General features: G+C 52.7%; 2 long non-coding RNA genes across 3 annotated transcripts; one reads left to right on the forward strand and one right to left on the reverse strand.

Annotated features, from left to right (window-relative positions):
* Positions 1-1,886: 1,886 nt before the first annotated feature.
* Positions 1,887-43,127, forward strand: LOC138984411 (uncharacterized). The gene is made up of 3 exons (XR_011461676.1): positions 1,887-2,171; positions 33,329-33,397; positions 40,329-43,127. It is a non-coding gene; the product is annotated as an uncharacterized lncRNA (long non-coding RNA).
* Positions 43,128-44,098: 971 nt separating this feature from the next.
* On the reverse strand, positions 44,099-60,432 carry LOC138984333 (uncharacterized). 2 transcript variants are annotated; one of them, XR_011461576.1, is made up of 5 exons: positions 57,375-60,432; positions 51,739-51,911; positions 45,512-50,774; positions 45,022-45,124; positions 44,099-44,865 (listed from the first exon to the last, which is right to left on the reverse strand). It is a non-coding gene; the product is annotated as an uncharacterized lncRNA (long non-coding RNA). The 2 variants fall into 2 exon arrangements; XR_011461575.1 differs by having other exon boundaries at positions 45,022-50,774.
* Positions 60,433-70,899: the final 10,467 nt, after the last annotated feature.

The raw sequence follows: 70,899 nt of genomic DNA on the forward strand, positions 1-70,899 counted from the left end.
TTCAGGTGGGGACAGGGACTGAGGGACGCCTACAGGCAGGACCAAGAAAAGCTGGTTAAGAATCAGGGAAGAAACTGATACGGCCAAGGCAGGAAGTGTTGAAGGCCTAGCTACAAAGTGCCCGAGGTTGGATGTGTGTGTGTGTGTGTGTGTGTGTGTGTGTTGGGGTCGGGGGTGGGGGGCGGAGGGGGCATGGCCTGCTGCCCTTTTGAACCACCTAGACGAGGAGAGGTCCCTATGCATGCAAGCAGAACAGATGTAAAAACCCAGCAGTCTGGCTGCGGGTGCAGCATGCATTCAAAACAAGAGGTCAGAGGCCAGGGGGCTGAGCCTAGAGGCAGCATGGCCAAGATGGGCCATGAAACAAGAAAAAAGGGGGCAACTTTGAGAAAAAGCTCCAAATAATTGATGACAAATACAAACTATCCAAAAATTAAGCATCCTTCGCATGCTCATTTTTAATTATTCCCCTTATAGATTTAGCAAACAACCCATCTGCCTGCAACTGAGGCTCAGTGCACCACCACCTAAATTATAATTCTTTCATTATGAGCCCATCACCTCTTCTCCCTTCCTGAAATTAATCCAGGAACTGCCAGATACAAATGTCTATTTAATAAAATGAACATCTGTGATGACACACCAGGAGCAAAATCCTAGTTGTTCTAAACCCGGCATTTTGCTTTGACAACCAAGTACCTGTTTTATTTTTTAAATACTTTCTCTCTTCAAAACACCTGCTTTCTCTACACATTGACTTCTAAAGGAAGAGATTAATTTTTATTGGCAAGAACAGAAGTTAGTCTCAACAACAACAAAGGAGAAGCTATGCTCTAAAGAAGAGCTGCCTGCTACATGAAATAATACCCAGGAACATCAACCCAAACCCACAGAACCAAGCAAGGCCAACCCCGTTTTCCCACATGAAAGCCACAGTGTGATAAACCTCACTCCCTTGGAATGGAGCTGCAGTTCTTATTGTACCCGTGCGGCCACAGGACCCCAGTCCAGGGTGGCTGGATTTCCATTAGAATTGCCTGTCCTTCACTGCCTTCTCCTCCACCCCTCCTGCGCCCAAGTCCAGTTATTCAGTGAGTTATAATTTGGCACTAAAATTCAATTAAGCTGAAACTTTGGTCATACGTGGTCTTTATCTCAGCAAAGCATAATTTCTTTGACCCATTTTCCAAACATCAGCTGATCGATTTGAAAGCGGACAGAGGTAAAAGTTGATTTCAATCGCACTCACATTTGTAGAAAGTGGCTGGGGAAAAGAAAAAAAAAAAACTTTTAAAACTTAAAAAAGAGAAAAACTTCAAATAAACCAGATGGGGAGTTACTTATGAAACTGCTTGAGGTTTTCATAGCCCTTGTCAAGCAGAGACCTCGGCCCGCTCGGCAGACTTTAATTAATGTCCACTCCGGCCCTGCAAGCCATTTTCCCAATGGAAATTTCGATGAGAAAGGAAGGAATGCGAGGTTCAAGGCCGCGCTGTTGTTGAGTGGGCTGCGGGACTGGGGACTGAAACCCCGCGGTTCCCCCATGAGCCGCGAAAGTCTGTGGAAGTATTGAGCACCCCTATTGAGGACTGTGGGAGTCTGGGCGGCTTAATGGGATTGTGTTCGGTGCTTCGGGCTGTCCTTTAAAAGATTCCATGGCACCAGCGAAACTCCAATAATAGGGCCTCTCTAATTGCTTTCTGACTTTCTATGAAACTTTCTAAGCTATGCTGACATCCTCGACTACAACGACGGAATTCAAGAGTGGAGAAAGGCGAGACAAAGTGGGTGTGCGGAGAGAAAGCGGTTCTCAGCGAAGCGTGTGGGAGGTGGGGGGTAATTCGGGGGAGGGGAGATGGGGCGGGTGTTAAATCGGTGCCGGGGAAAGAAAAATATGAGTGTTCTCTTTTGTGCGAGACAAACAGCCGAGCGCGGGGAGGTCGGGGCCGGGGTCACGCGGCTCCGGGCTGCAGCTGCCGCCGTGGGGCGGGCGGGGGTCCCCGGCGGCCCCCCGGGCGTCGCGGCCGGCGGCGGCGGCGGCAGCCTCGGCAGGCATTCCGGCGGCGCGGGCGGCCGCTGTCCTCGCGCGACCCCGACCCGTCCAGAGCGCGCCCCGGGCGACCCTCGAGGAGGAGCGAGGGGAACGAGTGCGGTCCGGGCGCCCGAGCAAGGTAAGCACTGCGCGGGGACGCTCGGCCCTCGAGCGCGCGCTTTCCGCCGCGCTGGGCCGGCGAGCCAAACAGAAGGCCGCGGGCCGGCCCCACCGCCCTGGCCTGGTGTTCCCTGTGCGCCAGAGGCCCGACGCCGCCGCCGGAGCCTGGGACCCCGGAGACCAGCCAGCCTGGCTCCCGACTGGTCCTGGGCCAGGCCGGAGGGCCCAGCGGGGCTCACCGCGAGCCCAGGAGGTCAGACAGAGCCCAGAAAGCCCGCGGGTGACCTTCCCGGGCCGCCCACGGCGAGGGTCACCCTCCCTCCGAACCACTTAGTGGCAGCGGCCTTACCAGGGTCCCGGCCGGGAGCTGGGCGTCGGCGGGCAGGCGGCGCGTCCCGAGGGCTCTCGGTGAGCCCCGCAGCCGCCCCTTCGAGCGCTCCCAGCGCGCAGGCGCAGGCCCAGGCCGGAGGAGGGCCCGTCCAGGCCGGCGTGGGGGCGCGGGCTCGAGTCCGGGCCTGGGTCGCTGTCCTGCCCGGCCACCGGGTCACCCGAGGGCGATGGCACAGTGGGGGCAGGGGAGGGGGATCGGGGGCGGGGGTAGTTTGAAGGGGCAAAGAGATGGCGGCGGCGGCGAGGCCCAGGCGCCTGCAATCAAAGGCTGGGGACGGCGGCCCGCCGCGTCGCCCCAGGCCAGGCCTGGGGCATAAAGGACCTTTATCCTCAAGTGACACGGCCGGCGGTTTCCCCTGCCTCCCCCGCCCGCGGCCTTAATTGGGGCCGGCTGCTAATGTGATTAAAGGCCAGTTAAATGTTTCTCGGGGCAGACGGTGGGAAGAGACCGAGACCCCCTTCTCCTCCCCGGGGTCACGCCAGGCCCTTGGTCAGGGGGTCGGTGGTGGTGCCAACCCCAGGACGGCCTGGCCAGGGGCCGGCCGATTGTTCACCCCCGGGAGGGGAGTCCGCGGGCGGGCGGGCGGGCTCCTGGGGCTTTATGTAAGCCGGTGGGCTTTGGGCCCGGCCGGATTTGGAGATTCTTTTCGCACAGTTTCCATTTTCTGGCCTTTGGAACGGCGCCCCAGGCCCTCGGGGCCCTCCCCCTCCGGTGCCTGGCGCCCGCGGGGCCCAGCCGCCCAGGCTGGCCTGGGGTTTCGGGGCGTTGGGGGTCGGCTGGGCTCGGTCGGAGCAGGTCGATTTGGGGGTCTCCCGACTGAGGACAGGTCTCTCGGGATGGTGATGCGGGACTGGCAAATGGTGGCCAAGCAGAGCCCCCCCCCCGCGCCCCCGCCCGCGCCCCGACCCGCAGCGCCCCCAGGCCTAGGTCAGGGCCAGGTTCACACGGCCGCGGCGGCGTGGGTGGTCGCGCCCTCCCGGGAGGGCTGGGCGTCCCAGCCTTCAAGGGTCGCGGGGGGCCGAGAGCAAGTGTCTGCGCCGCGCTGCCCTGCCGCACCTGCTTCCGATGGCGCCCGCGGGCTCCTGCCCTGTGCCCACACGTTCTGGGGTCTCCTCCTCTAGCCTGCCCGACTTGACGGAGGCCGTGCTCCCAGGACAGCTCCGGGGCGCCGCGCTAGGCGAAGGTCGAGCCACTGCCTGCGGCGGCGGAGTGCGAGCTCGGAGCCCCGGCCTCCTAGATCGTTCCCTGCCCGTGGCCCTGGGCCCGGCCGTGCGCTCACAGGGGTCATTGCTGGGGGGTGGAGGTGGAGTCCCCTGCGGGGGGGTCCCCGAAAGACCAAGAGCCTGGCCCAGCCCAGTTCCTACACCTGTGAGGTTGCAAATCCGGAACTAGTCGGGATAGGGGAGGCAGATAAAAAGCCCAGTGGAAGCCAAAAGAGCTCAGGGTGTCCCGACAGCTGGCCTTGGCCGTGCGCTTCGGTGGCGGCGGCGGCTCTGGGGCGCACGGGGGCCGGGCAAAGCAGGTGGGACCCGCGGCTGGAGCCGAAACGCAGGCCGCGCACCTTCATCTCGTCCCCGCGGGGTCTCCCCCACGCCTCCGTTCGCCTCGGTAAAGACCCAAAGGCCGCGCGGCACCCGGGCCGGGGGACAGCGGGAGTGCGCCCGGGGGCTGCGGGCGGAGCCGGGCCTCGGGACGAGGGTAAGGTCCTCGGCGGCCCTGCCGCGCCGCGCCAAGAGCCGCGACCCCGAGTCCGGGCAGCCGCCTCACGGTGCCCACGAGCGACACTTGCCATTTCAAGCACGACACGGTGTTTAAAACTAATGTGAACTAAGCAAGCGTGCTTCCGTAGAAATTTTACAGGTCGGTTGTTTACTCTTCCCCCAAATATTCTCTGAAATAGTCGGCAGAACTTTTACATATGTAACAAATGGTAGGTTGAACAGATCAGAAGATATGAAATGAAAAGGATGGCGTTTGAATGTAAATAGAGTGAAAGCAGACGGTAATTTTTAATAATATTTTTTGTCAAAATGTACAGTGGCTCTCAAATTTTGTCATGTTCAAATTCTATAATTATTTGATATTTAAAATACCCATTTTGTGTATTTTTCAAACAAAAAGAAAAAAAAAACAGTAAAAAATTTAAAAAAACAGAAGCTGGAAACCAAAAAAAGCCTGAAGAGAAAATGGGCCATGAGGAACCAAAGCCTTTTCCTGATATCCTGGGTTTTTGTTTTGTTTTTTCTTTTTTTCCCTAAGATCCCGGAGGAAAATACAAGCGAAAATAAAATTGTTTCCTATTAAACTAACACATAGATGTAATTAATTTCGTTCCAGATGGGTCTAAGGGACCTGGCTATTGTAGTGTGCTCAGAAAACATTAGATTCAAGGTGATTTTACTTTCTCCAGCTGCTCAGAGAACTGTAAGGAAAAGTAAACAGGTCCAGCCTCATGATTTTTTTAAAATATCTGCTTATTGAACACAGATAAAATTAGAATCATCTTCTACTTGAGATAAAAGTTGCACAGGCAAAATCACCAATTTTTTTTTTTTAACTGAAAGAATATCTGGTTTTGTTTTGTACAGAACAGCACTATTTCACTATTATGTAACAAACTGAGTGACCTTGGCTTTGTTTGAACTACAACTGCGCTTAAATCAGGGACCCCAGTGATGGTTAAAAAGGGAAAAATCCGTTTTTCAATCCATCTCCCATTTGTACTGAGATGGCTTTTCCAGTGATGTTGTTTCAATAAAGGAGTAGCTTAGAGTGAAACAAATAAGCCGTGTGTTCTTGGTGAATAATTTTCTGCTTCAAAAAACCAAACGTAAGTTGACTACGGCTTTTTAGGAACAACCTTTAAACTGGACAGGAAAGGGGAAAACGTGTTTTGTTGTCTCTTGGAAACGCGGGAGAAGAGCTGAGAGGCAGCCGGTCGCACTGCAGTTTGAGGGGCCCTGCGGTTCCGCAGGCGGGGGCTTACTGGATGGAGGACCAGGCCAAAACGTTTGTTCGTATCTATGCCAACGCGGCTCGGACCCCTTATGTGTGTGAGGGTGTGATGGGAGACAGTCAGAGGGTCGGGTGTGCAGTGGGGGTGCAGGAGGTGCCGCGGGCGTGCAGAACAGACCCACACGGCAAGCCTGGGCAACTCGTACCCTGCTGCCCCTGTGTCCACGTTTGGTCCCGTCTGGAGGACCCTCCTCCTCCATTTTATGATGTTTTCCCTCCTTTAAAAACTCTGGTGGCCCCCTCAGCAGCCTCGTTGGGGGTCCATTGGTCATTTTCACAAAAACAAGTGACCAGAGTATGGACCCAGACCTGGGATGCGAGACACCCCTAGGCTCCCCTGGCACCTGGAGAGGCCCAGCCTAACCAGCACGGCTGTCTTTGTTCACGCCACGTGAAGCCAGGTGACAGTGCTTCCAGCCTCCGTCCTGACTATGGACACGGTGGAGTTATGTGTGTGTGAGAGTGTTGGGGGTTTTTTTTTGTTTGTTTCTATTTTTGTTTTGTTCTATGTGTTTAGTTCACAGAAGGAAAACAAAGGCCCCTTCTGTGGCACCTGGGCCAGGCAGTGTAGCAAACGGGAAAACCAGGAGGGCAGAAGGAGCATGTGGCCTCCTGTGGGAAAGCCAGCTTGCTTTGTGCTTGTTTATTACAACTGAAGGTTTCCAGGGGCCTGTGTGCGTGTGTTCGGTTGCTCAGCCGTGTCCGATTCTTTGTGACCCTATGGACTGTAGCCCGCCAGGCTCCTCTGTCCATGGGATTCTCCAGGCAAAAATACTGTAGTGGGTTACCATGCCCTCCTCCAGGGGATCTTCCCAACCCAGGGATTGAGCCCACGTCTCCTGCATTGCAGTCAGGTTCTTTACCACTGAGCCACCTTCCAGGGACTTAGAATTGCCCAAACAGGAGGCCTGAGACCAGGAAGGGAAGGAATCCCCCTGCAGGGTTGGCATCTGAAGGTTCTCCCCAGCCTTCCTTGGGGAGGTTGGCCCCCAGCACCCTCTAAGATCAAAACAGCCAGCCCACGTGTTCTGAACATCGGAATGTTCAAAGATATTTAGAAAAATGGCCTCCAGTCTGGGAGACCTTAAAACTTGATGGAGATAATAAACAAAAGGAGTGGCAGTGTCTGGCAATGCCCAAAGGAGGGGAGACAGCTTCACTTGAAACTGGATGCACTGTGGTTTTTGCTCACATCCCAGGCTTCCAACACAAGTCTGGCCTTCCTCTGGTTAGAGGAGAGTCATTAGGAAAGAGTCAGGTACACGGGGCCAGCCCCCCACTCCAGCCAGAGTCAGTGACCTGATTGGAAAACAAATCTGATCACCCCGTGGCCGCCTTCCAGGTGCCCACTGCTGGCTTCTTCCCCACAGGCTCCCAGGCCAGCCTGGCATTTCTTGGCCCCTGACCCCCCATCTCCACATCATCTGGACATCCACCTCCTCCCCAAGGCACTCTGCTCATCACCCACATGGAGTGTGGCCCCGGAGTGGGAGGTGTCTGTCTCTGCCCACCCCCTGTGATTACACAGGGTTTAGCGCCTCTCAGAGTAGAGAGCGCCCTGGTGGAACAGCTTTGGGACCTGGGGTTTAGGGACCTTGGGGCACCTCTGGCCAGCAGGTGAGGGACTCCGTGGGACTCACGAAGAGAGGACAACATGGCCAGTGCCAGAGCCTTGGGGTCCCCCTCATTCAGCTGCAGCCAAACCTCAACACGCTGAGCACCCAGACCTCACACAGGGGCGCCACCCCCTGCCCAGCCAGCGCGCCAGCATGAGGGTAGGGCCGCGGCACGGAAACCCTCCAGCACGGCCTGGCTCCTGTCCTGTGCCCGGCACCGGCGTTCTTGTTCAGAGAACAAAAGCCCGGAGGCCCCTGAGGAGCCGAGAAAGGCCGAACGCAGTGGCTTCCAGGGCTTGCTGACGGTGGCTGGGGTGAGAAAGGAGACGGCCAGTCTCATCCCAGGGCACTCATAGCGGCTTCACGTGAAATAAGGGGTGACCTCTTTGTACACACAGAACCAAAACACTTCCCCAGAAGAGGATTTCTCTAACCGCATCGTGAATTCTGACTTTTGTTACCCTTTCCTTCCCAACGATGGCTGCCACCTGCCAGAGTGATGCCCTCATCCCAGTGGGCTGCATCGCGGAGTTCATAGATCCCTGTTTTCAGAGCTGCGGGGGTGGATGGAGGAGCTGGAGACAGCCCAGGGTGCCCACAGTCCCCAGCTGCTTTGTTTCCTGGGTTCCAGCCCCGGAGTCAGAGCATCCCGCTGACACTCAGGCCACCACTTCCTAGCACCCTGGCATTGAGGGTGTCACCGCCCTTCACTGGGCTTCCTCTCATAGTGGGGTTGACAGCACCCACCTCCTTGGGTCACAGTGCAAATCCAGGGAAGTCATGCTGGAGGTAAGGGCTGGGCTCAAGGTACCCACGCACCGGCCACTTTCATCCCCAGGCCTTCCTGCCACACCTCTGGTCCTGCCCAGGATGCCTGCCCCCAAATAAGCCTCCCAGCAAAATCCTTCTCCTGCTGCCAGCCCAGCTCCAGGCTTCTCTTCCTGTCACTTCCTGGGTCCCCACGGCAGGTGTGAGCCCATGCAGTCCAGCACAAGATTCTCAGAGCCTGGATGGAGTCATGCTGCCCCCATGGGACCCCAAGGCACAGGGGACAGACAAGGGGTCTGTACCACCCATGCCAGCCTCTGCAGACAATCCACTGTTTGCTTGGTGCCCTGGTGCCAGCCCTGACAGCAGTTAGGGGGTGTGGGTGCTGCTCTTCTCCCACCCTGCCCCTGTGTTGCAGGTGGCACATGCAGGGCCCAGAGAGGGTGTTCACATAAGTACGGGTCACACAGCAAGAGCAGAGCTGGGGTCAGGCCGGCTCTCCTAGCCTTGGAAGACCATGACACTCTGCCTGATGAGGAGCCCCTGGGGTCCATGGCCAGCATCCTTCTACCGAGGAAGAGACCCTGAGCTCCTGTCTTCCAGGAGGAAGGTCCCCTGGCAACACGGAGGAGAGCTGTTCCCTGGCTTCCTGCGTTCCCCTCCCGGGCCCTGGGAGAGCTGAGTCGTTTTCCTCTGCTTCTGACGGCTGCCCGGGGGCAGAACCGCAGCCTCCCTGCTCCAGCCTCAGTGGGCTCTCCTGCTGCCTCAATGATCGTCACCATCACGTGGCCAGGACAGGCTGCCCCTGCATCCTCTGTACACACAAGGAGGAATATGTGCATTTGTGCACACACACACCTATGCACACGTACACATACACACACACTCGTGCACATGTACACACACCTGCGCCGTGCATTTTAGTTGGCAGATTGCTTTCACAAACACTTCAACCTTTCTAGCCTTTCTGTAGGCAGCAAGTGAAAATTAGGAAATGGATCACCAACTTACTCTTGGGGCGAGTAATAGAACTGGGGCTGTGGGGGGCGGGACATGGATCTGGTGGGACAGGTCTGTGCCTGGCTCTTTCCCCTCAGGTCTGTTTCAGGCTCCACGAGTCTCTGATGGCCCCTGAGTGGGGGACAGTGGGCAGGGGAGCTCTGTGCCCACCAGATGTGGCCAGACACCTGCCCTCACCACCAAGTCCCTTACAATGGCACTGACTCCCGAGTGGAGAGGGCCCGGCAGGGCAGGGTGTGCAGCCGAGAGGGACCGTGTTTGCATCAATCAAATGGCCAGGGAAGTGTTGCTGAAGACAAAACTGCCCTTTAAGGCAGGATGGCTCTGACATCAGTATGTGCAAAGGCCCAGTGGAGGACCTGGCCAGCACCAGAGATGCAGGAAAGGGACAAGAGAAGGGGGAAGAAAGGAGAGGAGTAGTGGGGCCTCCCCTCCAACCCAGAATGTTCCACCTCCCCCACCCCAGAGCCCAGGGGTTCTGAGAGGCCCTCCCAGAGGGACCCACTGATGTGTGGACCTGACCTGTGCAGCCAAACCCATCTTTTGTGGCTTTTATGACTGTTGGGTTGATAGTCAACCTATCAATCTCTGGGTTGATAGTCCCTTTCATTTGGTTTTGTTGATCTGACAGCCTTTTATAGCTTTGAAGTGGCTCTTATATGGTCCAACCTTGAACTAGCCCATCAACAGATGAATGGAAAGAAGATGTGGTACCTACACATGACAGAATGTTACTCAGCCATTAAAAAAAAGAAGGTTGCCATTTGCAGCGACAGGGATAGACTCAGAGTTTTTCATACTAAGTGACGTCAGAGAAGTATTATCTGACATTGCTTATGAAAGTAAAAGTGTTCATCACTCAGTCGCGTCCAGCTCTTTGCAACTGGGTGGACTGTGGCCCGCCAGGCTCCTCCGTCCATGGAATTCTCCAGGCGAGAATCCTGGAGTGGGTGTATGTGGAACGAAAAAAAGCAATGCAGATGAATCTACATACAAAACAGAAACAGCCTCATGGACACTTTGGAGGGAATCTTGCCCTGCCACCCTCCCCGCCGTCACTGGGCATAAGAGGGCAGGCTCAGGACATGAAGTCTGGGTCCGGGGGGAGGCCCGTGTAGAGGCAGAAGATTCACTGTGCAGGTTGGCAGACGTGGAGAATGAAGGAAGCTGCTGATGGGGGTGGGGCAGTCTTGCTGCTCAGCCTCAGGGGGTGGGGGCCTCAGGCCAGCACTTGGGGGCTGCCTTCATAGCTCCTCTACAGCCTGGTTTTATCCTCTATGAAGGGAGGCCCTTCATCTTTTGGGGTACCTCCATCTCTGGCGTTCCAGAGCTCTAAAAATCAGGCCAGCCCCCAGCAGGAGGCATATGGCTAGAGCCCACCGTATTCCGAGGTAACCATACGGAGGCTGGCCCAGGAGAGAAAGTGAGCTGGTCTCCATGGAGACTGGACCAGCATCCCAGAGGCCCCCCGGTTCATCCTTCCTCTCACCTGAAGCAGGAGCAAGGCCAGGGGCTGGCATCTGCCACCATCTTAAAGGCCTGAGGCCATCTAAGTCACTCCCAGGGTTTTACAGGTGGGGAAACTGAGGACTGGGGGAGGGGAGCTTCTAGGGAGCTCGCCAAGCTGGTCAGGGCAGAGCTGGACGCCTGCCAGGCTGAGGCTCCGCTGTCGCCCCTGGAAACCTGGGCCTTGTTGGAGCCTGAAGTAGCCTTTCTGTTCAGGCTGCCAGGACACCTGTGGTCACCAATGGCAACGTCACCCTCTCAATAGCCATGCAAGCCACAGAGCAGTGTCCTCGAGCTCAAGTGTGCGCTGGATTCAGAGACTGGATGAGGCAAGATGGGCGGCTTAGGGCCCCCTGCTTGGGGGCCAGGTGGCCTCGGAATCCTGTCCTGGACTAAATATAATTCCTGGGCAGGTTTGATCTTGGTTATCAAGCTACAATGGCAAGAAATACCCGGCTTCATCTTTCCCAGCTCCAGCTCAGGGTGGTAGGGCAGCCCCCCGGGGGTCCAGCGTGCGTGCCAGGTGGACCCCCTGTGACTCCTGGAGCAAGGCAGCCCCTTCCCTTGCCACCAACCCTCTCCTCTTGCCCGCTTTGGAGTAGAAGTCAGGCAGGAATCTCTCACATCCCACATTCTGGAAATCACGGGAAACAGCTGATTTCCATAAGCAAACACCCAGGGACGCCCTCCCCCCAAGACTGGGGATCACTTAACTGCAGTCCTAGCTTTTTTCTTTTTAATTTTCTTCTCTATGAGAAATAGCTATTGGCGTATCGCTGATTTACAATGTTGGGTTAGTTCCTGGTGTACAGTAAAGTGAATCAGCTACTGTTTAGTTGCTAAGTCCTGTCCAACTCTTTTGTGACCCATGGGCTGTAGGCTGCCAGGCTCCTCTGTCAGTGGGGTTCTCCAGGCAAGAACACTGGAGTGGGTTGCCATTTCCTTCTCCAGGGGATCTTCCCAACCCAGGGTTCAAACGCGGGTCTCCCGCATTGGCAGGAGGATTCTTTACCAGTGAGCCACAAGGAATCAACTCCATATGTATATCCTTTTTGGATTTCCTTCCCATTCAAGTCACCACAGAGCACTGAATAGAACTCCCTGCTCTATGCAGTAAGTTCTCATTAGTTACCTATTTTATAGTGAAGTAAAAGTCACTCTGCTGCTGAGTCACTTCAGTCGTGTCCGACTCTGCGTGACCCCATAGACGGCAGCCCACCAGGCTCCCCCGTCCCTGGGACTCTCCAGGCAAGAACACTGGAGTGGGTTGCCATGTCCTTCTCCAATGCATGCAAGTGAAAAGTGAAAGTGAAGTCGCTCAGTCGTGTCTGACTCTTAGCGACCCCGTGGACTGCAGCCCACCAGGCTCCTCCATCCATGGGATTTTCCAGGCAAGAGTACTGGAGTGGGGTGCCATTGCCTTCTCCAAAAGTCGCTCAGTCATGTTCAACTCTTTGCAACCCCATGGACTATACAGTCCATGGAATTCTCCAGGCCAGAATACTGGAGTGGGTAGTCTTTCCCTTCTCCAGAGGATCTTCCCAGTCTAGGGATCAAACCCAGGTCTCCTGCATTGCAGGCAGATTCTTTACCAGCTGAGCCACAAGGGAAGCCCAAGAATACTGGAGTGGGTAGCCTATCCCTTCTCTAGCGAATCATCCTGACTCAGGAATCAAACCAGGGTTTCCTGCTTTGCAGGCAGATTCTTTATCAACTGAGCTGTCAGGAAAGCCCTGATACTATGCCCATCTTATGCATAGTATAAAAGCCCCAAGCCTATAAAATAGAAGCCCTTTTTTATGCATACTATCAATAGTGTGTATGTGTCGATCCCAATCTCCAAACTCCTCCCCCCGTCTCTTCCCCTTGGGGTCCGTCTGTTCTCTATGCCTGCTCCTAGAGTTATTCTCTCTTTTGGGCAAAGGGTGAGTTCTTAAAATGACATGATTGTTTTCCTCTTTAATACAGAAAAACATAGTAAAGGAATTAAAGGCTTCCTACCTCTGTCCAGGATACCCTTTGATGTTTTCTCAAATAGAGTCACACACTCAGCTGGGATGAAAACTCGGAGGACACAAAGGTGAACATGGAAAGCTGGAAGCCCTGACCGCCCTCTCCAGCCACCCTCCCCAGCAGCACCCTGGTCAGGGGTTCAACTCCTCGCCTCCCAGGCCTCAGTTTCTTTATGTGCAAAGTGAGTGGGATGGCAATATCCACCTCCTGGGGTCTTCCAAGGACTCAGTGAGTTAACAACGTGTAGGGCCTAGGAGCTGGGTGCTCAGTGGCCTGTGTCCATGCGCCTGCCGCTGGGGTACGTCCGGAGCATATACCTCCATCTATCTAGCTATCTTTTCTTAACTCTTTAAGTAACTTACTGGTTTGTTTTTTGGCTCTGCCGGGTCTTCGTTGCTGCCTGCAAGCTCTCCCTGGTTGCCATGAGCCGTGGCCACGCTTCATTGCGTGCATAGCTGCCCACCGTGGGGGCTTCTCTCGTTACAGAGCACCAGCTCTACGGCGCCTGGGCTTCAGTAGCTGTGACTTGTGGGCTCAGTCGTTGTGGTTCCTGGGCTCCAGAGCACAGGCTCAGTAGTTGAGGTGCACGGGCAGGTGGGATCCTCCCAGATCAGGGATCAAACTCACGTCTCCGGCATTGGCAGCCTGATTCTTAACCACTGGACCAGTAAGGAAGACCCTCTATCTTTTTTTCAAACTCGAAAAGGGATCCCACTTTGTTTGGCATCTTGCTCTTTTCACCTTGTTTATTTTGGAGACCTGTCTGTCCCAACACACACAGGTAGACGCACCTCCCTCTCTCTCAGGAGGCTTTAGGTGCCCGTGTGACATCCTGAATGGTTACCGACACCAGGACATCCAGAAGTTAGAGTCCTAGAAACGTCGATTCTGGCCCAAAGTGTGGACGCACATTCAGCTTGGCTGGATGTACATTTCCTCCGGCCCGAGGCGACCCCTGCCGGCCCAGGGCGTCTCCACTGTCCGCGTAGGTTGCACTCTGACCCCAGGTGCCCAGATGGGGTCAGCCCTGTGAGATGTGTGAGGACCACGAAGGTCACAGTGACGAGACAGAGAGGTGGGGAGTGGGCTCCAGGATTCCAGGGCACGTCGGGGCCCCAGCAGCATGGGCTGGAGCCACAGTGCCTGTCGGGCCCTCCCTGCAATCGTCTCCCAGGACCTTCACAGCATGAAGTGCCTGCCTTTGTGCTGAGAAGTTAGCTGGGACGTTGTCAACCAACCTCCTCTAGGCCCTTCCTGAGGAGCCCTCCGCAACCCCCAGGGCTGGCGGAGACGCGAGCACTGCTGCCCCGTGGGGGCGGCCCGCACAGGCGTGTTCTTGGAGGTTTAGCTCCGAACTCAGAGATCCGGAGACCTCTGGAAACAGCCAGATACCGTTCTGAGCCAAGCCCAGCAGGGCTGCTGCTGGGGCCAACCCAGGTCACCCTTGCGAGTGGCCACAAAGCAAGGAAGCACGTCCCCCACTCCGGGACCGTCACTTGCTTAGACCAAGTTCTGGAGGAGAGGCTGCCAATCTGTGATCAGTGGTGACGGCGCTGCGGGGCGAGGAGGCAGCCTCCAGGGTGACGGGGACTCTCTGGGAGACTAAAGTTTTGCACGTTGGTCAACGTACTCAGATGCTGAGTCCAACCATCTCCTAAGAAGGGGTGGGCGGCAACCACCCAGCTCAGCCCATGTCTGTGCCTTCACAAACCTGCCCCTGCTCCATCCAGGGGCCCACCAGCCTCAGTGCATGGCCACTTTTTGTCTCCTTGTCCACCCCCCACCCCAGAACCCAGATTATGAGCATCTAGGGATCAAAGGTCATATCTCCCCACGTCTATGTCTCCATAGCTCAAAGCAACATGGAAAGATTTCATCAGTATAGACAGAGGAAGACAGGATGTGGAATAGCCCTTGGAGAAGGCGTCCAAAGAGCAAGCATAGCGTCGGCCACCCACAGGGACTGTGGTCTTGAACCCTAGTGTCCTAGTCTGTAAAGCGGGGTTGGAATGACAGGTATCAGTGGTCCCTTCCTATTCTGTAATTTATGGGTTTACTCATGACAGAAGGTCAAAGTCAGGGGAGGCCTCTGTGCCCAGTGCCCACTGGAGGGGCAGCCTCCCCCACAGCCATGCTGGGTGCCCGCCACCCACCCCCCAAGACCATTCCCTGGCTCCACGGCATCCCAGGGAAGGCAGCAGAGGTAGACAGGAGGGCACGAGAGGACACGCTCTCCTGACCATCCAGCCCAGCAAAGCTAGAAACTGTCAAAAAGTAAAAATTCCATTTGTAAACAAGATCGAATTATTTGATTGTGAAACCCGGGTCCATGGAATTTAAAATAATTTAATATGAAACAATATCATTTGAAATGCTAGCCAGCCAAGGACTTGGGAGCAGGGGTGTGTGTGGGGTTGCTGAGGGGGAGGGGAGGTTCTGGCCTCCTGTGGCCAGACACAGGCTGGAACCCAGCCTCAGGGAATAATAACAAGTCATCATTCAACAAGCGTGGTTAAGAGTCAGCTATGTGGCCACCCCAGGCCAGGCACAGGGCAGCCGGCCCATGGTTCCTGTCCTTCTGGGTTCACAGTCTCGGGAAGCAGGCAAGACATAGACAATTAAAAAGCAGAGCTGGCGATCGGGAGAGGGGCATTAGGTGGCATATAATCCAAGCCAAAGGGGAGGCCCAGACGGAGCCAAGGGCGAAGGCTGTTGGCCACAGTGGGTGTCATCAGCGGAGGCTCCGAGAGCTTCGGAACTGCAGTGAGAAACTGAGGCGTTGCCCTCGGGCGTGGCGGGGGGACGCAGAACAGAAACAAGAGGATAGAAACAGTGGCCGCTTTCAACCCTAACTTCATCTTGCACTGCTGTGTGACCTTGAGCCTCAGGATGTACAGAAAGTCACTTTCAAGCCTCAGTTTTATCCTCTGCAGCATAGGAATAATTAATCCAGGTCCCCACTCTCCATAACAGTGTTAGTTGCCCAGTCTCCTCCAACTCTTTGCAACCCTTGGACTGTAGCCCACCAGGCTCCTCTGTCCATGAGATTTCTCAAGCAAGAATACTGGAGTGGGTAGCCATTTCCTCTAGGGGATCTTCCCAACCCAGGGATGGAACCTGGGTCTCCTGCACTGCAGGCGGATTCTTTACTGTCTGAGCCACCAGGGAGGAGCTTTCCTGATGATGGCTCAGTGGTAGAGCCATCCACTGAGCCTGCCTGCCAAGGCAGGAGATACAGGTTCGATCCCTGGATGAGGAAGATCCCCGGGAGGAGGAATGGCTCCCCACCCCAGTATTCTTGCCTGGAGAATTCCATGGACAGAGGAGCCTGGTGGGCTGCAATCCGTGGGGTCCCAAAGAGTCAGACACAACTGAGCGACTGAACACACCATCACTCCCCACCTGCAGCGAGGGTCAGAAATGATTCACGTGGAACCCGGGGGAAGCAGACGCCACCAATGGACAGGGGCTCCCAGGTGGGGGCCGGGATGCAGTTGGCGCAGGCAGGGGTGAGGTGGTGGGCAGGTGCCCAGAAGCCTGGCGCCTGTGTGGTGGGCTCTGTGCTCGGCTGGCTCAGGACCCCGCTGGTGCTTTTTGGAGGGATGATGGAGCCGATCGTGATACGGCAGCGCTTGGCCTCCACGCATCCTGCCTCAACATAAACATGATCAGGAATATTTCAGGGCCGTAAAAGCAAGAAAAACAAACCCAGAGAACCCAGACAGAGAGCTTGCAAATGCTAACTTTCATGTCACATCCAGAAACCACATGTTCCTCCAGCCACCTGCGGGCTTGTAGCTCCGTGGGGAAGGGCTGGCTTGTTGTGTTTAGAAAACCAAGCTGGCCGTACAGCTGCGGGGGACGTCCGGGCGCCGCCTCTCCATCCTCCCAAACGGGGCTCCAGCCCTAGAGGCTGCCTCAGGCTTTCGGGGGCCACAGTGCCTCTGGGTTTGAACCTACCTGGGAGGCTGGGGGCCAGAGGTGAGGACCTCTCATCACTGCAGTGCCCCCGTGGGCAGTCCCCTAACTTCTCTGTGCACAACAGGGTCTGGAAAATGCCCGAGGTCACCTGGCCAGTGGGTGGATCCCCTAGGATTCAAACCAGGCCCCCTGACTCCCCAGTCTCCTTCCTTCCCCACTCCCCACTGACGGCTGGGCATGGCCAGGGCAGAGGAGAGGAGACCTGCACACATGCCAACAATCTACCTGGGAGCCCAGGGAGGGCTCCATGTGCCCCGCCTACCGGTCAAGGCGGCAATGCTGAGAAGCGTTATTTTTATTCCTCCCCAAGCCCTGCCAGATTACATTGTCAAGGCCAGCACTTTGGAGATATTTCCTTGGTTTCGCAATTCACGTGGTGACTAACACATGTTACATTTTGAAAACCTCTCTTGGTAAAAATTTAAGCTGAATTGTAAATACATAAAAGTCTCAGTGTTAATGGGGTGCGTGATTTCCCAGTGGCTGTTTTGTAATCCCAGGATCCAGAAAGGATGTGGAATTCTATAAAAATGGGTAGCGAGCACGTATCCGGAACTGCCCTGTGAGTGCCTGGCTATCGGCAGCAGCCCTTACATCTTGCCCATCCGTATAGAAAACCCCTTCGTGTGCCCTGCCCACCCTGCCCGGGGTTGGACACAACTTCCCTCGGTCCATCCCGGGCCCCAGTGACAGAGCTGAGGCGCGGAGGCAAGAGGCTTGCTCAAGTCCACACCCCTGATGAGGGTGGATCAGGACTCGATCCCAGGCCTCGTGCCTCTCTGCAGCATGGCATCCCCTGCTGGGCACCTGTGTCCCGGGCGGGTGGGTCGTCCACTCCGCACAGGCCTTGGCCGATGGCCCCAGGGTGGACCTGCCTGGGACAGCCGATGCGCAGACTGGACAATGGGGATCTCAGTCTCCGCCCGAGCATTTGAAATAAGAAATGAAAGAGAGGCGGCAGCTTGGCGCCCTGACGGCAGGAGCACGTCAGAGCCACGGGTGTGTGTTGGAGTCAGCATGGGAAGGTGATGGGGAGGGGAAGGGGGGTCAGGAGAAGAGCCCAGAGTCGGGGAGGAGAAGACGGTCCCCTTTGAGAGAGGTGGGTAACTGGCTACGCCAGCTCAGCACCAAGCACCCAGCGTGCGGGCAGCAGCCCGACGGTCTGCAGCCGCCCGCCTGCCCCGCCCTCTGCGCCTCCATCACCGCCCTCCGCCCCGCCCCGGTTTATTGCTTGGTGGATAACACATCAGTCTGCACTCACCCTGCTTTTGAGTCATTTACCAGTTCAGCATCGATCTCCGCACTGGACTGTAGGCTCCGGGCATTAAGTGGCCCATCTGGTGGGGTCCCTGTGGCATCAGCAGAGGCTGATCCAGCATCTGGTCTGGCACTTGGGTGATTATTGGCTGAATTCATGCTCCTCTGGAAGATCCAGGGAGCCACCCCATCCCCGCCCCGCTGCTGTGGGAAATCCCAGTGGGTTTTACCACCATGAAGAACCAGAGCAGATGCGGGCCCCTCCGATGGCCTCAGGGGGCCGTGTAGGGGTGCGGCGGGCAGCTCCCTAATCGGCAGAGCTCACTGGGCATGCAGGGGGCCAGGAGGTGGCCGTGCAACCAGGGACACCTTTATGGTACAATAAAAGCCAGACGCGTATTGATTTTTCTTCGAAGTCCAGGGCCTGTTGGTCTGGGCTCCTCTTGACTCTCCGCCCACCACCGCCACCCAAGCTGCCTGACAAGCCCAGGCTCCGGCATCAAGGCCCAAGTCCCCTGGGGCCTGAGGGTCCCCTGGCCAAGGCGTCCTCGCCAACATTCCATGACTTGGATCTTGCAACCCCATATGGCTGTTGGAGTCCACTAAAAGATGTGTCCATCCAAAGATAAAATGTTGAGAGGCTGCTTTCTGAAGAACTTCACAGGTGTGGAGGGAGAGGTGTAAACTCAGTTTGGGTGTTACAGTTAGGGTTAGACTTCTTTTTATTATTATTTTTAATTGGGAGATGATTGTGTTGGCTTCTGCCATCCAACAATGTGAATCAGCCACAAGTACACATAAGTCCCCTCCCTCCTGACACCCCCACCCCACCCTGCCTGGCTAGGCTGTGACAGAGCACAGAGCTAGGCTCCCAGCATCATGCAGCAAATCCCCACTGGCTATCAGTTTTATTCATGACAGTGTATATATGTCAACGCTACTCTCTCAGTCCGTCCCACCCTCTCCTTCCCCTGCTCTGCCCAAAGTCTGTTCTCTACATCTGCATATCTCTTCCTGCCCTGAAGATAGGTTCATCAGCACCAGTTTTCTAGATTCTGTATATATGCATTAATATGCGAAATTTTTCTCTTTCTTGCTTACTTCACTCTGTATAACAGGCTCTAGGTTCATCCACCTCACCAGAACTGACTAGAATGCATTCCTTTTTATGACTGAATAATATTCCGTTGTATTTACGTACCAAAACTTCTTTATCCTTTCTTCTGCCAGTGGATACCTAGGTTGCTTGCTAGCCGTTATAAATAGTGCTGCTATGAACATTGGGGTTCTTTTTCGTGATTCCTAAGCAGGCAAGACGTGGTCTAGCTCTCAAGAGACAAACGCATTTGGGGCATAAACAGGGTACAGAGAACCCAGAGATAATCACAGTACAGTGTGGTAAGTATGAAAAAAACAAGTATGTCCAGAGCCCACAGGGGAAGGACCATTTCTAGATGGGGGTCAACACAGGCTCCCCAACGAAAGGAAATTTCCATCACCTCTTGTGATTTTAATTTGGTTCGTATCCCCAGAATTCCCATTATATTAGAGCCGACAGGGCCCTTAATGGAATTACTCAGCTTTCAGTAATAACGAGATTGTCTAGGTCATGTAGGGAAGTACTTTAAAGTTATTCTGTTTTTTTTTTTTTTTTTTAATGATTGCAACGACTTACAATGCCGGAAAAGACATTTTCCTTAATTCAATTACCAAGTGAACTAAATGCATTTGCTGCAGATAATTAAGAATCTTTATAAATATAAAACAATTATCCCTTCAGAATACAGTACTAGATGTTATTATTCAAGCTAGCTTCTCAATCAGAAACCCCCTTTTTCAAAACAGTTCCAAAGCACTGCATGCTAATCTCCCGAGGCAGAGCTGCTGGTGTCAAGCTTGTGGGGCCCAGACCAGTCCATCCTGCAAGAGTCTCACTGAGATGCAGGTATTTGCTCGCAGCCACCTGCCTCAGACCCGGAGCTGCCCGCAGCCAGAGCTGTCCTCGATCACGTCCCTTCTAGCCTCGCTGTTCAGTCACTGAGTCGTGTCCAGCTCTTTGCGACCCCATGGACTGTGTCCATGGGATTCTCCAGGCAAGAATACTGGAGTGGGTTGCCATGCCCTCCTCCCAGGGGGTCTTCCCAACCCAGGGATCAAACCCATGTTTCTTATGTCTTCTGCACTGGCAGGTGGATTCTTTACCACTACAGCCACCTGAGAAGCCAATGATAAATATGACATAGAACTGTAAATCAGAAAGAGAAAGATAAATATTGTATACTAACGCATAAATGTAGAATCTGAAAAAATTAGTGTAGATGATCTTATTTACAAAGCAGAAATAGAGACACAGACATAAGAACAAACATCTGGATACCTAGGGTACCCAGAAGGGATAGGATGGATCGAGACATTTGAGATTGACACATACACACCATTGATACCACTCGTGAAATAGTAACTAGTGAGAACCTACTGCATAGCTCAGACTGCTGCTGCTGCTGCTGCTAAGTCGCTTCAGTAGTGTCCGACTCTGTGCGACCCCATAGACGGCAGCCCACTAGGCCCCGCCGTCCCTGGGATTCTCCAGGCAGGAACACTGGAGTGGGTTGCCATTTCCTCCTCCGGTGCATGAAAGTGAAAAGTGAAAGTGAAGTCACTCAGTCATGTCTGACTCTTAGCAACCCCATGGACTGCAGCCCACCAGGCTCCTCCGTCCATGGGGTGCCATTGCCTTCTCCATAGCTCAGGCAACCCTGCCTAAAGCTCTATGGTGACCTTTCCTTATAGGAAGGAAATCCAAACAAGAGGAGATATACGTGGACATATAGCTGATTCACTCTGCTGTACAGTAGAAACTAATACAACATCATAAAGCAACTACTCCAAATAAAAAAAAATTTAATGATCTAGAACTATACTCGAACACCACACCAACATCAAATTCCTTCACTACAAAATGTAAGATTAACTATGAGAGTAACTAGGCAATGGGTTCTTGGGTTCTCTACTACTTTTGCAACTTCCTGTGAATCTACAACGCTCCATTTTTTTTAAATTATTTTTTACCTTATTGACATATTGACATATGTAAGATTGCGAGATATTTGAAGAATACATCAATGATGTTTTGATACACTTACACAGGTTTCCTGGGTGGCGCTAATGGTAAAGAACCCACTTGCCAATACAGGAGACCTGAGACATGTGGGTTCCACCCCTGGGTCTGGAAGATCCCCTGGAGGAGAGTATGTCAACCCACTCCAGTATTCTTGCCAGAGAAATGCCATGGACAGAGGAGCCTGGGGTCGCAAAGAGTCAGACATGACTGATGCGACTTAGCATGTACGCACATCTTGAAAGGATCTCCCCATCTAGATAATTAACATGCCTGTCACCTCACATAAAGAAAGATTGAAGGCGGGAGGAGAAGGGGACGACAGAGGATGAGATGATTGGATAGCATCACCGACTCAGTGGACATGGGTTTGAGTAAGCTCCAGGATTTGGTGATGGACAGGGAGGCCTGGAGTGCTGCAGTCCATGGGGTCACAAAGATTTGGATACGGCTAAGCAAATGAACTGAACTGATCACCTCATATATTTATCCTTTTTTTACTTTTTGGTGAGAACATTTGGCTTGCTGTCTCAGGAGGTTTCACTTATTAAAAGTTTAAAGAAGAAACAAACAAAAATAAGTGCATTTGACGTGGGGGTATCGGAACCACCCCTCACCCGCAGGAGCAGGTTCATCCCCACGGTTTCCTTGACCTCCAGAGAGCCTGGGATTCCACTCTGAATCCCTCCGAGAGGCGCTGTGACTCCCATGAGCCCCTCCCACATTGCCTGTATAGCAGAAGGAGCCCAGTTGGTGCCCTGTGATGACCTAGAGCGGTGGGATAGAGCAGGAGGGGGTGAGGCTTAAGACGGAGGGGTTGTTGTTCAGTTGCTCCTTGCAGCCCTGTGGACTGCAGCACGTCAGGCTTCCCTGTCCTTCACTATCTCCCGGAGTTTGCTCAAACTCACGTCCATTGAGTCAGTGATGCCATCCAACCATCTCATCCTCTGTCGTCCCCTTCTCCTTTTGCCTTCAGTCTTTCCCAGCATCAGGGTCTTATTTTTCCAGTGAGTTGGCTCTTGGCATCAGGTGGCCAAAATATTGGAGCTTCAGCATCAGTCCTGCCAGTGAACACTCAGGGTTGATTTCCTTTAGAGGAAAGATATATATAGTTATGAATGATGTGCATTGTAGTCTGGCAGAAACCAACACAACATTGTAAAAATTAAAAATAATAAAATTTTTTTTAAGTTTTACAAGGCTTCGAGTCCTTGAACATTATTTTTTCTGCTTTAGGCAAAACTGCACAGGTGTTCTGGAGAAGGCAATGGCGCCCCACTCCAGTACTCTTGCCTGGAAAATCCCATGGACGGAGGAGCCTGGTAGGCTGCAGTCCATAGGGTCTCGAAGAGTCGGACACGACTGAGCGACTTCACTTTCACTTTTCACTTTCATGCATTGGAGAAGGACATGGCAACCCACTCCAGTGTTCTTGCCTGGAGACTCCCAGGGATGGGGAACCTGGTGGGCTTCCGTCTATGGGGTCGAGCAGAGTCGGACACGACTGAAGCGACTTAGCAGCAGCAGCAGCATAGGTGTTCAGCGGCTCCTTAAAAAAAATGATGTTGAGGCAGACTACCTTCTCTGAGTCTGATGGGGAAGAGGCTCCCCAAGCCACACTTACTGGCTAAGTGACCTGGGGCGAGTTACTTAACCAGTGCTTCTTCGATCCCTCATCTAAAAACCAGGGATAATGATACCTGTCTGCAGGCTTTTACGAGGAGTGCCTAAGCTAATGGGTGTGAAAGCACTAATTTGAGAGTGGCCCCCAGGAAGAGATCGATAAACAGCTGTTTCTGTGATGCATCCTAGCCACCCGAGCAGACCACAATATTTCTGTCTTCTGAAACGCTCCCTAGAGAAGCAACTTGCTGCTGCAAACAAGACCTCCGAGTTGGATCCTGCGAGCTTCCACCTATTCAGCTCTCTCACTGCCTGAATGTCAAGGTGTCCGGAGCGCCGACTCCTGGCCCCGAGTTCTGTCTGAGCCCCTCACTGCTCACCCAAGGCCCAAGCTGCTAGGTCTCCCCTCGGTATCTGCCTCAGTGGGCTTTTCTGGACGGAGCCCTTCCTGTAGGCCCCGGGGCTCAAGTTCCCACCTCATACTAAAGATGAGGGAGGGTGTTTATGATGGAGCCAGGCTCTGAGTGCGGTCCAGGCTGAACTTGGCTCTGCCCTCTGTTTGCCTTCTCCTCCTCCCTGGGGCGGGCTCTGGGCGCGGGTGCGGGGCCAGCCTGGTGGCCAGCCTGATGGCGTTCGGGGTTCTCTGGAGACAAAGAGGCCGAGTCTCCACATCAGGGCTGAACTTCCACCTTAGGCCCCCCTCTGAGTCTTATTTCGCTAATGAGATCAGACAGGCTTGCAATTTTAGGTAACTGCAGTTGCTGAGAGTGGAAGAGGGACTCATTCCCTGGCGCTCCCACAAGTCCTTCCCGGCTTGTTTAGCTTGGGAAATGAGGCAAGAACAGGTAGAAACACTCGGGGTCAAACACAAGCCATCACGAGAGAGACTGACTCAGGCTTTACTGACAGCCTTATTCACCCCCTCAGCCCTCTCGTAGGCTATTTATTTACTCATTTATTCAGTAAATATTATGGAGCGGCTCACCTGTGTCCTGACCTTGTCACACCCCAGGCTTCTGCCTGGTCTGGGTCACAGCCACACCCCTGCGCCCCAACCTCGTACCCTTCCAGACCCGGTCGAAGGTTGCCTCCTCTGGGAAGCCTGCACCTGATCTGTGGCAGACACCCTCCCGCCCTCCCTCCCCACGGAGGGCCAGCTGGAACACCCGGGCCACACAGGCCTGACTAAGAGCAAGGCTACCTCACGTGCGTCCTGGGGCGGGTTAGCAGAGCTCTCCAGCCAGTTCCCCTCGTCTGCAAAGTGCGGATAATACTCATTTGCTGCTGTTGCTGCTCAGTCACTAAGTCACGTCCGACTTTTGTGACCCCATGGACTGCAGCACACCAGGCTTCCCTGCCCTCCACTCTCCCCTGGAGTTTGCTCACATTCATGTCCACTGAGTCGGTGATACTATCTGATCATTTCATCCTGTCATCCCCTTCTCCTCCTGCCCTCAATATTTCCTAGCATCAGGGTCTTTTCCAATGAGTCAGCTCTTCGCATCAGGTGGCCAAAGTATTGGAGTTTCAGCTTCAGCATCAGTCCTTCCAATGAATATTTAGGGTTGATTTCCTTTACGATGGACTGGTTTGATCTCTTTGCAGTCCCAGGGTCTCTCAAGAGTCTTCTCCAACACCACAGTTCAAAGGCATCAATTCTTCGGCGCTCAGCCTTCTTTATAGTCCAACTCTTGCATCTGTACATGACTACTGGAAAAACCATAGCTTTGACTATATGGACCTTTATCGGCCAAGTGACGTCTTTGCTTTTTAATAAGCTGTCTAGGTTTGTCAATAAATAATCAGTTCAGTTCAGTTCAATTCAGTCGCTCAGTCGTGTCCAACTCTTTGCGACCCCATGAATCGCAGCACGCCAGGCCTCCCTGTCCATCACCAACTCCAAGAGTTCACCCAGACTCACGTCCATCGAGTCGGTGATGCCATCCAGCCATCCCATCCTCTGTCGTCCCCTTCTCCTCCTGCCCCCAATCCCTCCCAGCATCAGGGTCTTTTCCAATGAGTCAACTCTGCATGAGGTGGCCAAAGTACTAGAGTTTCAGCTTTAGCATCATTCCTTCCAAAGAAATCCCAGGGCTGATCTCCTTCAGAATGGACTGGTTGGATCTCCTTGCAGTCCAAGGGACTCTCAAGAGTCTTCTCCAACACCACAGTTCAAAAGCATCAATTCTTCAGCACTCAGCTTTCTTCACAGTCCAACTCTCACATCCATACATGACCACTGGAAAAACCATAGCCTTGACTAGACAGACCTTTGTTGTCAAGGCAATGTCTCTGCTTTTCAATGTGCTATCTAGGTTGGTCATAACTTTTCTTCCAAGGAGTAAGCATCTTTTCATTTCATGGCTGCAGTCACCATCTGCAGTGATTTTGGAGCCCCAAAAAAATAAAGTCTGACACTGTTTCCCCATCTATTTGCCATGAAGTGATGGGACCAGATGCCATGATCTTCGTTTTCTGAATGTTGAGCTTTAAGCCAACTTTTTCACTCTCCTCTTTCACTCTCATCAAGAGGCTTTTTAGTTCCTCTTCACTTTCTGCCATAGGGTGGTGTCATCTGCATATCTGAGGTTATTGATATTTCTCCTGGCAATCTTGATTCCAGCTTGTGCTTCTTCCAGCCCAGCGTTTCTCATGATGTATTCTGCATATAAGTTAAATAAGCAGGGTGACAATATACAGCCTTGACATACTCCTTTTCCTATTTGGAGCCAGTCTGTTGTTCCATGTCCAGTTCTAACTGTTGCTTCCTGACCTGCATATAGGTTTCTCAAGAGGCAGGTCAGGTGGCCTGGTATTCCCATCTCTTTCAGAATTTTCCACAGTTTATTGTGATCCACACAGTCAAAGGCTTTGGCATAGTCAATAAAGCATAAATAGATAATACTTACCCCCTAAAACGAAATGCCTGTGGATGTTACATAAAATATAAGAAACATCATTTGCAATGTGCAACCAAGCTTGCAAGAAGGTGAAGAAGTCATCCAGAATTTAAGGGAGAGGTAAAAGTGAGTGACGGCTTAGCCAGTCCTGAAGCTGAAGTGACTCCAGGCTATCAGGCAGGCCCAAGCCCTGGCAGTGGGGGTCTCAGTGGTTGTCGGGGACAGGAGAGAGGGCTTATGGCACCTGCGAGATGAGATGTTGGGACCAGCATCTCTGCCCACAGCCAGGACCTAAGAGGCTTCTTCTGTAGGGATGAGCAAAGACGGAAGTTCCCCCTTCTGGAGCAGGGAAGATGTCCAGTACCCACCCCCCTCCCCCGGAGCCAGCATCTCCAGGCACAGATGGACACATTCCCGGCCTTCTTCCATCTGGCCTGGCCTCGGGACTGGTTCTGGCCAATGGATGCTGAGAAGAGAGGTGAATGACTTCTAGACCAAAACCAGACTTTGCACGCCATGCGTCAAGATGGCAGAGCCGTGTTGGGATTGAGGCAGCCTGGGTCACTGAGTTGCTCCGTGTAGGGCAGCTGTCTGGACAGTTGCTCAGATTCCCTGAAAACTTTGCAGGAGCAAGAAGCTTCTGTTGGGTTTAGCCAGAGAGAGGGATTGTTCTTTAGTGAAGCAGGACTTCCTGACTAAAAAGTTGGCAAAGGAGATGACAAGCAAGCTCGCTGTCTCCATCTGGAATCTAGGTGGAGAAAACCAGTCTCCTGTGTTCTTATTTCACAAAAGTTTGTGGGTCACATTTACACTACGTTTTGGTCCAGAAAACCCCTAATGGTAAAATTAAAGATATTTCCAATAAGGTTCTCCTGCTGGAAGCAAACACAAATCCCCCTCCTCCACAACCTGGCCTCAAAGGACCCCACCATATAAACCTACCAATGAGGTGTTCACAGTCCCAAGTCAGAACCCCAAGTTCATCAAATACACGCAACTACTAATTAGGGAACTTAAATAAACGTTTTTTTTTAATGTTTGTAAAATTTATTTATTTTAATTGGAGGATAATTCCTTTACAATATTGTGATGGCCTCTGCCATACAGCAGCGTGAATCGGTCATAGGCATACATGGGTCCCCTGCCTCTCAAGCCCACTGCTATCCTTCACTCCAGTTGTCAAAGAGCGCCGGCTTTGGGTTCCCTGCATCGTACGTCAAACTCCCACTGGCTATCTGCAAAGAAACGCATTTGAGTCGGTTCCAATAAGGTGGATGAACCTAGAGCCTATGGTACAGAGTGAAGTCAGAAAGACAAAGACAAATATTGTACATTAACACATCTATTGGAATCTAGAAAGAGAGTATCAGCGAGCCTACATGCAGGGCAGCAAAGGAGACACAGGCATGGAAAACAAAGTTTTGGACACAGTGGGGGAAGGAGAGGGTGGGATGATGTGAGAGAATAGCATTAAATGTTTTAAAGAACTGAAACTGGAAACCAAAATTATGGGAAATTAATAAAGCACTCTCGAAAACAAACAAACAAAGACCAAATAAATTTGAAAAGGAACCAAGCAGAATTGGCTGTGAAAATCTTACTGATGGTACGAAAACCTTCATATTTGGTAAAACAGCAGATCAGACCTGTTTCCTGAAAACAGAATTTGTCAAATCAAAGGTGGAGTGAAAGAAATTACCTACTGATGCAAAGAGAAAAAAGGAGGTCAGAAAAAAAAAAGAAAGAAAGCCGTTAAGAGACACGAGGATCAAATAAATAGCATAATGTTGTCTAATTGACGTTCTAGAAGCAACTAGACAGAACAGGACGGAAAGGTGAAGTTCGTGAAGATATAATGACGAACAAGTTCCCAGAACTGATGATGGACGGAAATCTTACATTTAAGATGCACGGCGAGTCTGTAGCAGGATAAATAAAAATGAATTCATGCCTGACACATCAAAGTAACACTGCTGGAGACCAAAAACAAAGCGGAAGCATAAAAGCAGCCTTTTATTCATTCACTCATGTATAAAAGAGAGATTTTTTTTTTCTGAACACCTATTATGTGTCAGGCACTCATGTAGACGCTCGGGATGCATCTGTGGAAAAATACACAGAGTTCATGCTCATTCTCACAGGGGACGGAGATAATGAATAAGCATAAGTAAATAAATTTTACAGTGTGTTAGAAAGTGATGGACGTGCCAAGGGAAGAAAAGGAGAAAAAAGGGGATTTGGAAAATGTGTGTGGTGGGGAGGAGCCAGGGCAGAGTGTAATATTAAATAAAATATCAGGGGAGGCCTCTCTGAGAAGGCGAAGTTTGAGCAAAGACTTGAAAAGAAGAGGGAGTTAGTGAGACGGATCGGGGAGGAGACATTTCAAGCAGAGGGAACAGCCAAGGGCTCCCTTGTCTGCAGAGCTTCTTGGATGAAGTATCTGTTCAAAGTTTTTCATCCAATGTTTTAATTATGTTGTTCGTGCTCTTATTAAATTCTGCTAAAGTCCCTTATCAGACTGTGAGCTGCAAGTCTGTTCTTCCAGACTGGCTTGCCTGTCCGTTGTCTTAACGGGTCATTTGAAAGGTGGATGTTCATTTTGATAACACCCATTCTTACCATTTTGCGTTTTGTGACAGTGCAGGTCTTATTAAGAACCCTTTGCCAAGTACTTCCCGGGTGGTACAGTGGATTTGAATCCGACTGCCGATGAAGAGGACACAGGTTCAGTCCCTGGACTCGGAAGATTCTGGGTGCTATGGGACAAACTAAGCCTGTGTGCCACAGACACAGAGCCTGCACCCCAGAACCTGTGCTGCACAAGCAGAGAAGCCAGCACCACGAGAGGCTGTTCACGGCAACAACGACCCAGGGCCCCAAAAATAGAGATAAAATTCAAAGAATTTAAACACCCTTTGCCCACCTCCAGGGCACAAATCATTTATCTCCATTTCCTGGAAGTTTTATATTTTTGGTTTTTATGTTCGGGTCTGTGATCCATTTCAAAATCACTTTTGTGTGGTGAGGTAGGGGTTGAGGTTCGTATTTTTATGTATGCCTATCAATATTTGTTTTAAAGACTTTCCCTCTCCCTAAGATTCACCATGCCCATTTTAAAAAAAATCAGTTGGCCATACATACCTGGATCTTTTTCTAGGTTCTCTATTCTGTCCCATTGATTAGATATTTGTTCTTACACCAGTAGCATACTATTGCTTCACAGTAGGGCTTAAAATTCAGTGGTATAAATCCTCCTTCTTTGTTCTTTTTCGAAATTGCTTTGGCTATTCGTGGTCCTTGAATTGCCATGTAAATATTAGAACTGCCTTATCAATTGCCACAAAAAGACCAGTGTGATTATAATTGAGATTCACACTGAATCCATAGATTATTGAGGGCAAAATTGATATCTAACCATATAGAATCTTTGGATCCCTGAACGAGATATATCTTTTTATTTCTTCATATCATCCTTTAGTTTCTCTCTTATTTTTCTTTTTAATTTCAGTGTTTTATAGCTTTTAGGGTACAGGTCTGGTATATATTGTGTGACATTTATCCCTAGGCATTCATGTATTTTATGCTATCGTAAAGGCTTTTTTTTTTTTTTCAAAACAAACAACTTTTTATTGACGTAGAATTATTTTTGCAGTCTTGACCACATGTTTATTCTGTTTATATTAACGATTTCCTAAAACTCACTATGAGGTAGGTGTCTATTGTTACATTTTAAAAGTAACCCAAAACATAGGGACTTAAGACAACAACATTTATTAATAATTTCTGAGCATCAGGAATCCATGAACTGAGTGGTTCAGGCTCAAGGCTTCTCACAAGGTCACAGTCAAGCGATTGTCTAGACCTGTAATATCTAAAGCCTTTACTTAGGTGGCATGTATTTTGGGTGTGTTTTGTTTTTTTTTTAATTTAAGGATAATTGCTTTACAATATTGTGTTGGTTTCCACCATACATCAACCTGAATCAGCCATAGGTATATGTAGGTCCCCACCCTCTCGAACATCCCTCCCACCTCCCACTCCTCTAAGTTGTTACAGAGTCCCAGTTTGAGTTATGTGAATTATACAACGAGTTCCCACTAGCTGTCTGCTTCATGTGTGGTAGTATGTATGTTTCCACGCTACTCTCGCCAATTGACATACAGTTGATTTACAATGTTGTGTTAGTTTCAGGCATACAGCAAAGTGATTTAGTTTATGTATCTGTATATTCATATATATATGCACATATATACATTCTTTATATGCACACATATATATAAGTCACTTCAGTCGTGTCCGACTCTGTGCGACCCCATAGACGGCAGCCTGTGGGGTCGCCCAGAGTCGGACACTGACTGAAGTGACTTAGCAGCAGCTACATATATATATATTTATATACATATATATAGCATATAACATTTATATACATATATAATATATATACATTTATATGTACATAAAAAGAATATATATTCTTTTTAGACACTTAGAATATCAGAAGACATGTATACCCTTCACTCACCTTTTCTAATGATAACGCCTAAGTCATGGACCAATTAAGAAAACCAAGATATTAACATTGGTAAAATACTATTAACTAAACTACAGATGTTATTTGGACTTTACCACTTTTTCACAAATGGTCTTCACTTCCGGAGTGCAGTTCAGGGTCCCACACTGCTCCTAGCTGGCACGTCCTTAGTCCCCGACAGTCTGTGCAATTGTTCAGTATTCCCATCCGTCAGGACTTGGCACCCTTGAAGAGCAGTGGTCAGGTGTTTTCTGGACTGTCCCTTGATTTGTGTTGCGTCATGCCTTCTCCTAGTGACCTGAGGTTCTGCATCATCAAGAGGAATACCGCAGGAGTGCCCGGTGCCGTATCAGGGAGCCCTCGACGTCACCGTGTCCTACTTCTTGTGACGGGAACTTTCATCACTTTGTAAACATGGTGTCTGTCAGGTTCCTCCACTGTGTAGCCACTATTTTTCTTTTTGTAATAGGGCAGGGAGATACTTTGAGGCAATGCAAAGGTTCTGTTTCTTCTTAAACTTTCTCCCTAATTTTGGCATCCATTGGTGTATTTTGCCTCCATGATATCTATGAAATTCTAATGGCAATTTTTCGATTTCCCCTTATTCCTTTTTACATGAATTAATTGGGCTTCTTCTATAAATAGGTATCATTCCTTTTCATTTCACTTCAGTGATAGTCCTTTTCATATAATTTCATTTATTTATCTATTACATTATTAATTTATATTTGTTCAGACTAAAATATATTCAGTTTATTATTTGGGTTAGAATCCAATACTTGTTGTCGTTCAGTCACTCAGTCATACCCGACTCTTTGAGAACCCATGGACTGCAGCACACCAGGCTTCCCTGCTCATCACCATCTCTCAGAGTTTGCTCAAACTCATGTCTGTTGAGTTGGTGATGCCATCCAACCATCTCATCCTCTGTCACCTCCTTCTCTCCTGCCCTCGGTCTTTCCCAGCATCAGGGTCTTTTCCAATAAGTTGGCTCTTCACATCAGGTGCCCAAAGTACCAGAGCTTCAGCTTCAGTATCAATCCTTCCAAAGAATATTCAGGGTTGATTTCCTTTAAGACTGACTGGTTTGATCTCCTTGCAGTCCAAGGGACTCTCAAGAGTCTTCTCCAGTACCACAGTTTGAAAGCATCAATTCTTTCACACTCAGCCTTCTTTATGCTCCAAATCTCACTTCTATACATGACTACTGGAAAAATCACAGCTTTGACTATATGGAGCTTTATCAGTAAAGTAATATGTCTGCTTTTTAAAATGCTGTCTAGGTGTGTCATAACTTTTCTTACAAGGAGCCTTTTAATTTCACAGCTGCAGTCACCATCTGCAGTGATTTTGGAGAAAATAAAGTTTGTCACTCTTTCCATCGTTTCCCCATCTACGTGCCATGAAATGATGGGACCCGGTGCCATGATCTTCGTTTTTGAATCCTGAGCTTTAAGCCAGCTTTTTTACTCTCTTTCACTTTCATCAAGAGGCTCTTTAATTCTTTTTGCCATAAGAGTGGTGTCATCTGCATATCTGAGATTATTGATATTTCTCCCGCCAATCTTGATTCCAGCTTGTGCTTCATCCAGCATGGCATTTTGCATGATGCACTCTGCATATAAGTTAAATAAGCAGGGAGACAATACACAGCCTTGACGTACTCCTTTCCCAGTTTGAACCAGTCCATTGTTTCATGTCCAGTTCTAACTGTTGCTTCTTGACCTGCATACAGGTTTCTCAGGAGACATGTAGGGTGGTCTGATATTCCCATCTCTTTAAGAATTTTCCAGTTTGTTGCAATCCAGGCAGTCTCTTGCTTTTTCTATGATCCAGTGGATGTTGGCAATTTGATCTCTGGTTCCTCTGCTTTTTCTAAATCCAGCTTGTACATCCAGAAGTTCTCAGTTCATGAGCTGTTGAAGCCTAGCTTGAAGGATTTTGAGTATTACCTTGCTAGCATGTGAAATGAGTGCAATTGTGTGGTTATTTGAGCATCTTTGACATTGCCCTTCTTTGGGACTGGAATGAAAACTGACCTTTTCCAGTCCTGTGGTCACTGCTGAGTTTTCCAAATTTTCTGGCATATTGAGTGCAGCACTTTGATAGCATCCTCTTTTAGGATTTGAAATAGCTTAGTTGGAATTCCATTACTTCCACTAGCTTTGCTTGTAGTGATGCTTCCTAAGGCCCACTTGACTTCACACTCCAGGATGTCCAGTTCTAGGTGAGTGATCACACTATCGAGGTTATCCGGGCTATTAAGATATTTTTTGTATAATTCTTCTGTGTATTTTTTATATCTTTGGCTTCTGTTAGGTCCATACCATTTCGGTCCTTTACTGTACCCATCTTTGCATGAAATGTTCCCTTGGTATCTCTAATTTTCTTGAAGACATCGCTGGTCTTTCCCATTCTGTTGTTTTCCTCTAGAATCCAATGCTCTCATGGTCATTCTGTTTCTAATATTGTTACAGCGTTGGCCATTTGGAGCTCTTTCAGACTGGCTCCTGTGCCTTTTCAATATTCCCTCATTCTTTTGCTTTTCGTTTATATAATTCATTTATAATACAGCATTTTAAAATTTCACTTACCAACTTTTTTTGATAGTATGTGAACGTATAATTGATTTTTGAATATTTAAAATAGGTTTCTATAAGCACCATATGGGGTCTTCCTTAGTGACTCAGATGGTAAAGAATCTACCCTCAATGCAGGAGACCTGAGTTCAACCCTGGGTCGAGAAGCTTCCCTGGAGAAGGAAATGGCTACCGACTCCAGTATTCTTGCCTGGACAATTCCATGGACAGAGGAGCCTGGCAGGCTACAGCCCACGGGGTCGCAAAGAGCCAGACACGGCTGAGCGGCTAACATGTTCACTTTCAAGCAACATACAGTCGAGCCTTGCTCTTTCATCCTGTGTCACAATCTCTGCCTTTTACTGAAGTGTTTGGAAATGTAAACATTTAATGTAATTATCAGAATCACTGGCTGTAGGTCTACCATCTTTCCACTTTTTTTTTTCCTTTTGACTGTGTTGGGTCTGCACTGCTCGGTGGCTTTTCTCCAGCTGTGGCAAGCGGGCCTACTTTCTAGATGCCGTACACAAGCTTCTCGTTGCGGTGGCTTCTCCTGTTGTAGAGCACGGCCCCTAGGGTTCACGGGCTTCAGAAGTTGTGGTACACGGGTTTAGCTGCCCCAGGGCATATGGAATCTTCGCAGACCAGGGATCAGACTCATATTCTCTGCATTGGCAGGAGGACTCTTAACAACTGAGCCACCGGAGAAGCCCTATCCACTCGTTTTTTATTTGTCCCATCTGTCTTCTGTTCTTTTTTTTCTTTTCTTCTTTGCAATTAATTATGTTTTTTTAATTTCCAGTCTCTCCACAGATTGATTCTCTCTAATCAATTGTATCTCTTTGTTCTAATTTTCAGAAGTAGCTCCAGAATTTAAATGTACATATCACAGTCTACCGTCAAATGCTGTACCACTTCACATATAATGTAAGTATCCTGCAATGTTCTTTCATTTAATTCCCCTGTCCTATGTACTACTGTGGTCATAGATTTTACTTTGCAATATATAATAAGCCCCAGAGTATATTGTTGATATTTTGTTTTAAATGGTCAGTTGTTTTCTAAGGAAATTAAAAGTTGAAGAAAATTTTTCTTTTAGTAAGTGTTTTTAAATGCAATTAGCAAAAGTAAATAAATAAATGCAATTAGCAGAATAATGTTAAAAATTTCATGTAAAAATTAATATTCCATACGTGTTTGTATATTTTAATGTTTAATATACAAAATGTACAGGACGTTGATTATCAAACATTACTTCTTTCAGGGAATAGATTGAAGATTTTATTATTATTGAGTTTCTATTTGAATCTGAATGAAATGAGTATACATGACATCTATAATTTAAATGTATTAATTCAAGTTTTTAAATAAAACTTATGAACCGCCAGAATGCCACAAATATCACTGTGAATAATCAGCCTTAAAATGAGCTTTTGTTTGTTTTTAATTTTTTTTACATTTCTCTACATATTTGCCACTTCTAATACTTTTGCCTCTTTTTCTGTAGATCCAGATTTCTATCTAATATTATCTTCTTTCTGCTTCCTTTAATAAAACTTCCTTTAATATTTCCTGTAGTGTCAGTCTGCTAGGGTCTTAAAAACCTCTTTATTTTGCCTTCCATTTTGGAAAGACATTTTTGCAGAAAATAGAATTCTAGATGAACCGTTTCCTTCTCTATTTTAAAGGTATTCACCCACTGACTTCCAGCTTGCACTGTTTCCAAAAGGATTGCTACTGGCATTTGTATGTCGTTCCTCTGGAGGTCTCGTTCTTACCTGGCTGCATTTAGTATTTTCTGTTTATCTCTGAATTCAGAAAATTAATTATGATAGAGCTCAGTGTGCTTTTCTTTTTATTTATTCTACTTCATATTCATTGAACTCAGATTTGTATATTTATAGTTTTTATCAAATTGGGATGTGGCATTTCAGCTAGGCTTCCCAGAAGGAGCACATCTGTCTTTGAGAATAAAGGCCAACTGATTATTATTAATGACCCTAATAACCACTCTTCTTAGGATGCTGTCCAGAAATCCGAACAAGCAGATCCCAGTCTGATGCTAACGATGCTGTGATGTGGGTTGAATTCTGGTGAGAATCTGAGGTTCTCCCACTTCCTTGGAGACTCGACACATCACCACCACTGCCTTTGGGCTTGGCCGTGGTGATGGATAAGGCATCCCAGGCGGCTCAGTGGTAAAGAACCTGCCTGCCAATGCAGGAGACGCAGGAAAGGCAGGTTCCATCCCTGGGTCGGGAAGATCCCCCGGAGAAGATAATGGCAACCCACCCTCGTATTCTTGCCTGGAGAATCCCATGGCCAGAGGAGCCTGGCGGGCTTCTCTCTGTGGGGTACCATAGAGTCGGACTCAACTGCACACACGTGCACAACTGGTGATGGATATACCACGTGGTACCCAGGGTGCAGGAAGGGCACCCGTCCTTTAGAAGAGGGACGCAGTCTGTTTGAGCTTGCTGAGTGGACCTCCTATGCAGCCCCAGCTGCCTGGCAGGTCAAAGGGTAAGGGAGGAGAGTGGGTCTGCACTGTCTCTTCATCCCCGTAGGATCCACGTGGCTGGGCACACATCCCCAGGAGGCCGGCACGGCTGAGCACCAACCTCACCCGGTCACCCGTCCTTCCCCATCCTCAACACCACATTTGCAACTATTCTGTTACCTCTCCCAGGCACTGGCCCAAACATCGAACTCACAAACTCAGCCGTTCCTCCTCCTTTTCGATGAGAAACCACTCGTGGAGGGCTCCTGTTGGAGGACAGGGGCTGTTACACGGCAGCCTTGAGAACACCAAGGGTCAGACCTTCCTCAGCCCTCCACTTTGCCCTTCCCACCAGGCCGGCCCCCCAGCCCACTCCCCCTCGTCTGTCCTTCTCCCACCCTGGCTGTCACCCACCCCTCCAGGAATTTTCCTCCCCCAGAGAACCAGGTCTGGAACCAGGGCGAGGCAAATGAGGTACTCCCTTCATGCAGAATTCAAGGAAACACCAAAAAGCTCAGCAATGAAGATTAGTTGCATTTAAGGCAATAATTTTTAAGTCAAAAGTAATGCAGATACAACTCAATCACAACAACAAAATAAACAGCCCAATTCAAAAATGGACAAAGGAACTGAATGGACATTACCCCAGAGAAGTTACAGAAACGGCGAAGCAGCACATGAAGAGATGTTCCGCATCATTAGTCACTGGGGAGACACAAGTCAAAACCACAGTGAGATACCACCTCACACCCGTCGGGCTGGCTAATTTTTTTTTTTTTTTTTAATGAAAAGAACAAGTGTTGGAAGGGTGTAGAGAAACTGAAATCCTTGTGCATTGCCGATGGGAATAAGAAACAGAGCATCTACCATGGAAAACAGTTTTGCCCGGCCTCAAAGAGCTAAATGCAGAATTACCATATAATCCAGGAATTCTGCTCTGAAAGAATTGAAGCCAGGGACTCATGAAAATCTTTGTACAACAATGTTCATAGCAGTGCTATTCACAATAGCCAAAGGGTGGAAATAAACCCCAAAGTTCATCAACCTATGAACGGATAAACAAGATGTGGTCTATCCACTGAGTAAGGAAATGTTACTCAGTCTTAAAAAGGAAGTCAATTCTGGTACTCTTACAACACAGACGAACCCTGAGGACAATACGCTGAGTGAAATGTCAATAACAAAAGAACAAATAGTTCTGACTGTACTTCCATGAGTTCCCTAGAGTAGTCAAATCCATAGAAACAGATAGTAGAAGGGTAGCTTCCAATAAGCTGGGCGAGGGAGAAAGGGAAGTTTGTGTGTAATAGGGACAGAGCTTCAGCTGGGGAAGTAAGAAATTTCTGGGGTGGATGGTGGTGAGAGTTACCCAACAATGTGAATGTATTTAACGGGCTGCCCATGTGGCTCAAGGATAAAGAATCCGCCTGCCAATGCAGGAGACGTAGGAGACGCAGGAGACGCAGGTTCGATCCCTGAGTCAGGAAGATTGCCTGGAGGAGGAAATGACTACCCACTCCAGTATTCTTGCCTGGAAAATTCCATGGACAGAGGAGCCTAGTGGGCTACAGTCCATGGAGTCGCAAAGAGGACGGAGCAACTGAGAACGCACGCAGTTGAATGTATTTAATACCATTGAAGTGTACACCTAAATATGGTTGCAAATGATGAGTTTTGTGTTATGTATATTTGACCGTAACTTAGACAAAAAATAATGGAAAAAAATCCCTAATGAACAAAATACCAAAATTTAAAATAAAGACAAGATCTGTGCTAGGCCAATCCTTAGGAGAACCTGAGTGAGACAGAACCAGACTAATCCTGTGTTCACTTTAAATTTTGGTATTTTGTTCATCACAGACTTTTTTGATTACTTCTGTTTTGTTAAATACTGCAGTAAAATGTGAATTATCTGGGTCACTGATACTGAGGACGCTTCCTGAAATTTTGCATGTAGTCCCGGTGCCTCACCTGTGATCTGGCCCTAAGGTATTCCGTTTAAGCTACTGAAAAAATGAAATCTCCCCCAGTCCTCCCACAGAGAGTCAACCTCAGCAACTTCATCCCGCCCCCAGAAGAGCCCACGGCCACCTCCCTTCTGGCCACTGGATCTGGGCCAACCCCTCCTTCTCTCTTTGTATCCCCCACCACCAACACACCACGGAATAAAACCAAAGGCCTCTTGGAATATCGCCAGACAAAAATACTGGAGTGGGTTGCCATGCCCTCCTCCAGGGGATCTTCTTGACCCCAGAATCAAACCAAATCTCTTATGTTTCCTGCATTGGCAGGAGGAGGTTCTTTACCACTCGTGCCACCTGGGAAGCCCTCTTGGCATATTTTCCAGCCTTAAGAAGGAAGAAAGGACTTCCCTAATGGTCCAGCGGTTGAGGATCCACCTTGCAAAACAGGGGACACAGGCGTGCTCAGCTTCAGTCCCTGCTTGTGGAAATAGTATCCCCCATGCCACGGAGCAACTAAACCCGAGCACCGAAAACTACTAAGCTCATGAGCTGCAACTAAGACCCAAGGCAGCCAAACAAGTGAAGAAATAAATACAACTTTTTTAAAAAAGGAAGGAAAATCTGACTTATCCTATCACCTGGCCAAACGCTGAGAACATTAAGTGAAATAAGTAAGACAAAAGGACAAAGAGCGTATGATTCCACACTTATGAGGTATTCGGAGCAGTCAGATTCACAGAGACAGGACTTTAGGGTCGGTGCCAGGGGGAAGCGGGGGCGGGGGTTGTTTAATGGGGACAGAGTTTCAGTTGGGAAAGATCAAAGAGTTCTAGAAACGGATGGTGGTCACGGTTGTACAATGATGTGAAATGTACTTAACACCACTTCAGTATACACTTCAAGATTATTAAAATGGTAAATAATATGCTATGTAGATTTTTCCAAGGAGCAAGCATGTTTTAATTTCATGGCTGCAATCACCATCCGCAGTGATTTTAGAGCCCAAGAAAATAAAATCTGTCACTGTTTCCACTTTTTCCCCTTCTATTTGCCATGAAGTGATGGGACCGGATGCCATGATCTTAGTTTTTTGAATGTTGAGTTTTAAGCCAGCTTTTTCACTCTCCTTGGAAGGGAAGTTATGATAAACCTAGACAGCATATTAAGAGGCAGAGACATTACTTTGCCGACAAAAGTTTGTATAGTCAAATCTACGGTTTTTCCAATAGTCATGTACAGATATGAGAGTTGGACCATAAAGAAGGCTGAGTGCCAAAGAACTGATGCTTTCGAACTGTGGTGCTGGAGAAGACTCTTGAGAGTCCTTTGGACAGCAAGGAGATAGAACCAGTCCATCCTAAAGGAAACTAACCCTGAATATACATTGGAAGGACTGGTGCTGAAGCTGAAGCTCCAATACTTTGGCCACCGGAGGCAAAGAGCAGACTCGTTGGAAAAGACCCTGATGCTGGGAAAGACTGAAGGCAAAAGGAGAAGGGGAAGACAGAAGATGAGATAATTGGATGGCATCACCAACTCAATGGATGTGAGTTTGAGTAAACTCCGGGAGATAGTGAAGGGCAGGGAAGCCTGGCAAGCTACAGTCCATGGGGTCACAAAGTGTTGGACACAACTTAGTGACTAAACAAGAACAACAGAGTAGATTTTACAATTTTTTTTAAAGCTGTAAAACAAGACAAAACAAGAGTGGCCCCCTGGTCTCTCCGGGGTAGTCGGACACAATGAACGTTCCTGATGGAGCTCCCTTCCTCCCTTTCTCCTCTGAGCTCTGTGGACCAAAGTCGCACCTCATCTGGCCAGAGGCCATTTCTTGTAAAACAGCACAGATAAATATTTTCTACCTCAGCTTGGGTAAGAGAATATAAATAGAAAAGATCCAGTGTGATTTTTAAAGTCATTACGTTTTGTTCCCCAGTCTTTCCGACTCCCGTATTGTCTTGCGAGCGTGCGCGCTCAGTCGCGACCGACTCTTTCAACCTTCTTTAATTGGGAAAATGCACCTGGGGCCGCTCCTCCAGCCTCGGCCGTGATTCCCTCACCTGTCCCAGCTCCCCTGGGGCTGCACACCGTCCTCGTGCAAGAGATGCCCTTGGCGTCTGTGCTCACCATCCTAACAACGCACACCGGCGCTGCATCAGGGCACGTGCATGATCTCCACCTGAGGCATGGGGACAGGAGCCCAGAGGGGCCAAGTGACTTGTCCAAGGTCACACAGCTAGCCTAACCTTGGGCTGTGGGCTCTGGCCCTGCCCCCCCCAACACCTCCACCCTCTAAGACATAAGACAGGTCTTTGCGCATCTTAACAACACCCACGGACCTGCTTCAAGCCTCTCTCCCCACCAGGCTCCCCAGCCCCACAACAATTACTGCATGAAAACCAGAGTCCACCACCCCAAGCGTGGCGCAGCCAGGACCAACCAGTCCTCTGGGGACCCGGTTTCCTCTTGCAAATGAGGTTCGGGAAAGTTGGGGGCATTCGTGGCCAGGGGTAGAAATCCTGATAACGAGGCTCAATGGCCCCCCGCCCCGAGATGTTTCTGCCCGAGGCTGGGGGTGGCGCCTTGGCCAGAACAAGTTCCTGGGCCGGCCTTTCCCAGAGGGCTCCCATCTCTGCTTGGTATGCGAGGGGGGTCCGAGCTGGGGTCCAGCCGCCTTCCCAGGCCATTCAAGTCAACTCCCGCAAAGGCTTTTTGTTGTTATTACCACCCTCCGCCATTGCCAGGGGCCGTTTTTGTCTTCCCAAATGGGAAAGTATCTTTTACTTTTCTCTTTTGACACTGACTATTTGGCCTAAAGCAGGGACCAATTAAACTAATTAGTCCCCAGGCGCTTTGCTGGAGGAGCAGCTGGCTCTCACACTCGGGTCATTCCCGGGGGAGAGGGCGAACTCCAACATCCTTTGTGTGCCTCTGACCTTCGGGCCGGACAGGCCTTGGCATGGCCTCCCCGGGCCTCCCTGCCTCCCCCACCTGCCACTTCGGGGGGCACCCGGCTCTCCCAGCACCTCCCACATCTCCACCTGGGGTTCAAGCCAGGCTGCAGCCCCCAGAGGGGGCCGCCTCCCCCTCCCACGCACAATTAACACTTTCTCTAGGAAGGGGGGAAAACGCATCTGCAAGTCAGGGAACCCACAGTCAGCTGAAAAGAGGGTGCTCGAGGTGGAGTCCAGAGACCCCCGGAGTGCCCCTGGCAGGAGCGCCAATCCTGCCAGGCAGATCAGCCCCCAGTTAATGGGTCCCTGGTCAAACGCGTTTTCCTCCTGGAGGACAGCAGAATTTCTTTGGCTCCGACAGCGAGGAGCAGCTGTCCACACTGTTTACTCAAATACCATTCTGGCAATGTTCAGAATGTTTTTTTCTCTCTTCCCTGCAGGATCTGAAACCATCCGTGGGGCTGTTGGACGCACGCGTCTACACGTGGCTTTCCAGGGTGGCGTCTTCGCCGCGCACAGAAATCCTGTTCCCTGGAGCCCTTTGCCGCGTTCCGCCGGGCCTCCCCCACCCACACTGCGCCCACCCCCGCTAATGGGCATGTTTCCGTGAACACTGAAGACGAAAAACATGCGATTTTGAATGTGTCTCTTTCATGGTCACACATTTCTTTTCATTGTGCGTCTTGGCTGAGCCACGCTTCCAATTCCCAGGGACCCTCCTGGGCTCCGCTTGCAGAGCATTTTTGCACTTCGACAGCCCCTCCCCCGAGAGCCAGAGGTCGCTGGACCCTGGATTGTGTAGGGTGTCTCTGAAAGCACTCTCAATAAAAAGCTCCGGGTCTTTGCCTCTGGTTTCCCTGTGCTGTTGGGGCTCTGATCTGGCTGATCCAAGATTCGTTCCGCGGCCCTGCACACCCGGGTACTTCTTGAGACGCACCGGCTTCCAGAACTTTGCACAACACCGCGACCGCAAGCACTCCGGCTGAGGCCGTTTCCGGTTGCCTTCCTACAGGCCAGTCATTTCCTGGCCCGGAGGCATCTCCATGGGCCCCCACACCACCCTTGTGGGTCTCTCTTCCTCGAGATTAAGTACAGCCCCCTCGATGGGGGTGGAAGGCGGGTTCAGGGCATTCCTGGCTGGCCTCCCTGGGAGCCCCTCCCAGACCCCCACACGCTGGTCCCAGAGGCCGCTCACCATCCAGCAAAGAGCCTGCCTGTCCTTCTGGGCCTTTCAAGTCTCCTTCCACCCACTGCTTCCCATCCTGCCAGCTGCAATCCTACAGGGTCCCAACACCCCAGGCCTTCACATATCTGACTCCTGTTGCTGCTGTAACAAGACCTCACCAACTCTGCAGCCGAAAACCACACAAACCCTTGTACTTTCGGCTGAGGAGTCCAAGTGGTCTCACCTGGCTAAAACCAAGGCGTGACCTGGGGCGGTTCTTCCTGCAGGCTCTGGGGAGAAGTCTCCTTGCCCTCCAACACCTGGGCTCGTGGCCCTTCTCTCTGCCTTCCAACTACATTACTATGGCCTCTGCTTCCATCATCACATCCTCTTTTCTCTGATCCCACCATCTCCCGCTTTCCCTAAGGACCCTCCAGGTTACATGCCCCGCTCTGGGTGATCCACGACCATTTTCCCACCTCAGGATCCTGAGCTTCATCTCATCTGCAGAGTCCCTTTGGGGGCCCCTGTTCAACCACTCGCAACGTTCCAGCTGATGGCCTGTTGGCCTCCAGTCTCCCGTCTGAGGTCCGAAAACAATGTGGGATGTAACAGGACAAAAGCATTAAGTCCATCTTACAGGTGAAAACAGTGGGACAACATCACCGACTCAATGGACACGAGTCTGAGCAAACTCCAGAAGATGGTGAAGGACAGGAAGGCCTGGCGTGCTGCAGTTCATGGGGTTTCAAAGGGTCGAACAAGACTGAGTGACTGAACAACAGGCGAAAAACCTGAGACGGGCACAGCCGGCAACATCAGAGCCAGACGGGCAGGAAGGTGGGGCTCGGGCCCTGCCAGGACTGCAGTAGGCACCACTCACCCACAAGCCGGCTGGCTCATGGCTGCCCAGCCAGCGGGCATCCTGGGCCTTGAGAGTACATGACCACAATGCACAAGCTATTCATTCTGTTCCCCAGGTTCCCAATTCCAAGCACAGGCATTTCGCAGTTGGAACAAAGGATCTCATTTCTCTCCCAGGCCTGCTTCTTTCCAGTGTCGCTGCTTAAAGAAAGAGCGCTGGATGAAGAGGGAGAGAGGCCTGGGCAATACACTAGCTCATACATACACACACACACACAAACACTCAGGCGCACGGGCGACCCAGTGCCCTGAGCCTCAGATCCCTTTTCGCCACGGGATATGAGTAGGCTGACATGTGCATGTTCCAGGCCCCGGCTTGAGAGGAAGGGGCAGGGCATGTCGTCTTCTTCCTCTTCTCTGCTCGGCCCTGGCCAGAATGCAGATGGGATGGATGGAGCTGCAGCAGCCATCTTAGACCGTGAACTCAAAGTTTCTTTTGAGGCCAGTAGAGCAGCAGGCTACCCGTGTCTAGGTTCCTGAGGTTCTGCTGTCACCACGTCATCCTGAACCACTTGGATTGTAACATAAGAAAAAAATTAACTCCCATCATGTTTAAGCCACTTGGGGGCTCAGGGTTAGGTATTTGTTCTAGCAGTCAAGCCAATATGTTGACTATTAATGGATTTGGCTACACAAACGTACTGGGGCTGGGGCATTGCTACAACAAACCCAGACTTCCAAAGTTGGCTTCCAGAGTCTAGGATTCAGATTTTGTGAACTGGAAAGCTATCGGCCCCGGTGCTGCCGAAAGCCTGTCATAAAAATGCTCCCTGAGATGTCTGGAAGGTTGAATACATCGTGATGGCCCCTGATAATATAAAACTGGCTTGAGACTCAGTGCAGGTGTGCTGGCTGTGGCGCGCTGCCTTTAGGAAGTAATACAGGAAAATTATGAAGATGGATTTGGAGGTGCAGTCCTGGTGGAGAAAGAGATGACCCCACCCCTTCCCAGCTCCTCCCATAAAGAGTTCTCAAACAGGCAAGGGCAGCTGTCCTGGGGGCCACGGTCTGAATGTGGTTCCGTCTCCCCATTCAAGCCTGTGGTTCAGATAACATCAAAGTAGCTGCTGTGAAATGAACTGAAAACGGAGGCCTGGAAACGAAAGAGCAGCTTCATCAGAGTAAAAAGCAAGACCTGGACAAGACCTTAAGTGGGGTTACATGCAATATTGAATAGCCAGATGCAAATAGACCTACTAAGTTTGGGAGGGAATTGTGTTGCCAAATAAACCACAGCCCAGCTTCCCGAAGCTTGTTACTTTTTGACACTCCCGCCCCAAAGAGATCCCTAGACACTCCTGAAATGTAGACACAGCCAGAAATATGCTGTGGAGGTTTGGTGGCCACCAGGAAGGGCGTAGTCAGCCACGCCCACTACTAGGGTGGATTTGGAGACAGGGGTGGGAAAGGAGAGTGCTCTCAGAGGACCCAGCAAGGCCAGCGGGAGATGGTGGACAATGCACTCCTCCAAGAAGCAGAGGCTGGGTCACCAAAGGGGTCAGCTGCAGCAGAGTGGTGGTGACGCCTGCCCAACCAGATTCAGTCATCATCCTGGACAACAGCAGCTGTGTTGTCCATGCTCATCTGTTCCAAAGGCAAGTTTACAGCAGTTCTGCTGTTCTTGCCCCATCATCACCTAAGGGGGGCTATAAACCACTGTCTTTTTCATTAATAGTTTCCCTGTCCATGAGCCTTCACATCTGGTCTTGATAAGAGGTCTGCACGTTCCCTTTGGACCCTGGACATGGCTGGATGCAATGCCTGGGCAGGACTTCAGGACTGATCTCAAGAGAAGGGATTGAATGTGTCCAGGGGCTGGAAGGGACAGCCTGCATGGAAATCAGGGGGCCCACAGGGGTGGACCATGGCCAAGACTGTTAGTTGTTCCCCAATGTCCGTTTGCCCCCTTGTTCCTTAAAAACAGAGCCCTTTAAGTTTGAGGTAGGAACAGAGCCGCCCCCCGAGACAATGTTTCCTGCCTCCCTTGCAGCTAGATGAGGCCATGTGAGCAACTTGCAGCGAATGGGATGCAAGCAGAAGCAGCACATGCAGCTCCTTAAGGAAAGAGCCATGCACTCTGCGCTCTGCCTCCTCTTTCTTGGGCTGCATCGTGTGGTTGGTTGTAGGCACGACCTTCCTGAGCTACAAAGTGAAAGGTACTTGAAGGTGGAAGAATTGGGGTGGGAGGAGCCTGTGCCCCAGGAGCCAGGAAGTTGCAGTATCAGCCCTGCACAGCTTATATTGAAAGGAAGAAAAGGAAACATTCTGATTTTGCTCACTGTGACAGCATCTTTGTTAAGGCCGCCAGTCCTGTAACTAACAGAGCAGCAGTGTCTCTCCATGAAGGTCCCAAAGTGAAGGCTGGGGGAGAGGGCAGGAACCTTGCCCTGTTTTTGCTTGCCTTTTTAACCAGAAACACACTGTAGTGTGATTGTCAGTTACTTCTGTGTCTACCTCTCAGAGGGAAAGGCTACATCCTCAGTCTCCATAGCAATGTAGAAAAGTACTTTGTAAACATAAAACCATTTGTACACGTGTACGAGATCACTGTTGTTATAGCTTAATTTCCACTCCCCCAGCTATCATCCGGGGTTAAGTCAACGACTGGCTTTTTCGGGAAATACTGGATGCACTCTGCGTCATCCGGTAATCTGTTCATCTGGGTCTTGGTTTTGTCATCTGTGAAGATGGAGATCACAGTGGTTGCTGCCACCCAGGGCTGTTGTTGGGATTCTGGTGCAGGTAAAGCCCTTGGCTCCATGCCTGGCATTCAGCAGGTGTTCAGGGAAGTCACCGACTGCATTACAATCCATGTGCCGGGATCCTGGGATTCCCGAGGTCAGAAGGCAGCTGAGATGCTGCTGATCCAGAAACAGTGGGGCCAGTGCCTGTGATGGGCACCGAAACAGAGCCTGGGCAGTTAGGGCGCACATGACAAGCTCGTGACAACCACACGCAGGGAGAAATGACTGGAGGTGCCCACGGGTGACTGGACCCAACAAGAGGGGCCTGAAGATGCCAGAGTGGAGAAGCACATGGCATACCTGGCAGTGAGGATGCCATCTGTGAAGATGCATCTGAGATCAGCTAGAGGGCAGGCGGGCGGGAAGAGCAGAGGTGTCTGGCCCAGGCCTGGAGAGCCGTGACCTTGGGAAGAGGAGGAGGAGACAGACAAGGGATGGGGGCAGCAATGAGACCAGGATACGCCCAGTCCCCTGGTGCACTCAGACCTCCCCCCATCCTCCCTGCAGCCTGGCAGGACCCCCATGGATTTCAGATGACCAGGGTCTGCATCTGAGTCATCTCTCTGTCTTCTGGGGTCTACATCCTTCAGCATCATCCCCATCCATCTCCGCCCCCACCACCACCCACTTGTCCACCAAGAGCCCTCTCATGCCCCCGCACCAATGGTGGGTGCTCAGGAAATGCCTGGTGGGTGAGGGCCTGGCACACAGTAGGTGCACAGTCTACATCTGACATGTGAAGACACAGTAGGTGCTCAACAAATGTTTGGTGGGGGAGGGCCTGACTCACAGTAGGTGCTTTTACATCGGCCAAGTCAGCCCTTGGGTCTCATGCCCTGAGTGGGTCTGAGAGCTCCTGGTCATGACCCACTGCACGCCTGACCCACTGTGCGCCCGTCCCCAGGAGATCTTGGTTGCCTGGCTTCTCCTTGGCCACTTCTGCCAGGATCTGGGTGTCCTCAGGAGACCCCGAGAAGCGAGTGCCACAGAACTGGGAGGCAGTGTTCCTTTCCATCTTCCCATCGGGCTAAGACTCAAAACAAAACTGTCAGATTTCAGAACATTTCACAGCGGCAAAAATAACTGCACTTGGGGAAAAAACACACAGACACTTCTCAAAGTCATCTAGTGCTTCCACAGCGTGCCAAAAGCTTCTGGAATTGACAGGTTCGGTTTGCCACGCACCAACTGCGCCTGCCCTGCCAGCCTCGCCTCTTGAGGCCCCCAGCCCTCCCCCCAGCCCCGCCTGTGCCAAAACCTCGGCACAGACAAGGCAACAAGGCAGATGCTGCAGGGCTGTTTTTCTTTGGCCCTACTAAGTGCCGGTTCAGTCACAGTACCCAAGGTTCACGAGCCACGGATGCCAAATCCCAGGCCCCGGGGGCAGGGATGGAAGGAGAAAGACGACAGTGGAGAAGCACCCTAACAGGGTTCAGCGCGCTCATTCGCCATTTACCATCTCAGGGCATCCCCGCAGCCCCCTACCCGTTTTACATACAGGCACCGAGACTCAGAGAGGTTCCCCAGGATAGGGGCAAACCGTCCTTTCCTGAGAAGGAATTTCAGCCGTCCTCCCACTTCCTTCTCCCCTTCCTCTGTCGTAAGAGAAGAGTTGGCTGGGCACATGACCACCCAGCCAAACACAATATTTCCCAGCCTCCTTGGCAGCCAGGCGTGGCCACATGATGCAGCTTGGTCCGTGGATGTGAGCAGGACCGCATCCGACTTGCTGCTTGTTCTCTCCCTCCCTTCCTCCCCTGCCCCATGGAATGACAGGACCTCGAACAGTCGCCTTGGACCCACGAGACCAGCAGAGCCACAAGGCGGAAGGGGCCTGGGCTGCTGACACCGAGGAGCGGCCACGAGCGCCCGAACGTGTCTGCTTCAGCAGCGGGTAAAAAGGGGACCGGCCCCCACCCTCTGCAACTGGCTTCTGGCCACAGAGGTTCGTTGCTGCAGCTGTTTCCGTGGGAGCCTTGTAAATGCTGAGGGGTCTGGATTGTATCCCAAGGGGACGGGATGAGAGTGGAGGAGATGACTCTAAGCAGGGGGTGATTTGACTCCAGTTGTGTCTTTCAAAAGGTCCGGCTGTTACTATCCAAGCAGATTGAAGTGAGCAGTTTGGTCCCTGAAGTATGCGAGAAGACCATGCTTTGAGTAGGAAGGTGGTGGGGAGGAGAGAGAAGAGGTTAGATCCCAGACACATTCCCGAGGCGAGAGGAGGCCAGACACGTGGAGCCCCAATATTCATCTGCCAGTGAGACTGTGGGTGGAAGAGCCAGCTCAGGCAGGGGGGTGGGAGTGGTCCAGGGTTTAGCTCAGGCAGTCGAGTGGGAGGAGCCTGTGAGCGGCCCGAGGGGAGACGCCCAGCAGGCAGGTCGGGATTTCAGGAGATGGCGTGCAGATGTAAGCAGGGGGGTTATCAGTTCATGGTTGATATTAAAGCCAAGGGAGGGAGTGAACCAGCTAAGCAGGGAGCAAGGAGGGCATCCAAATGGGTCTAAGGAACAAAATTCCAAGGTGGGTGGAAGCGCGGATCCTCAGAGGAGCCTGGGGGCAAGTATCCAGAGAAAAGGGGGGAAGCCACAGGAGCGTGGGGTCCAGAAGTCCTGAGAGAGAGGCGCCACCCGCATCAGGGCCACCGACGGTCATTCCAAAGGAGGCCACTGGACCTCCTTGAAGAGAAGCCACTGGACCACGAAGACGGCAGCCTCAACGGGGGCAGGAAGCAGAGTTCAGAGTGCAGAGGGTTCAAGAGAGGGACATATGGTGGAGGTCATTCTTTACAGGCATTTCTGAAACAGAATGGGGTGTGGGGAGCTGGCCCGAGGTTGAGGTCCAAGGGAGAGGGATTTGAGAGGGAGCATCAAGGCACTCGGGCTGCAGATGGAAGCTGAGGGTCAGGAGGGAGGGGGCTGACTGTGTGACTTATACAGCACTGGGTTTTATCCCAAGTCCCTGACTTTTTGCCATGCTGCAGTCTAGACCAAATTTGTACTTCCTTTCCAGTGGTCATGTATGAATGTGATAGTTGGACCAGAAAGAAGGCTGAGCACAGAAGAACTGATGCTTTTGAACTTTGGTGTGGGAGAAGACTCTTGAGAGTCCCTTGGACTGCAAGGGGATCAAACCAGTCCATTCTAAAGGAAATCAGTCCTGAATATTCATTGGAAGGACTGATGCTGAAGCTGAAGCTCCAATACTTTGGCCACCTGATGTGAAGAGCCAACTCATTGGAAGAGACTCTGATGCTGGGAAAGATTGAGGGCAGGAAGAGAAGCAGGTGATAGAGGATGGATTGGTTGGATGGCATCACTGACTCAATGGACATGAGTTTGAGCAAACTCAGGGAGATGGTGAAGGACAGGGAAGCCTGGTGTGCTGCAGTCCATGGGTTTGCAAAGAGTTGGACACGACTGAGCAACTGAACAACAGCAATTGTTCTTAAATTCAATCCTAAATAATCTCGCTTCTTAAACCTTGATTTTCTCCTAGGCAATATTCTCACTGAAACCACAGGTTTGATGGCGTAATTTGTTTGTAATACACAAGTATGTAAAAATCCATCCGCACGCCTCTAACACGGTCTCGGAACCCACTGGGCCTACCACCTTTTTTTAACTGGGGTGGAGGATGGGACACAGGGGCAGTCCTGTGAGTCCAGTGACCCTGGGGCTTCACCTGTCACTAGCGGAGTGACCTCAGGTAAGTGACGGAGGTTCTCCGAGCTCAGGTTTCCACCTCCTCGAATGGAGACGACGCTCTGTCTCAAGCTGGGGGTGAGAATGGAGGCGATGATCCAGAGCCCACAGGAGACAGTCAGCACTGGGTTAACCGAACAACTGCCAGACACAGGAGTAGGCATCATGACTGGGTCATTAAGATCGGGGCAGGCTGTGATCCCTCAGGACACCGGGGTGCCCGTGTCCAGCCCGCCTCTCTCTGGCTAGACTCAGGAATGTATTACACACCACGAGCTTCAGAGCCTCCTTGCCAAACACAGGCAGAGGAAGACCCTGTGTGTGCCAATCCTATCCCGGGTGACATCCAGCTGCTTTGAGGACCTCCCAAAAAAGGATGCTCTAGACGGTGGCTGGGCCCTGCCCATCCGGGGGTAAACAGCTTGGCACAGAGGCGGCCCTCATTCCCCGGGTGAAGGCTGGAAACACACCATCTCTCCTATTTTTCACCATTTTTTACATTTGGTTCTCTCCAAGCTACCAGGACCTGCCAATCAAGTATCACGCTTCTTTTCTGAAGTTGTTTCCCAAATTGCCTCCTTTCACAGGTGGGCAACTGACGCAGGGGGCATCACAGGACAATATTTTAAGGAGGATGGAACTCGAAAAGTCACCCCTTCTGACACTCTCCCCCCATTTGACAGATGGGGAAACTGAGGCCCAGTAGGGCAAGACACTGAATGCCATCACCCAGCAGGGCAGAAATTGATGGCTTGCCTTGCTGCCTCAGGTTCAAAAAATCACTTTCCTGGGGACTTCTCTTCCCAGGTTGTACCCTGTTGCAAAGAAGACGTGGGGTCTCATTTCTCTCTCTCTGCATTTAACAGCCTACTCCGTGAAGGTCGGGCAGTCTGGCTGGGTGGCAGCTGTCTGAACAGCAGAAACCAGCTGAGTTCAGAGTCAGGGCCAGGATTGCGATGGGCAGACTCCTGCCTTTCTACCCGGGCTGAGCACTTGGCAAAGGGCACTGGATTCTGACCACAGAGGAGGCCAGGCAGATCCCCTCCCCCTTACTCTCAGCAGCAGGACCCACACCAAGGCAGTGACACCCTGAGGGGTGGGCTCCCCCGCACAGATAAGAAGTGCCTGTGATAAGCATGTGGTCATTTTCCCCAGGGCAGCCCGTTCCCCAGGGCCAGGGACACCCTCTCTGTCCTCTGGGGCCTCAGGGGGGCAAAGGTGAGCCCCACCCAGCCCTGTTTAAACTAACTCCAAATTCTAAACTCGCAAAGTCCAAAGAGCAGACCTGAACACATTCTTATAAAAATGTGTTTGAAAAGAACATTCTCCACTCATTCTGGCCCTCCGCCTGCTTCCACTTTGGGGTTCTGGGCAGACTTTTAGAAACAAACTTCTCACCAATTACCACGAGCAAAACAACTCCCAGAAGGTCCCAGGCGGTGCCAGACAGAGCGAGGAACAAGCCCCTCTGCAAAGAGTTTCCGCTCGGTCTCTGGAAATCCCAGGAGATGCCCGTCACGTTGGCACAGCTGACCTGGTCCCTTCTTCCCTCTGCCTCCGCCCACTCCCTGCTCCTGGCCACCCGTAGCCTCCCCCTCCACCCCTGGGCCAGTAGGAGCACCCCAGCTGCCAGCAGCCAGCTCTCAGCAACCCCCGTCCCCGACACACAGGCCCAGGAACACGAAACAGAGGGGAGCAGGGCAGGCAGCCCGGGTTCCCTGGCACCCACCCTCCGAGATTCAGTCGCACCCCGCACCCCTTGCCAGCATCGTCTCTGCAGGTCCCTGGCGCTGAGAGTCACACAGGTTGTGCTCGCCTCTATGCCACACAAGGATGCTGCCTGTGCTGGGATGAGGTCTGGGATGGGGCCAGAGGCTGCCAAGGAGAGAAGGGCTCTGGGAGGCTCATCTCGCCTCATCTCCAATTGCCCCGCTGCCAGGAAAAGCAGGAGGGAAAAGGGGGAAAAGGAAAAGCAGGAGAAAGGACCTTCAGACATGCTCTGCCCGTGGCCAGGGCTAGTGAAGTGGGCCTCGCCGTGTCCCGGAATGATCCCAGTATGCTCAGAGCTGGGCCTTTTTGGAGCAGATTGGAAAATCCCCCAGAGCGGGTGGGGGCCTTGCCAGCTGCTTGGGAAAATGTCTTTGCAGAGCTTAAGGGCGTCATCTCCTCGCTTTCTTCTCATTCAGCCTGTGGGCTGCTCAGCTTTGGGTTGCAGGCTGCAGGCTGGGACCCTGGAGAGGAGTCCAGCGTGGCCCCTGGCCTTGCCTGCAGAGTCTCCACCTGGAGCAGGAGATGGTCCTGGCCAACGACGGCAGCCATCTTTCAAGATGACCAAATGGGCCAGGCACTGTGCTAGGGAGGGAATCAGAGAAGACTTCCTGGAGGCGGCGGCTCCTGAGGGCCAAGTAGGAACTAACTAGAAAACCAATGGGGAATGAGCATCCCAGCAGATGGGAACAGAGGAGCAAAGGCCTCGAGTGGGGAGCAGAAGGGCCCCACGAGCTGAGCCACAACAGAACACCCACATAAGGGCCAGAGCCGCTGGGAACCCCATGGAGAGGTGGGTCCAGGAACCGTGTTGGGCGGACTCAGCCCGGATGGGGAGTCTGTGCCAGTGAAGGAGTGTGGGCTCTGGAGGGGTGGGAGCCGGGGAGGGCTTCGATCCCGCCATGACACAGCCCGGGTTTGTTTTGGAAAATTGACTCTGATGCGCTCAAGGCGTAGGGTGGCAAAAGGGAGGCGGCGCCAGGGAACCAGGGAGTGTCCTCTCTGGATCCTCAGCAGAGTGCTCCCAGCCCTCCCCACCGGCCCCCTCCCCAGCCTCCCGGCCTCTCGGAGTCGCCGCAGTTCCCTGAACCTTTGCCTAAGCTGCTCCCTCTGTGTGTGCCCTGCTTCGCCGTCTGCCTGTGGGACCTGTGCCCAGGGACAGCCAGAGTGCCCGTCCTGGCATGCTCCCCGTCCACCCCTCCCCTGGAAGGCTTTACTGCTCCTTCAGATTGTTCTGGCAGGGGCTCAGCCGTGCCCCAGGGTGACCATCCTCTACTCAGGAGTCAACCTCCCAACCAGGCTGAGGCCCCTCTGGATCCCAAGCCCTCAAGCAGGCAGGTTCTCAGGGAAGGCTGGCAGGGTGTCCTGGGGGCCCGACTGTGAGGCCCCCTAGTTCAGCCCACTGAAGGCCAGCTCACTTCTTTTACCCGGCATACCTTGGAGGTGGGTGGCAGGGACGAGCTGGGTAGTTATTGAATCATTCCCCTCTCCCGATGCTGAATTGTGCCCAATGCAATGTGAGACTCACCCCTCCACAGCAAAGTCTCACCTGTCCTACACCCGCGGTCCCCTTGCTTGCTGCTCAGATGGGGGAGATCCAGGAAGAGGCCCAGGGCTCTGAGAGTGGTGAGACCAGTACAATAGGCATAGACTCCGTGAAGTGCCGCCCAGACGTGTGGAAGGCGGTTGGACAGGATTCAGGTTGACAATGAATCCAGAGACCTGAAAAGTACACTGTTCACCAAAGTAGGAAGGAATGGAAGGCAAGTTTGAACACCACAGTGATGTCTGTCCTCCAGATCCGGGGCTAGTGACAGCCAGGGCTAACCCTGCAGAACCAGGCTCCCTGGCTGCAAGGGGGCAACGTGGGAGAGGCAGGGGGGCAACGTGGAGCTGTAGGAAACTAGACAGAAGAACCACTGTGATGGAGATTCCCAGGGGGATCAGTGGCAGAGAATCCGCCTGCAATGCAGGAGACTCAGGTTCAATCCCTGGGTTGGGAAGATCTCTGGAGAAGGAAATGGCAACCCACTCCAGTATTCTTGGGTGGACAGGGGAGGCTGGTGGGCTATAGTCTATGGGGTCGCAAAGAGTCAGACACAACTTGGTGACTAAACAACAACAATAACCAGTCTAATGAGCAACAGGATCACAGTGGCAGTCAGGGGGCTCTGGAAATTGTTAACCTGGTTATTGGAGCAGGGGGCAGAACAGCTGGGCAGCCATGGAGGGCAAAGTGCAATCTGCACAGCAATGAAAATCAAGAATGACTGATCAGGATGCTGATGATAGCTGCCCCAATAAAAAGTCTCAGCTCCCCTCCTGGCTTCCTTCTGGAGCTAGTTTTCAGACCAGGAATCCGGCGGACACTTCTCCAGGAGTAAGGGCCCTGGGCCACCACAAGTATCCATGGCGGTAACGCCCCAGTCCTTCCACACATGAGGGTGAGGCTACTGATTTGAGCGCCTTGAGCATCTTTAGACTGAGAAAGGAGGATGCCCAGACACCCCAAAGGCTGTTGGACACAGGATTCAAGTTGATGATGATACCAGAGGCCAAATGACCCTGATAGAATGAGACCGATGGGGCCGACAGAGTCCTGACCCTGGTGTGGCTTCCTGTGAGGCCCCAGGTCTGTGGTCCAGCTGTCACTTCCCTGGAGCTGGAATGAACAATTCGGACAGACCTGTTTGGCAGTTGGTACCACCCCCACCTTCGCCTTATCTGAAACTGCCTTCCCCTACTTGGGCCAAGAGAGTAGACCACAAACAAAATCACACACCAGAGAAGGGCACAAACCAATGCCACCTTTCAAGAGGTAAATGACAGAGTGGCGGTCCCCGTCATATTTCCATTTCATCTGCCTGTCAGCCCCCCGAAAACCCGAAGGATCTTGCACGGTGGTGACGAATTACCACTAACTCAAGCCAGTAGCTGCCCCAGCCGCAACCCCTGTAGCAGATGTGGTCTTTGTTAGCACCGATGAATGTGGCCTGGGCACAGTCATGGGATCACTGTGTTCTTTTCATCCCCATAAGAAATGAGGGTACAAAACAGTTCTCATGGACTCAGAAAGGACAATAGTACACGTCTAGTCTTGCACTAGGGCTGCTCTCTCTCTCATCCCTGACACATTACAGTCCGAAGTCCCCATCACATTCCTGGCTGGACACCCCACAGAACATCACACTGGTCCACTCCCAAGGGGATACCATGCAACACAAGCTGGATGGACACAGTGGAGGCCTCGTTTCCAGAGGGTGAGAGATAAACCCTGTGAAGATTCACATGCCTGCTGGATCAGCAAGTGTTAGCGATCCAGTGGTCTAGGGCAGTGCTCTCAGGATCTGTTCAAAAGCAAAGGACCAATCATTGCATCGTGCACCCCTCCTCCACCTGCTCCATGTGGCGGGAAACACGAAGCACGGAAGGTCTCTGAGTTCTCGAGGCAGCATGTTCCACACCTGGGAATACTTTCCTGGATTCACTCTCAAAAATCTTCTTCAGAGTCCCTTGGACTGCAGGGAGATCACACCAGTCAATTCTAAATGAAATCAACCCTGAATATTCATGGGAAGGACTGATGCTGAGGCTGAAGCTCCAGTACTTTGGCCATTTGGTGAGAAGAGCCAGCTCATTAGAAAAGACCCTGATACTGGGAAAGACTGAGGGCAGGAAGAGAAGGGGGCGAGAGAGGATGAGATGGTTGGATGGCATCACCAATTCAATGCACATGAATTTGAGTAAACCCCAGGAGATGGTGAAGGACAGGGCAGCCTGATGTGCTGCAGTCCATGGGGTCGCAAAGAGTCAGACACGACTGAGTGACTGAACAACGACAATATTCACCCATACCTGCTGGCCCAAGAGAATGCTAACTCTAGTGGGACCTGGAAGCAGGAAGAGGCTCTGCAGCAGGTTCAGGCTGCAGAGCAAGCATCCTTGCCCCCTGACCATATGATCTGCCTTATGTTATGATCTTAGAGGTTACCAGCAGTAGGAAAAGACACCAAGATTTTACAGCAAACCCCACTGGGAAAATCTCAAATCAAATGCTTCCATTTCTGGATCAAGCCCATGGCGTCGACAATGGAGAATTATATATCTTTCAATAAATAGCTCACGGTGTGGACCCTCCTAGAGGCAGTGCTCAGCCATGGGAAACCAAGTGGCCATGTGGTCGGAATTTGCTATCATGAAATGGGTTCTGTCAGACCTACCAAGACATAAGGTCAGTTAAGTCCAGCAGTTGCTGCTCTTGTTCTGGTGCTAAGTCGCATCCGACTCTGTGTGACCCCCATGGAGTGCAGCACACCAGGCTTCCCTGTCCTTCACTATCTCCCAGAGTTTGCTCAGACTCATGTCCATTGAGTCGATGATGCCATTCAACTATCTCTTCACATCAGGTGGCCAAAGTACTGGAGCTTCAGCTTCAGTATCAGTCCTTCCGATGAAAATTCAGGGTTGATTTCCTTTAGGACTGACTGGTTTGATCCCCCTGCAGTCCAAGGGTCCAAGTTTCAAGAGTCTACTCCAACACCACAGTCCCAAAGCATCAATTCTTCTGCCCTCAGACTTCTTTATTGTCCAACTCTCACATCTGTACATGACTACTGAAAAAACCATAGCTTTGACTAGATCGACCTTTGTTGGCAAAGTAATGTCTCTGCTTTTTCATATACTGTCTAGGTTTGTCATAGGTTTTCTTCCAAGGAGCAAGCATCTTTTAATTTCATGGCTCCAGTCAACATCCATGGTGACTGGAGCCCCCACCCCAAAAAAATCTGTCACTGTTTCCACTTTTTCCCCATATTTGTCTTCCAGATAGCTGAGAAAAGAGAAGTGAAGGCAAAGGGGAAAGGGAAAGTTATGCCCAACTGAATGCACGGTTCTAGAGAATAGCAAAGAGAGATAAGAAAGCCTTCTTAAGTGAACATGCAAAGAAATAGAGGAAAACAGTAGAATGGGAAAGCCCAGCAGTATTCCAACATAAAGCACCTGAGTGCCACGTCTCAGATTAAGCACAGTTTAGTTAAGGACTCGGAGAAGGCAATGGCACCCCACTCCAGTACTTTTGCCTGGAAAATCCCGTGGACGGAGGAGCCTGGTGGGCTGCAGTCCATGGGGTCACTAGAGTCGGACACAACTGAGCGACTTCACTTTCACTTTTCACTTTCATGCATTGGAGAAGGAAATGGCAACCCACTCCAGTGTTCTTGCCTGGAGAATCCCAGGGACGGGGAAGCCTGGTGGGCTGCCGTCTATGGGGTCGCCCAGAGTCGGACACGACTGAAGCGACTTAGCAGCAGCAGCAGTTAAGGACTAGATGATGCAGCTTCCTCTCCTCCAGCTCACACTTATAACCACATGAAACTTTTATGACCAACTGATGAAGCACAGTCTGAGCTTGGCTCGTGGAGGGAACAGTATATGGTGAGCACAGTGATGGTTCAGGAAATGGATGCAAACTGAAAACGGACGTTGGCTGTTTCAAACCACTTGTAATGGCCTTGAAAATAACAGAAAGGGAGAATCTTCCAAATAAAGCTGCAAGATGCGGGGCAGTCGTCCACTCTGTGTGGAAGGAGAAGCAGCCCAAAGTTAGAGTATAGCTGGATTCGTGGGCAGTGACAAACAGCTCGGTCACCTGGCCAGAGGCCTGGGAGTAGAAATAGAAGATCAGGGATTCTGGGGTGGAAGTGTGTGGATGGAGTGGACATATGTGGAGAAAACATCAGGTATTACATGTTAATACCCACCAGAGGGACTTCCCTGATGGTCCAGTGGCTAAGACTCCACACTCGCAATGCAGGGGCCTGGGTTCAATCCCTGGTCAGGGAACTAGATCCCTCACGCTGCAGCCAGCGTCCACACGCCACAACTAGAGATCTGGCATGCCACAGCTAGGACCCAGCGCAGCCCAATACATAATGATTTAATGATTTAAAAAAATATCCACTAGAAAACACCCAGTCCAGGATCACCCTGAAAAGTATGCAGGTCAAGAAGCAACAGTTAGAACTGGACATGGCACAACGGACTGGTTCCAAATTGGGAAAGGAGTACGTCAAGACTGTATGTCACCTTGCTTACTTAACTTCTATGCAGAGTACATCAGGTGAAATGCTGGGGTGGATGAACCACAAGCTGGAATCCAGATTGCCGGGAGAAATGTCAACAACCTCAGATATGCAGATGATACCACTCTAATGGCAGAAAGTGAAGAGGAACTAAAGAGCCTCTTGATGAGGGTGAAAGAGGAGAGTGAAAAGGCTGGCTTAAAATGCAACATTCAAAAAACTAAGATCACGGCATCCAGTATCAATTCATGGCAAAAAGATGGGGGAAAACTGGAAACAGTGACAGATTTTATTTTCTTGGACTCCAAAATCACCACAAACAGTAACTGTAGCCATGAAATTAAAAGATGCTTGCTCGTTAGAAGGAAAGCTAAGACAAACCTAGACAGCTTATTAAAACGCAGAGACATCACTTTGCTGACAAAGATCTGTATAGTCAAAGCTGTGTATTTTCCAGTAGTCATGTACAGATGTGAGAGTTGGACCATAAAGAAAGCCGAGCACTGAAGAATTGATGCTTTAGAATTGTGGTGCTGGATAAGACTCTCAAGAGTCCCTTGGACTGCAAAAAGATCAAACCAATCAATCCTAAAGGAAATCAACTCTGGATATTCATTGGAAGGACTGATGCTGAAGCTCCAGTACTTTGGCCACCTGATGCGAAGAGATGACTCATTAGGAAAGACCCTGATGCCAGGAAAGACTGAAGGCAAGAGGAGAAGGGGACGATAGAGGATGAGATGATTGGATGGCATCATCGACACAATGGACATGAGTTTGAGCAAACTCCGGGAGATAATGAAGGACAGGAAAGCCTGGGAGCTGCAATCCATGGGGTCGCAAGGAGTCAGACATGAGTTAGCAATTGAATAGCAACAACAAAGAGAGAGACAGCCTTCGGACCGCAGCCAGCCCCTGTGGTCTAGCTTGTGCCACGCTGTCTGTCCAACCTTCCAGCAACAGGGCCCCATGCTGAGACCCTAGTAGGGCCTCATTCCTAAAGGAATCCCACCAGCCTCTTAGAAGCAAGTTAACTACCCTGGCCTTCTTCCATCCTGGAAGAGGCAATGAGGAATCAAGAAACAGTATAAGAGATGTAGGTTACCTTTTCTTTCCACAGGGCCTCAGTCGGCATCACCATCTTCGAGCTCACAGAATGTAAAGTCCCTTGGCGTGAGGCCCATGGACCATCACATCAAACCACAGACCCACTTTGTAGGAAGTGGGGTGCTGGCCTGAGCCTATGACCATCGTAGAGTCCACTGTCAGATCGTGGACCACACCACCCAGGGGCTGCCGGCCTGATGGTGTGACGGGATGGCCTGTCCAAGGCAGAGTGAAGGGCCGCTCAAGGCAGTTCCCTGCCAGGATGGGGTGACGTCCCCAGGATTCAGTGCACACCTCAGTCAGTGGCATTTCTCTGTCCCCGCTGGGTAGAAGCAGGAGTGGTCACGTTTACCGCGTCGCTTGGTGACCGCTGGGGGCTCGTGCTTCCTGCCCCTGCAGGCCGGGGCTCTGTTAGAGCTTCCACCGGGGACACAGTAAGAGTTTCACTGACCTCCAAGCCACAGAGGATGCCGGGCACTTTGGCCTCTTGTGCCAAGGGACCTGCAGAGAGAAGGGGCATCATTATCCAAGCAGGGTGGATGGAGCCTCATTAGCAGGAACTAGAATTGCTGCTCCTTGGTGGAGATGAGGAGTAGTCTGGCTGGCTCTCAGGGGATCTCACAGGGGGTGCCACGGGCCACGCCTTGGCACCCCCTTTACCCAGCGTTAATGGTAAAATGCAGAGGTGCAGCCGCCACAGTCAAGCAGACGTGGTGACCCGGGGCTTAGATACTCCAGGGATGATGGTCCGGCTGAGCCCCCAGGTGAACCCCCAGGTGCTGAGCAGACGTGGTCCGCCAGAGGACGCCGGCAGCCTAGAACTGTGAGCAGAGAAAGGAGGTGACGAGTGGCACTGCCGCCTGAAGGCCCGCAGCAGCAGCGGCGGCCGGGGCGGTTGTTTGTCCAGGAACTGTCCTCCTTTGACTTCTGTTAGGGAGAGAGAGCCGCGGAGCCCAGAGGAAGCGACTCCTCCCAGAACTCAGGAGGGCCTGAGCCATGCACGGGGCCGCCTGCCCTGGGACCGCGGGGCGCTGCCCGGATGCCCCCGCAGGACCTTGTCCACCAAAGACAGGCCTCAATTTCCAGCCCTTTGAGAACACGTGACCTGAAGAGAGCTGCCCAGGGTCACCCCTCTCCCGCAGGACCCCTCACACCAGGGAGTGGCCAGCGTGAGAGGAAAGGTCTGCCATCCTCCTGCAAACTCAGGACCGCGCGGAAGGGCCCACCCGCCCCGGAGCTCCCAGGCGGGTGGGCGGAGGACTTGCGGAGGCTTCAACGTGGCCGGGCTTGGCTGAACTCTGCCGGCTCCCGCTTCCCCCACCTCCCTTCCCCAAGTACGCCCCTCCAGCCCACTTCCGAAAATCCTTCTTGTCCGTGAAGCCACCGATGGGAGTCGACCCGGGATCCTGAGTGACCCAGGAGCTCAGCCCCATCTCTGCACACCTGCATGGACTGAGACACGAGCAGGTAAACCCCTGTGCTGTGTGAGCCGCCGAGGGTCGTTCGCTGCAGCGGTGAGCTGACGTGACACCCCCGCCCCCCTCCCCCGCTTCGTGGTGGACAGGTGTCCTGAAGCTGCACAACCGCTCAGGACTCACCCAGCATCTGTGACCCACCTGTAATCGGCGGGGGCCTGGCGTCCTGCTCCAGGGCCCCGAGAAATGCCTGCAGACTTGGAAAGGCATGCGTCTCAAACCCAGGTCTGTCCGAGTTCTCTCCCTGAAATTAGTTCTCTCTCTCTCCTTGCAGCGTAGCCAAAGGGCCCCCCAAGGAAGGCAGTGCCATGGGTGTGCAGACCCTGACCCAGGGGAGGGGGCTTTGAAGAGGAAGTGTGTGCGTGTGTGTGTGCGCGCGCACGCACGCGCGCGTGCCTGCGTCCAGCTGTAACACTAGCCACGTGGAGGCCCACACCACAGGTCCCTGCCAGGCTTAGCCTCCCAAGCCCCACAGAACCCTGGAGATCCTCCAGGAAGGAAGGAGAGCCCAGAGCCAGTGACCTTGGGAGGAAGCAAAGGGCTAATGCCCACCTTCGTCGGCAACTTTGATTCTGCAGGGGAGGGAGGGCTCTCCACCTGGGTTTCCATCACCTGCCTCAGGAACCTGCCTGGCGGGTGGTGGGGGGACCTCAGCTGTGCCACTCAGCGCCTCTGTGAGCCCGGGTCTCCCACCCACTGGGTGTCATCCCAGCCCCAGGGCACTAAGGGGTTGGCAGGCACCCGACCTCAGGGGTCTGAGTGTTCAGTCTGGCGTCTCCTGCAGTGGACCTGGTGTGGCCAGGTTCTTCTTCCCAAAAGCACCTCATCTGCTGAGAAAATTTGGGAGGAAGCACAGGGCGAGTCTTGGTGGGACTAACTACACGAGGGGGTCTGGGGGGGGCCCTTTGATCAGAGAGACTCCTCCTGAAAGATGGTAAGTTCTCCAGTTTTGAGCTGGAAGTGGCTGGTGAGGAGGTGGGGAGAGACCCAGCTCCACCAAGAACGCACCCACTGAGCCCCAGGCCGGCGCTGGGGCCGCCAGCACCTGGTCCCAGGTGTGCAGGGAAAAAATAAGGACGTGGCCGAGGACTTCCGGGCCCTCCCTCTCCTTGCAGAGGCTTCCAACCCTTTCCGTGTCCAAATGCCGCTTCTTTTGGGAAGTGCTGGTCACAGTAGATGGTAGCTGATGTTCTGTTTTTGTTTTCAGTGTTCTCATTTGGCAAAATATGAAGCTGGCACCCGACAACAGGAACTAAAGTTGATTTTTGAAATTTTAATTGTTTGCGAAATCCGCGGGCCTGGGACTCTGCACGAATCCTCTCTTAATTCTCACGGTTCCCCCAAAGGATGGAGAACACTGTACCCATTTGACGGATGGGGAAACTGAGGCAGGGCGGGTTCCGCCTGAGAGCTCACCCCGAGGGTAGGGGGTGGCTGTCTGACCACCCAGCTTTCCCCCTCAGTCCTTTCTCATGGGTCCGGCCACCATCCTCCAGGATGAGGGTCTCCTGCTGCCATCCAGCCAGCGGCAGAAGTGGTCACCCTGGCCTTAAGGTTCACCCGCCCCGACCCAGGGCTCCTTCCCCCGCACCCCCTTAACCAGTGGCTGCCCCGTAAGCTCCATGTCCACCCTCCCCCCGCTGAGTGACAACCAGGGCTCCCTGGAATAGCCATCGTCCAGACTCAGCCTTCCTGGCCCAGCTGGCCCACGGGCCTCCCCTCCAGGAGCAGGTTTTGGCCCACAGCCACAGGGGGCTTGGCCCCGGGCTGGTGAGCCAGGGGGTCCCCGGCCACCCCGCCCGAGCTGCCAGCAGCCCGCTGTCCTGAAATGGCCCAGACCAAAGGGCCCAACTGCAGTTACTCAATGACAATGAGGACAAGTTGTTTGCCGTGGCCACAGGCCAAGGGCTCCGATTGTGGTCTTGCCTCGCCTCCATCTCAAGAGACATCTGGGCAGGGGGGCGTGGCACCCGACCCGCCCACCCTGCCCCAGGGTCAGCTGCAGCCTCAGCTTTGGCCAATCTGCACAGCGAGCTGGCCCCGGTCATGCGGCGCCTCTCCCAGGCTGGCACTCCAGGCCCCAGCTATCCCCTTACCTGATTTCTAGCAGCTCCCCCATCCCCCACAGGCCTGAGCATCCTGAGGTCCAGCCAGATCCCACTCTTTCCTCCCCTCTGCCTAGAGAGCCTCACCTCCCCCGTTGGCCACCGGATCTACCACATCCTGCAGGTCCCATTGCAGCAGCACCTCCTCTGAGGCCCCTCTGGTCCCCCCAGGAGTGCTCTCTGTGCTCTGGGTCCCTGTGGCTCTTTCTCAGAGCCTCTGTGTTGTCACCTATAAAACAGACTCGATGATAGTGCCTCACACACCAGGTGGTGGCGAGGACTGGATGGATGAGACAGTCCATGCAAATTTCAGCCACTCACGTCCAGCAGCAGCTCCATAAACGGTGGATTGATTATTATTTGTATTATTGCAGTGCTTCTCCAGCACTCTTTTCTTCCACCCTCCCCACAAACCCCGCTCTTTTCTGAGCTCTGCCTGCACCCTCCGGCTTCTCCCTCTCCCCACCCACCCCGAGCAATCCCACCCATGCCCGTGGCCTTGGCCACCACCCAAGGCTGCCCCACCTCGATGCCCCTCAGACCCAGCATCCCAGCTGCATCATGTTCCCCGTCTCCTCCTGCCCCAGTGGACTCTGCAGCTTGGGTCCTGGGAAATCGCTTCCAACCCCACTCGTGGTAGCAGATCCTATATTATTTAGGAATGCATTGGGCTGCAAATAATAGAAGGCCCAGTGAACAGTGACTCAGCCAAAGAGGGGTTTGTTTCTCCAGCATAACAAGGAGTCTGAAGTCTGTGGCTGCAACACTGGTCCCACTGTCCTGGGGCCAGACCCGGATGATTTCTCTCGCCCATGACTTCATTGCTGCAAGAAGGCTGCCCTGGCTCCAAACACCAAGTTCGCAAACAATGTCCAGAGGTGGGAAACAGGAAGAGGGGCAGGGACAGCTCCCCATCTCAGGGAGGACACAGCCTTTCCCAGAAGCCCTCCAGTGAATGTCCCCTCGCATCTCTGTCCCTTGAGTCACACCAGTCAGACCTGGCTCCTGTGGCCACCCCTGGGCTGCAAGGAGGTCTGGGAAGGCAGTCTCGTATGCCTTCATAGGAGAATGGTGAACGGCCATTCCCAGTGAATGGCGCCCCATGTACCCATCACCCATGCCAGAACCTGGACCCCTCCCTCCTGCCCACCCCAGCCTCCAGCCGCCGTGTACCCCACCTCTCCACCCTCCTCCCTACCAGACCCTAGACAGGGTCCCAGGGGAGCAGGTCAGGCTGCACATGTCCACAGGGGCTGAGGCAGGAGCCAGCTGAGTGTTACCACAGTGGGAACCAGGGTGCGTTGCTCCCAGGGACGCTGCCGTCCCACCTGAAGGCTAAGGGAGCTGGCACTGGCATACCTGCCCCCACGGCCACGGCTGAGGTCTCGCCCTGGGGTGGGACAGGTGGGCCTTGATTCTCTGCTGCTTGTGACCTGACCCGCTCCGTCAGGCGAAGTGATGCTGGTGCCGGGGTGGACAGCTGGGGCCTGGAAAGCAGGACAAGGGGAACGAAGTCAGTTCCCTCCCGACCCCCCAGGGCAGGGACCTCCTTCCAGGAATTCCATTCCTGCATTCCCGCCCCACCCCTTCCTCTTAGCCGCCACTGCCACCTACCTGAGCCCCCAGCCCAGCCAGCCTCACCTCTTCCCAGGGACTAAGACCCTGTAAGGTGAGTGAGGTCGCTCAGTCGTCTCCGACTCTTTGCGACCCCATGGACTATAGCCTACCAGGCTCCTCTGTCCATGGGATTCTCCAGGCAAGAATACTGGAGTGGGTTGCCATTTCCTTCTGCAGGGGATCTTCCCGACCCAGGGATCAAACCCGGGTCTCCAGCATTGCAGGCAGACGCTTTACCCTCTGAGCCACCAGGGAAGCCCAAGTCCCTGTAAGTGGAGCCCTTTCTTCCCCAGCCCCAGCCCAGCTCTGGCTTGAATGATGCGTCAGTCTCAATCCTCCATCTTCACCGTGGCTGCTGCCCCTGGGACCTTCCCTCGCTCTGAGAAGTCCTCTCTCCCCTCTGGGGAGAGGAAAGGGGAAGCCAGAAAGCACTGCCCCCAACCCAGGAGCAGCGCCAGCAGGGAGCAGAGCTGAGATGCCAGGGTGGCCCCTCCACTGCTGCTGGAGGCCACAGCTGAGCACAGTGGGAGGAGAAGGACCAGGGGGAGAGCACAGATGGACAGCCCAGCCCATCACCAGAGGATAAGAGACAACAGTCCCAACAAGGAAGGAACGAGGTCCTTAGAGCTGCCAGGGCCAGCTCGAATTCCCCCACTGACTCTAAAACACCACTGCAAACTCAGCAAGCCGCTTGCCTCCCCAGGCCTCAGTCTCCTCATCAGGAGAATGGGTACAGTCACACCTCCAACACAAGCTGGCTTCAAGTGCAAGGTGGTGGACACACTCAGAAGGCACGCAGTCGGGCTGGGTCCCAGATCTAGGGGCGGGTTAATGAAGGAGTGGCCACCCCAGCCTCCCGCCATGGGTGAGCCTCCCCACAGCCCACCCTGGCCGCCCTGCCCCCTTTCAGAGTGCCAGGCCCAGCCCAGATAGCTCCTCTGAGTGCCAGGCCGAGAAGGCCACTTCCTGCCCCAGCCCGTCCACCCCACACCGCCGAGTCTCCAGGGCTATGAGCGTCTGTGTCCCCCTCGGCCACCCCACCAGACCAGCAGCTCCAGCAGACGGGCCCAAGCCCCCCAGCGTCCCCACCCGGGGCTCCAAGTCGGGCGGGCATGCTTCTTCCCCTCGCATCGCAACTGTCTGCGTCCTTCCACCCGGCCACCATCCGGCCCCAGAGGGCTCAGACCCCCGTGGGACTCCTCTCTCAGGCCCCACCCTGTTCAGGGGCTGCAGCTCACAGTCAAGGGTGGGGTTCGGGAGCACCCCGGCTCTGGGGGGTCGTGCAGCAGGGCCTTGGGGAATCTGTGACCACGTGGGGCTGAGGTGCGGCCGTGAGTCCTTTGTGGCCGTCCCTGGGGGTCCCCTCTCTTTTCACTGCGGGTGGGATCTGAGAGATGGGACAACCTTCAGAGGCCACCCGAGGTGGAGAAGTGGAGGCCCAGAGAGGGCAGAGCTGTGTCTGAGGTGGCTCAGCAGCGCACACCCTGGGCTGGGCACAGAGCCAGGACCTTGTACCTCCCAGCCCAGGGGGCCTCCTCCTCTCCCGGCTCCCCCCGCCACCGTGACCTCCCAGAGTAGAACCAGCCTTGGAAAATGTCCCAGGGCCGTGGGAAGGTAGGTGCAGGAACCCCAGGGCTAAGCCTCAAAGCTGCTTTCGCTGGCCGAGCCTCAGTTTCCCCTTAGGACTTGGCCCTCGGGGAGTCCCAGGAGACCCGCAAGATTTGCAGTGCCCCCTGGGGATGAGGCCCACTCAGGAAGGCACGTTATCTGAACGCCCTAGGAGAGAAGACCCTTGCCCACCCCCCACCTCCGTGTGCCCCAGGCCATCTAACTATCCCCTGGTGGTGGGCATGTGAGGTGGCCAGCCCTCAGGCCGCACCTGCCTTAGAAGCAGGGACAGAGCACCAAGTACCAGCCCCCTGCCCCCCACCCCCGCTTGCCACCCCCTGAGGCCCTCCCCACGCCCACCCCCATCACCTGGGATCAGAGGGCTGGTGGGGGTTCCAGGGCTGCTAGTGAGGTCCCCAGCCAAGTGGTGCCTGCGTGGGTGTGGGGGGTGACTGCCAGCTCTCCGGGTGTCTCACTAATTGAACCCTGGGGCGTGGCCACTGTGGTCACTCGGGCCCACGAGGCAGATGGCGGGGGCAGCGTCTTGGGTGGAGGCAAGGCCGGGAAAGCCCCAGGCGGCAGGGCTGGGCCGGGGACAAGCAGCCCAGCGCCCAGGCCGAGGACAGGACACTGTGTTTTGATTATTTCCAGTTTCCTGACCCCCAAGTAGTGATTTAATGTTCCTGTTTACTCCGAGGGCTAGAACAGAAGGCGGGACGGCTAAGCTGGCTTCCTTGGCCTCCTCGGCGTCACCCCCAAACTCCCAGCAGGGGAGCCATCAGAGGCTGCAAAAGGTCCCCAGGGGATGGCGCGGGGTCTCTGGGTACATGGGGGACCCCAGATGGGTTTGGGCCTGGCCCTGTACAGAGCAGGTCCCACAGGGGTTGAAGGGTGTGACCCGCCCACAGGAAGCGTAGCGGGGTGGCCCTCAGAGCTGGCCTGAGAGGCTGCCCGCCCGTGGGGGCCAGTGCCCAGGGTTCACTTGCCCTGCTCACCAGGTCAAGGGCAAATGATCAACATTCCTGGGCCTTCCCAGCACCGTCCGGGGCTAGGACTTTGGCTGGGCCCCTGTCCCCTCTCAGAGTCTGAGTACATTTCAGGGACTGCTTGGCAAGTGCAGCCAGGAGCCTGTGGCTGGCTGGGAGGGACTCCAGGAGTCAGAAGCCCAGCTCCTCGCTCCCGAAATCTTGGCACGTAGAGGCCGGCTTGTAAAACCACTCGAAACATGGCCTTCCATAGCATCCTCCCAGGTTGCAGCTACACACAGCAAAGTGGGAGCTGGTCCTTTTTTTTAAATGACAAGGTATCCGGCTTTTTTGCTGAATCAATACAAGTTCATGTCATCGTCGGCAAAAAAAAAAAAAAAAAAAAAAAAAGACTAAAATGCCAATAGATTTCTGCACAGGGACATTCTACTCTATGCAGCCTGTTCCTTTATTCGGGAAGCACCCACCAGCCGTTGTCAGGCGCTGGGACCACAGACAACGGGCTGGAGAAAGGATGTAGCTGAGGGCAGGGCCGTGACCAGGGCGGGGCTCTGGAGAGCCCCTGGAGGAGGACCCGGAGCTATGCAGAAGCCACAGGGCAAGTCCCACGAGGATGAGGTCTTGGATGAGGAGCGCACAGCCACGAAAGCCTCAAGTTGCCAGATGCAGCCCAGGGGGGCTGCCCGGAGGAAGCAGGTGTGCCCAGCATCACGTGACTCCTTCTCCCCATGAGCTATGGCCAAAGAGGCAGCAGAGTTACAGAGTGCAGATGTGAAATTCAAGGATCCTAGCAGTCTGGGGGCCCCCAAGTGCTCACAGGGACCAGCTTTCTAGTCTTCAGCTGGCAGAGCCCAAGATGCCAGGAGCACGGTGTCTGCCAGGGACCATCCTCGCAAAGGGGAGCAGAGCGTGCCCTCTTGCCCGGCCCTGACCTCACTAAATCCTGGGGCCCAGGAAACTGCAGCCCAGCCACGTCTCCACCTCTGACACCCTGGTGGACCATGAACTCCGTTTCCCCCTCACTAAAGCCTGAGTTGAACCCGAGGACCCCTCCGGTGGCCCACCACCCACTGCAGAGGGATGGGGTGACGAGCTGGTTTCTGGGGCCAGGCCCATTGCCCGGAGAGAGCTCACTCCTGACCCCAGGCTGCAGAGCTGGACTAGAGCCAAGGGCCCCTCAGCCCTCCTCAGCCAGCATTCACACCGCCCCGTGTCCAGTCCCTGCCCCGCGTTGCTACAGCTGTGTGGCCGCGGCAAGTTCCCTGACCTCTCTGAGCCAGGTCCCGTGACGCCCGGAATAGGAGTGAGAGTCAGTTGTGAGCAGACGTGAACAGTCCGAGGTGGGTGTCCAGGTGAAGGCCACTATGGATAAAGCTGTACAGAGCCTCCCTGGGCGGAATCCGAAGAGTTGTGGGCAGGGCTGTGCTCTCCACGTGCTCAGAGACAGCAGGGCAGGCGCACGGATGCAGACTCACCTCCAAAGCCCAGTCCTGTCCTCGCCAGTCGCCCTCCTCTGAGGCCTCTGTGGCGTGAATGATGAGAGGTGTCCAGCAAGTGCCCAGCACATAATAGGTGCTCAGGAAACTCCCTCAGGAGCCTGCACGTGACCGGGGACCACTCTAAAGCAACTGGACAGTGTGGCCCCCGAAGCTGAGACGCCAGGCCCTGGAGGTCAGCGGCCACTGCCCACGATCCTTCCCCATGATCCCCGCCCCAGAGTGACCCCTAGGCATCGCTGGGTTAGAAATGCTGGGCCAGGGCACTGGGGGGCAGAGTGAGAAGGGGGTGCTGTTTGTGGAAAGAAGTGGAACAATCGAAGCCAGCTCGTTCAAAGTTAGAGTCCCTTTTTCCAGAGTGGTTGTTTGGAAGGGAAAAAACATTGTCCAAATCACAGCCGAGAAAACCTGCAATTGCCAGAGAAACGGGAGTCGGTGGCCAAGAAGGATTGCAAAACACCGGCCCTGGGGAAGAGCCGGCCTGTGCCAAGGCCCACAGAGCTGGGCTTGGGGCACCTTCCCGGGCGCTGGCCTGGCTGGGAGGCCCAGAGTCCAGACCCCTCATCCCAGCCGTCCCAGCCCAGAGCCGGGGACACAGAAAGACACAACCAGATGGTCACAGGACTTCCTGGTTTGCAGCGATCTCCCCTGCAGACTCCCGGAGAGCATTCGGGAGGAGGGTCCTAGCACCAGGAGGTGGAGGACAGGAGGGGACAGCTGAGGGGTGACCAGAACAGCCCCCGGCCTCAGTACTGGGTCCAGAGTCCAGGACTGTGGGCGAAAAGCATGCAGGAATGGGGGGCGGGAGGCAGTCTGCAGCCACCAGGGGACGAGAAGGAACCAGTCACTGCGTTCCTGTCCCCAGGCTCCCAAGGCCCCCACACTGTGCCCACCGCCCACCCAGCCCCAGCCCTTCCCTTCCTTTCAGCAGCCCTCCTCCTGCACAGGACATCCTGGCCGCCCCCACCCTGAGCCGGGCAGGGCCAGCCTGGCCAGGCCAAGTGAAGGGGCACTTCCTGGATCCTCCAGTCTGGGAGGTCAGTTTCCCCAGAACAAGTTGGCTCTGAGATCCGCTCACCTGCTCACACATGCCATCCTTGCCCTCTGGTGAGGAAGAGAGACACTTAAAACACAGCTACACGTATAACGAAATGGCAATAAGTTAGCAGACTGTCTAAGAAGGAGACCTTCCAGGGGGCCTCCTCCAGGGGCCCAGTGGGTCTCCCTGGGCTCTTGTCTGTGATCACAGCCCTGACAAATCACCCTGGAGTGGGAGATCCCTGAATACTTGCCCAATTCAAGGGGTGCCAACCCAGAGGCACAGCATAGGTGGCAAGATCTTCCCCAGCACCAGATGTGTCCATTTTACAGAAGGGGACACTGAGACCTAGCGAGAACACTACCCAGGGAGCCCGACACAGAGCACATCGGCCCGGGTGGACTCTGTGGCCCCCTAACCCTGGCTGCTGCCCCTAGGGTTCTCCTGGGAGACAAGCAAGGGGCCAGGAAGCAAGGCAGCTGCAGCCCATTGGCACCTCGGTGGGATTCAGAGAAAGGGCATCCCTCGAGGTGGGATGCAGCCTGTATCCCACCCTCGTCCCTCGGCCGGTTGCCTCCATGGGGCACGGCCACCCCAGCAATAACCCCAGCCCCCACGCGGCCACTTTCTAGTACAGCGAGACTCGACTCTGTCCTTTGGAGCCCCCCACTTAGTGTTTGATTCCACTATTTCAGGGGGTGACGATTTGAGCAAAGCCTGTCCCTCCAACCAAACAGCAAGCAAACAAACAAGCAAGCAAGGTCTTGCTCACCTGTGACAGTTTCACTCACCAGCACCAAGCCTGCTATAATCGATGCTCATAAATATTTGTAGAAGGAAGGCTCCCTTTTAACCTTAAAACAACTTGATCAACCCCATTTCACGGATGAGGTTGGAGAGGTGCAGTGCCTCGCCCAAGGTCACACAGCAAGACTGGGGCACTGGACATGAACCCTGACCCTGGCCCCCAGAACCCCCCTTCCTCCCCACCTCCACTGGCCCACAGGCTCCAGCCTCCTGGGCTACTTCCCACACGTTGAAAGCAGATGCTCACTCCACAGCCTGGGCTACGAGCCGCCTCCTGACTGGGGCAACCTCTCAGCCAGAAGGAAAAAGAGGCAGCGTGGGCAGGAGCAAGAGCCTGGCCAGCTGGGGCTTGAGCCTCTTCCTGCTCTGCTCACCCCTGAGCTCTTCCTTGGTTTCCCTTTCACCACATAAGAGGTTTTTTGCCCTAGTAATGGCCAAGACCCTTTCCTGTCTGACACAGTGTGGTCTACGGTCTAGAGCAAAAATGTTTAAGTTTATAGCACACATGCCCCTACACGTGATTTCCGCACTTACAGCAGACATCACTAATCAATCACCAATCTTTCCGACATCACGAATCACTCACCAGTCAATCTTTCCCACTGAGCTCGTACGGAACACTAGAATCCTTCTCAACACAGAGCACAAGGTAACCATTTGATCAAAGTTGACAAATAAGATAAAATCCCTGGTCTAGAGTGAAGCTCGGAGAAGGCCCACTCCAGTACTCCTGCCTGGAAAATCCCATGGACAGAGGAGCCTGGTAGGCTGCCATCCATGGGGTCACACAGAGTCGGACACAACTGAAACGACTTAGCAGCAGCAGCAGCACAGTGAAGCTAGGTTGGGAGCCAGCCCTGAGGATCAAGCCTCATACTATTATCAAATACCACCTACCTTTCAATTGTTTCCCCATATTTGCCATGAAGTGATGGGACTGGATGCCATGATCTTAGTTTTAAGCCAACTTTTTCACTCTCCTTTTCCACTTTCATCAAGAGGCTCTTTAGTTCTTCATGGCTTTAAGATCAGGGCATCCAGTCCCATCACTTCATGGCAAATAGATGGGGAAACAATGGAAACAGTGAGAGATTTTATATTTTTGGGCTCCAAAATCACTGAAGCGGTGACTGCAGCCATGAAATTAAAAGACGCTTACTCCTTGAAAGGAAAGTTCTGACCAACCTAGACAGCATATTAAAAAGCAGAGACATTATTTTGCCAATAAAGGTCCATCTAGTCAAAGCTATTGTTTTTCCAGTAGTCATGTATGGATGTGAGAGTTGGACTATAAAGAAGGCTGAGTGCTGAAGAACTGATGCTTTTGAACTGTGGTGTCGGAGAAGACTCTTGAGAGTCCCTTGGACTGCAAGGAGATCCAACCAGTCCATCCTAAAGGAAATCAACCCTGAATATTCATTGGAAGGACGGATGCTGAAGCTGAAACTCCAATACTTTGGCCACCTGATGCAAAGAACTGACTCATTGGAAAAGACTCTGATGCTGGGAAAGACTGAAGGCTGGAGGAGAAGGGGACGACAGAGGATAAGATGGTTGGATGGCATTGCTGACTCAATGGACATGAGTTTGAGAATGCTCCGGGAGTTGGTGAAGGACAGGGAGGCCTGGCATGCTACAGTCAATGGGGTTGCAAAGAGTTGGACACGACTGAGCAACTGAACTGAGCTGCCCTTCCAAGGGAAGCGCTGTGAACAGTGGTCTGTGACCGTGCTGGTGAGGAGTGCCAAGGCTGCACTGTGTCCTGACTGCTGCCCCCGCCGGGCTGAGGACCAGCGAAAGACCCAGGTGCAGGCCAGGCCCGGCCCTAGATGCCCGGTCAGAAGGTCTGCCCCATGGCCGTCTCTCTGATGAATCCTCTTTCTGAGCGTGCTTCCTCTTTTGGCCTCAGCTCAGATCTCATCTCCCCCAGGAAGCCCCGCTCCAGTCTTCTCTCCCGTTAGTGAGGGGTCCCTCTGGTACCCCGACCGGTCGTCGCTCCTGCAGCTGCTCAGCAGACACACTGGGTCATGTTTGCCTGTGAGCAGGTAAAGCCAAGGCCCCAACTCCAGGTGCAGCACCTGTGGGGATGACTCGCCTGGTGAGCGAGCAGCATCCGCTCACCTGCTCACATACCAGGCCCTGGGGGTACTGTGCATGTGCCATCCTTGCCCTCTGGTGAGGAAGAGAGACATTTAAAAGACAGCTATATGTATAATTAAATGGCAATAAAGTAGCAGACTGTCTAAGAAGAAGACCTTCCAGCGGGTCTCCCTGGGCTCTTGTGTGTGATCACAGCCCTGGGAGCAGGTGGGGTGCTTTGCCTCCCTCCTTCCTTAGCCTTCCCAACCACCCCTTTGCAGAGGAGGCCCTGGACCCCCAGGGGGAGGGAG

The sequence above is a fragment of the Bos mutus genome, chromosome 21, assembly GCF_027580195.1.
Source record: "Bos mutus isolate GX-2022 chromosome 21, NWIPB_WYAK_1.1, whole genome shotgun sequence".
Taxonomy (NCBI): Eukaryota; Metazoa; Chordata; class Mammalia; order Artiodactyla; family Bovidae; genus Bos; species Bos mutus.